Raw genomic sequence first — 72,089 nt, forward strand, 5'->3', positions numbered from 1 at the left:
CCTGCGATCAGGCAAACTGCCTGTGTACAGAAGTGCCTGGATTCGGGTTGCGCGCGGAATGGAATATCGATCAATTAAAATGTGAATAAACAAGACAAGGCCGTAAAACACCGGGCCAAAATATGAGCCCTGGGAGCGGTGCCTGTCCAGAGGCAGACCCCTGCCGTGGCAGGAAACCGTTACCGAACAAACAGAAGATCGTTCCATTTTACTGGCAAAATCCCGCCATTTCCACAACCCTTTTGCCCTCTGACGCAAACTACCTTGTAAATTAAGGATATATTTCATCTCTCTATTCTCACATTCTGGGATACAGACCACTGGTGTGTGCTAACAAAGGCATCTTTGATTTTGCTATGGTTCATTTTGTTCTTCCTCACTTAAGAATCGCAACTGTAAACCTACAACAAATTCTGTCAGACAAATAATAAATTATTTGGATGGACGCATAAACTAAGGAGGATATTGTAAGTGGAAATACCGTATTAACCAAAAGGAAAAGGATTACAGAGGAGTCTGAGCTGAAACAGATCTTTTTAAAATGTTTTTCATTCCTCCTCCTGTGGCGTGTCATCATCCGAGTTAAATATGTTTTTTACCCGAACATGCATTTAAAAATAGTAATAAACTTGAATGGTTTTTTTCCCCATTTTTTTTTTTGCCCAATCGCATAGTATGCTGGGATCTGATAGCCATGGCTTAACAGGGTGAGCCATCCGGCAGCACCAGCATGCATTTTAAACGTAAATAGGTTGGGGCTCCTAGGTCTCTTGCGCTGAAACATTTGAATCATTTAGCCTAACTAAAAACATTGAACCATTTGATTCATTTAGCCCTATGTTTACTAAAAACATTAAGAATTAATCTATTCTGAATGTATTTACCATAGCATACCAAATCAGATATTCTACATCATGTCATTCATCTCATGAACAGCAGTATAGCGAATTCTATGATGGCCATGGTTAGTTGGTATACATATTTATGAATGTTTATTTATATGAGGCTGTTGTGTAGTGCTTATGAACTTGTTATAGTGTTTATAAAGACATTAAGTACCGCTTATAAAGTTATGTCATTCTTAGGTAGGACCTTCATAGAAATCCTGTTATTCACAGGATGCAAATAAAAAGGAATTACCGGGTGTGCTTTAAGCCTCCTGTTTTTCACACAGTCAAGCATCCGCAGCTGCAATGACGTAATGTCTGCATTTTCTCCACAAGCTCGAGCTCCTGCTTACCTGAGTCAGCTGTTTCGGCGCTGAGGTAATCGTACAGCGCTGTTTGCTACTGCATTAAAAACGACTCGCTCGCACCCGCCTCCACACGGCACACAGGAGCCTGCGATGCAGCCCCATCTTGTCTCCCACCTGATCCAATCTGGTACTTCTGCCGTTCAGCCATGAGGAGGACTAAGACCGGCTGATCAATTGTAAATGCAACCCACTCATGTAATTCCTGTGCATACTTATCCTATGATAAATAACCATTTGTTTGTCAGAACAAAGTACTGCGCTAGGTTATTTCTGAGGTTATTAAAGGACACGCTGTAGTGTATTGCCTATGCGAGGACATGTGTTCCCTGTAGGTTCATTCCTGCTGTCAAGACTACAATACATGCCAGATTGATGAAATGCAGACAAAGGGCCTTTTGTATGACTAGTAGATACAGTACGCTATGATTGCTGCTAATGCTCAGGACCTTTGTGAGGTTAGGCACTTCTCCAGGCTACGCACGTAACAGGAGTAAGTAAGGTCAGCTGCGCACTTTACAGTAAAAGGGAGCATGTAATTATTTAATATATAATTATCGTTGGGTTGCCTCTGGAATCTATGACTTTACTCAGTGTTAGAGCTCACAAAAGTCAACTCAGCTTGTGAGAAAGCACCTAAAAAGAAAGTCTTTTGGGGACTGATTCTCTCTGTATGTGTAGCTATTGTAGAAGGGTGTGTTGGGAAAGAGAGGACAGAGATGATCTGGGTGGGTTGCGGGAGGGGGGATTAGCATTTTTTGTTTAAGACTTCATGTTTATATCTCTTCATTTTATTAATGGAGATTTTCGACCAAGTGTGCACAACTTTCACTCTTAGAATATGTATCTTGTAATTTTGTGTTTGGGAAAGGGGGTAGTTGAAGAAACGACCTCTCTCAGGGAGAACAATTATGAGGGAGAAAGAGGCCACTGTATGGAACAAATTAGTGAGCTGGGTTCTGTCTGCAGCTCCCCCGGCCCTTTAAAGACCAGAGAGGCCAGGACAGCACCTGTGGACCAAAATCCCCTTAGGATTCGGCTGCGTGGAACTGACCCCCCTAACACCACACCACACACACACACACATACACACACACACACATGCACACAGAATCGGACCTGAAGAATTTACAAAGGGGCAGATACAGATGATATACAGTGGCAGGAGTTACAGTGGCTCTGACTCCATTGACCCCCCTTTCCATCCAGATGGCCCCCTGATGTACAGTTCCCAGTCATTTCTAGTGTGTTTTCAGATGGAAAGCATGCAGCTCCAGAGACTCTACAGACAATGGGTTTGAGGATTAGGAGGTATGAGCCAAAATGGCTGTCCTACCTCACTAAATCCCATTCATTCAGACACAATTACACATCTCTCTATTTTACTATGTCATATACTCTATGTAGGGAGAAAGACAGAAATTCCCATGGAGTGGAAAAGCACCAGTGTTGTCATTTTAGGCTTTTTCAGTCAAACTGAACAAATTCCACATAGCCTGTCAACAGTAATTTCTGCTTCTATCATAAACTGAATAACACATCATTTGTATGGCAATGGCCTAATGGATTTGTTCCTGAGCAGAAAAAGCCATGTCTGGATTTGAGTTAAGTCTCGTTTTGGAGGGTCTTTCAGAGTGTGTAGTGTTAAAGGGATTAGGCCATATGGCCGCGTGACATCATGGTTTTGGCCTTTGTGGCAGACAGATTACATCATTTTGGTGGGGGGATTTTAAATATCATCCTGGCAATCCTATAATCTTGACTTCGTTGCTCATTCTCAGTCTAGCTTACTCTTCACTTTTGTTAAACAACTCAATCCTGGCTGCCCTTCACTACTATGACCAAGGAAATTATTGTTATCTCAGTCTCCGTGTTTGCAGCATACACATCAAAATGGTCCATTCTCAGGCTTTGAAAAGCACGGTGACATTAAACTTATGTCCAATTAAAGGACTTCCCATCCATTTTGTGATTACTAAAAGATTGGAATTGCGAATGGGTATGACAGAAATTAAGAAAACGTGTTTAAACATATCATTCACTGCAACTTTTTCTGATAAACACTAAACCAGGTACCTCACACTTTGAGCTTGGCTGAACGCAAGTCGGGTCTTCACTGTGAACGACTTCTCCCTGCATATACAGGACTGCCAGATGTCTCTTATCATGCTGTGCTGTGAGGGTCATCTACAGTTATTGTGCATTCAGCTGTGCAACCTGACAAGTTCTTTTTCCTCAATGACCACTGCCCATGGTGGATTCTCCATACATCTGTGTTAGGAAAGGAGTGACAATTCCAAATGCTCTCTCGCCTTTGTCTCACAGTGTAACACTAGAAAGACCTGTCACCCAGCACAGTACTTACTGCAATAAATAATCAATTCAATGTCTTGGATTACTCCATAATGACATTAATGCATGCATCTACATTCAAATATTCCTTGTCTCCCCTTCCCATTTCATTTTCATTCAATTTGACACACACACACACACACACACACACAGACAAACAGACAGATGGACAGATAGATAGATGAATCGATAGATCACAGAACTGATTCAAGCCTGCCATCTAGTGGCTGAAAGTGAGAAATCTATAGATACAGTATGTGAACTTGCATGTTTTCCAGTCTTTCAAGGGGGGGGGGGGGGGGGGGGGGTTGGTTGGGTGCAGGGGGCAATTGGAAAAATGACTGCAGCCATGTATTGTGTGAGCGAGTGGTGAGGGTGAATGGTTTGCATATTTAACACTAGTAGGTGCTGGAATTTGCAAGTGTACAGAGACATCTGGTGTGTTTACCTTTAGTGATGCTGAACTGGAGGCCCATCCTTCTTCTCTATAAAAAGCTCTTTCAGATAAACATATTAGCTTTTTCCACAGTGTTGCTTATACCTGCAGGTTCAGGCATGTGATGTCATTACATGTCATTACTGCGATAATCGCACAGTTAACTTTGAGTGCTCAAATCGCTTTGAGTCATTTTAACAATAGTTGTTTTTTTTTTCCTTTCTTTGCTTTGTTTGCTTTCCTTGCTCAGGTTTACAACGAAGTATTTAATGGAAACAATAAATCACATTTTCCTGTGTCAACAATGTGACAGTAACAACATTAGCCTTAGCTGAGGTTTCTTGCCATGACATTGAGCAATGAGCAGTGATTGAATTACACAATGGGGTAATCAGAGGATACGTGGAAGTCCGGCGGCTCAGTATGCAGTTCAGCCACAGGGTCTCAAGCACAATTGTTCTTTATTTCAAAACAATTTTTATATCCAATTTTCCTTTTCTCCCAGTTAAGGATGTCCTGCTATGGGAGATCATAGAGAAGCCTGTACTCTCCTCTGAAGTGCATGCAGCTAGCGGTGTTTTACTTTGTAGTCAACCAGCTAGACCACACAGTTGTCAGACAGCATGTACAAAATCGGCCAGTAGAAGTCGCTAGTGCGTGATGTGATGGGTCCCACTGACTGAGACCCCTCTCTACCTCGTCAACACACTTTGACTGTGGAAAAACATGGGCAAAGTCAGTGTGACGTCACCCGTTGACTCTCCATAGGCTTGTGAAAAGCGTGGGAAGCCTGGAAGTGAAATTGTTGTACAACCAGAGACTGCGCGGTAGAGAAAAGGGGGACCCTTATATGGGCACAATGACTGGTCGTCCGCTAAGCGTGTGAGATACAGAGACTAGGCAGTGAGACAAACCTTGATTCGTCCACAAAACATTAACATTAATTAATTGTAACACAATAACAACAAATTGGCACATGAGGAGATATTTGATAAAGAAAAGACACCTATTTCAACTACATTTTCTTGTGGGAAAGATTTTCTGACTATATTGTTACCATTCAATAGCATTGAAACGGGTGGCTGAAACACCTATACTGGAGCCAACCGCACTGGCGCTATTGAGCAACATCTCTCAACGAGGCCAGGAAGGGAACTTAAAATATGCGGCCCAGTTTTGACTGCTTGGCAACACAGCAGCCCCACAGGTTGGGTCATATTTGGCCACAGCTAAATCGCCATTATGACAATTTATTGTGTCACAGGCTGTTTTGTATCCAAAAGAAAGGGAGGGAGATTTGGTGGTAAAAAAAAGTTCATTAGGGATACTCCACACAATACCCCATAGAGTAGAATAAAATGTTCACACAGTGGACATAAACAAAATGGAGTTTTATCGCATTGATTGCTGAAATTGCATTAGAAATGATCGATGCATTTAATCTTGACCATGACTTTTTTATTTTATTTTATTTTTTACTGTCGTTAATGCCATTTCTCTTTTTGTTGCTCCCCCAACCCCAAACACATAATATGATAACCTGGCCGTAATGTGTGGCCTTTCAGCAAACTGAAAACAGACCCAACTCTAAAATGAATGCAAGCCATCGGTGGCTTTACTGGTCAGCAGTAACAGCTCAAGGAACATGCTAATGGCAGTGGCCAAACGCTTCTTTGAAGGGAACATGTGAAACATTAGTAATGGTGATAACCACAGTAACCACCTGTTCAACTCAAAAACATCCTTCCCTGGTGGGAAAAGGTCAATTCTGTCCCATCACAGTGTACGGTCAGTTATGGTCGGCTAATGTTACAAGTGAGGGCAAAACCTATAACTGTAGGGCCTATCATGCGTTCATAGTGAACATATTTAGAACAGAGCTTCAGAATGACTCAGTTCTAAATCTCTGGTTCTAACCACAGTAAAAGCCACATATTTTGTTTGTTGCTCCCCCAACCCCAAACTCATGTCTTGATAACCTGGCCGTAATGTTTGGCCTTTCAGCAAACCGAAAACAGACCCGGCTCTAAACTGAATGCAGGTCAACGGTGACTTTACTGGTCAGCAGCAACGGCTCGAGGAACGTGTTAATAGCAGTGGCCGAACGATGCTTTGAAGAGAACATGTGGAACATTAGTAATGGTGATAACTACAGTAACCACCTGTTCAACTTCAAAACACCCTTGCCTGGTGGGGAAAGGTCAGTTCTGTCCCACCACTGTGTACACTCAGTCATGGTCAGCTGATGTTATAGGCGAGGGCTGAAATTGCAACTGTAGGGCCTACCCCGCATTCACAGTGAGCATATTTAGAGCAACATAGGGCTTCAGAATGGCTCAGGTTTAAATCTCTAGTTCCCACAACAGTAAAGACCACATATATTGTACAACGTTTACTATATGTATCTCATGATTGTTTTCATACATATTCATCATGAGTTAATGAAATGAAAATGAATATGACGTATGACATTTTTGGGTACTTACCCTTTAAGGACAAGTGGTTATGAGTGCAAGGATGAGTGCTACACCTTTGAACTTGCAAACTTTGGTATACAGCCTCAGCTCGATAACCGCATCACACTGCAATTTAAAGGGTAAATGCATTGTCGTGTACTTTACTAGTTCATGTTGAACCTTATAAATCAGTGGTTCCTAAACTCAGGCCTGGGGGACCACTGTGTATGATGTGTATAAAAATTGATGAAAGAACTTAATGTGTTAATATAGCACATTTAAATATGAAAAGCACAAAGGAAAAATTAACAGTGTGTTAAAATTCTGGGATTGCAATTGTGTTTAGGACGAAAACTAGCATACACAGTTGTCTCCCAGGACCAAGTCTGGGAACCACTGTTATCAATAATTATAAATTATGTTTATATATCATTATGGATAATTACAAGCACAAGGTAATTAGAAATAATTACGTGCTTTCACAACCCTTATAAAAAATCCAGAATAAATCAGTCCGCCACATTGAAAAATACAATTTACAGATGACGTTGATCATTGTTCTGTAATAAATATTGTTGATCTCTTAAATGATTAATCACTGATTTCTAGCACTTAACTGTTTCAGTAATTTCCACTGAATGCATGACCATGACCAAGGAGGTCCTTCCCTTATATAAATGGACTATCAAAAAGCCAAAATAAAGCACATCAAGATATTGTAACGTAGTCACAAAGCATGGCAAACATACAAACTATTGTTGCTTTCATATATTGTAATAGATTTCAGTGCTGTGACAGCTGGGTCATATATTTATCATTAAAATAGCAACACCACATTTATATTTATATTCCTTCACAAATTTTAATGCTTCCCTTTAAACGTGAGCATTTATTTACCTGGAAGGCAATCTTATCCAGAATGACTTCACCATGGCTCAAAACATAGTTCATAGCACAAGGTTAGTAAGGATAAGGGCAAACAAAACATAATGTTGAGAATCAAGCAAAAACAATGAAAGGAACTGTTTCTATTATGTATGTCTCACGAAGATGCATTTGACTGTAAACGGCATCAACCCACGATTGAGTGCATGCGATAAATTGTGTATAGAGGCTTGTATGGTTTGATGTTAATAGTTCCATTATGACTTTCATTCCAAAAACCTTTGGCCGAGATGGAATGGAGTACATAACTTTATGCAGGAGTTAGAGATATTTCGGTGACATGTGGTTGTCTATCTGCAATGCCGGCTGACATTTTGAAAAAAAAAAAGACCTTATCTTTATAGAGCTTGACTGAAATTCAAGTACATTTGGAATGGGAGAGTAAAAACAGGAATGTTCTTTGAACTATAATGACAGCGTGTCCAAGAGGTGAGCGGGACTTTCTGGAAAAAAAAAAAAAAAACTTCCTTAGCCATTATCCTCAGACCTTTGAAGTTGAGCGAGAGCACTCTGTGGTCTCCACCGCTCAGTCTGCTGCACAGGTTAGCTACCACAGAGTTAAAGAGCACGCCTGCTCAAGTTAGATTTACGGAGCTCTTAAGTGCCGTTGCTCGTTCACGGCCATGTTGAGCGAGAATAGTTCATCACGCTGACTTAAAACACATTGAGCCTCAGAGTGATCCTTTTGAAGTGGGTCAAGCAAAATAAAGCAGATTTTCGGTTATTTATCATCTTTGACGAAGCTTGGCCTGTCGTTTATTTTCAAAGGCTCGTAGACGTGCGGGGCTTCAAACTGTTTCGGCTTTTATTGTGCTGTTCTCAACCATTTCATGGGGGTGCCATTCAGGACACGGCCGAACCGAAGTCGCACAGTTTTGACACAGTTTCTCACTTGAGTCAGCTATTAAGGCAGCACATTTAAAAAGCATTACTCAGGCAACCTACTGAGGAAAGCATATACAGACATGATGGCTATATGTTACAACATAGGGTATTTACAATCATATCAATTTCAATTAAAAACACCCCACTTCTGTCACTAATGTATTGCAGCAATTGTACTTCTTCTGTGTAAATCTAAGCAATGTACATAATTTTTTTTTCTAGGCTCAACGCAACATCGTTTTTGAAATGATGCTTCATTCAAGTTTATGCTTTATAAAGATAATTAAAATGTATCATTATTTGAAATAAAATGTACTGGTCTCTTAAGATTGAAATCAGCTAGAACCAGATGCTAGTCAGGACAAAAGCAATTCATATTTTAATTTGTGTACATGTCCTAAAGTTATTATGCTTTTTGCTGCTAATAATAAACATTTCCCATCTAGAATCCCAAAGAAAAATACATGTATCAAAATAATTAAAAAAAGGAAATGTTTGCAAATTACAAAATGACATTAAAAAATTGCATAATTTCTCCCAGTGCATTATCAAGCGACAGCTACAATGAAACATTACCCAGCGCATTAAAAAACATGCCACTTTGATCTGTGACAGGTTAAAATATAAAACTTAGCTCCCGTGTTCCGGTAAACCGCCATGTCCGCACACAGGGTATCGGTGACGCTTTCCGTCAGCGCATGAGGGCGGCGAGGACGACCAGTGCGCACGCGAGGCTGCGGACGTTGTTATGCCGCGGGCCGGAGACAGAGACGCCGCCGGACTTGGGCTTTTCCCCGCAGCTGCCGCAGTCTTTCCCGCAGAACGAGCAGAGTGAGGTGCGGCGCATCATTTCTGAATTGTACACCCTCTCCACTTTCCTCCCTGAGGGACAAACAAATAAACAGGGGGGAACGGGGTTTACTGGGTGAACGGAAGACGGTAGGATATGTTGTGTTTGTTTTGAAAGGGGAATGGCGCAAAAGCTAGGGTATGGTAGCATGATAGCTGCAGCCTATCTGCTTTATTTTCTCATTAGCATGTTTAGCACCCTCTAGTGGCAAGGGTACCGCAAGTTACACTGAAGGGAGCCATTCAGTCACTGAGCGTATGAGTAATCAACACTTCTGCCACTGAGTTGTGGCCATAAAAGGGGAGGGGGAATATATATATATATATATATATATATATATATATATATTTTTTTTTTTTATAGCCCAGAATGAGGAAAAATCATCATTGGTTCGCCCACCATCTCAAAGCTGGTATTCTAAGACCAATGCTTATTCTCAATCTGCTGACTTCACCCCACCAAACAACTATGTCAGATTGTTTAATTTTGAAATCAACTGTATGGTTTTATTTAATGCCCAGTGTCTGCCTTCCACCAGTCCAGTTAACATGAGGATTTGTGGATCTGGACAGGCACTGCACAGTCTTTGTGTCTGGGAAATACCTGCTAATCACTTGCTTCATCCCCAGCTGAGTAAGGGGCTCAGAAAGAGCTACGCAAGAGGTTAGGGATTAGAATGGTGACTGATTTCAATGGTAAGGAAGCTGTGTCAAAGTTTCTGTGCTTTTTGTGGAGTTCCCCCTTCGACTGGAAAACGTATGTTGTGAAACCAAACTGCTTACGCGGCTCATAGTAGTCATAGATGAGGACTGTGCCATCTTGAACATTTGCCACTTTGAAGTCCCTCACCGTTGGGATGTCAATGCACACCTGTGATGTGGTTACCTGCAGATTACAGACAAAAATAAGAGGAGGAGAAAACTGGACTTGTTATCCCTCAGGGAACAAAGCAGTCAATCACATTTAGTGCTTCCAGTCTAATTTACTGTTGAACTTCTGTATCTTTGGTTTGTGCAGCTGTCAGTTGCCAAGAGAAAATTTGACAGATCACACATCCTCAGTTCTACATTCTTATTCAAACTTCACTCAATTATTCAAAATCTTTATTTCAAATTTACTGGGAGAAGGAGAGATTTCACCCAACATTCTCTCATAGAGCAGGTCTCAGAGGAAGGCTTCATTTGAGTCCTGCTTCCACATCTCTGCAGCACATGAATGGAGAAAATCTCTGTATTTAGCCAGCGTGATACATTCCAGCCAACTCACCGAATCCAGATAAAGAACAACTTTACCAGGGGGCGTTTCCACTTTCCTCACGACACCATTAGTTCTGACCCCGCCCTCAACTGGCCGAAGCCCAGTGAGCATGCTCACTTCCATCAGCGCCATGCCCGTCTGAACAATTTGCTGACCCTCCCGCAGTCTGGGGGAGAGGGAACAAGCAATGCTCAAAATGTTCTGCAACCTTCCCTGGAAAGGATGCATTTATTATTATAATTATTATAATTATTATTATTATTATTAGTAGTAGTAGTAGTAGTAGTAGTCTTATTATTATTATTATAGGTTTCTCAGGCAAAATTGGGTGGGGAAGAGCATACACATATGCACACACACAGATAAATATCTATACAAGTAAGTGCAGTGATGGGTCACATCAAAAGCGTTCTCCATGTCTAAGTTTAAAGTAAATTTGACACTATTTGCCAAAAGCTGACAAAGCAACAGGCAGTATCAGTGTGGAAGAGACGGTACCTGTAACGCTCACCTAGTGCAGATGTTCAGGGAGACGTGGTTCAGGTCTGTGTCTGTGACACCAACGTCCAAATCAAACGCCTCGTCACTCATGGTGTTGCTGCGACGCCTGGATAGCGTGCGGGTGTTCAAGTTGTAGAACACGTTCAGCTGTTTACCAGGATACAATGGAAATAACGGTGCATTAAAACAATGGGCAGATACATGAGGTGCCATCACCATTTACCATGATCAATTAATTAAACTAGCTTCTCTCGCCCCAGGTCGAAATGACAAGTCAATTAATCTGCAGTTCTTCACCTGTCTTGTCTTGAATTTAAATCAATGCAAGGACATTAATAATCCTGGTGCATGTGCTTCCAATCACTAATGTCCTTTGTTGATTATATTTTTGCCTGTACAGTTCCATATTGACATTACCTTAAACACTTTTGCTTGTGTAACATCAGTAAGTTGAGCTTTCTTGATTACTGAAACTTAACCAGAGTGAGAACGCTTGCATAATTATAGACAACCAGGCCTGTCATCATTTTTATATATGACCCAATGCATGGGATGCTGTTTACTTAATTAATGAATTACATAGTCTGCACATATTATAGGCTCATATCACAGTTGTACATACTCTGAACTTCACAAATATACAATACCTTATCAGAAAGAAGCAAAAAACCAGTAGCTAGGACAGTAGGGCTATAATCTTAATTTCACTAATAACTCTTATTCACTCATAGCACACAACGCATGCATTCCAACACACTTCCATTTTAAACGCGGTATGAATTGCACAGCTAATGCATTAGTTGTGGCGAGTGACAGCACACATGCTATTTAAGGTAGTTTTATCGCAGCGCCACTCATAAACGAACAGATGTGGGCCCACCTTCCTGGAGGCGCCCTCCAGGTTTTCACCATGTGTGCACAAGCATTTCGCAAATCCGTTTTTCAGTAAAAAAAAAAAAAAAGCAAAAATGGGATAAAAATACCAATTGAATAATCTGAAATACACTAACTGAATGAACGCAACTTCAGAAAGGAGCGCAATAAGCATAGAAACATAAGCTAAATTACAAATACTGTTCTTAATTGCTGAGCGTGGTAAGCCTGGTAAGCGGGGGGCAGAGGGCAAGGGGGTGAGGGCGGGGGGGGCATTAAGGCCATTCAGAATGAAGGAGCATTAATGCAGCAGATGCAGAAAAAAACAGTAAATTATTGAGTGCCCTGTTGTAATATTTAAAGTTTTTGCAGCAGGGGGGTGTTCTTTGAAATGGAGAACATGTCTGTTCTCTGTCCTGTTTTTTAAATATATTTTTGCAGTGCAGCAGAAAATACCTCCCTCTGGACAGCAAGCTGAAAACAAGATGTTTTTTTTTTGGAGTTGGCAAGCAAGAGCAATGCAGTTCTATTACATACAGAGGCAAGACATTCCACCCAAACCTCTCCAGACATGAGTGGGAAAACACACACTGAGAGCAAGCCACAGGTCCCGCTTATTTAAAATGTAGTCTGATGGGGGGAGGGGGGGGGGGGTCTTGCATCAGTCTGAATTTTAAATAAGAGAAGGACTGATATGGTGGGGGGAGGGGGGGTAAATATTGAGACTGGAGCAGGCAGCAGTTGTATGTGGGGAGTTCAGAGCAGGTGGCATGCAGGTCCACTGATTTTATACAAACAGGATGGTCTGAAAGTGGACACCGATGATTAGACAGCACCATTCATCTGACATACAGGTTAGTGGACTTGCGCCCCACCTCTTCTGAGCTGATGCCAGCGATGAGGCTGCAGGTGCCTGCCCAGCGGTGGGCAGTTTTCAACATTTCGGTTAGGTTCAGGCTCAAGTCCTCAATAAACTTTCTGTCTCTGGCTAGGCTGGTCCAAAGTGTTTAAAAGGCATGTTTTAATATTTATTCCACACCTGCTTATGGCTAATAGGCAAACTATTTGTTGTTTACCGTGGCAGTGCAAAATAATCTCAATAAGTTGTTTATTGATGGAAAATGGATCTGGTTTGTAAGGAAAGGCTATTTTACTCTTGGTCGTGGGAATACGAGTGTGACACAGGATGTTCACAGATTAAATATTGGAGTTGGGTGACACATCCATTTCAATCAGGTAAGAGCAAATTTTCAAGTTTACATGAATGGGACCTGGCGTGTGAGTCAGTTGTCATTGCCCTGATAGGGTCTGGAGAATGGTTAAGATGCGTCCAGATTCAATCAGACGTTGACACACTGCCTCCACAGGTCACGCGGCATACGTTGGAAATAGCAAACATCATATGTCCCCTCTCAGGTCATGTTTCTGTTTCTTCATAATAAATATGCTCTCAGAAGAAACGGCTCCAAAAGGTTCTTCTGTGTCTCCATAGAGGAACCCTATCCTGTTTAAATGTTTGTTTTCAGGCAAAATGGTTCAATTTGAGAGCTTTTACTCGTTTCATACTTACCACAGAGGGTTCCATACAGAACTAAAAAGAGTTTCCCAATGGATACAAACCAAAGAACCCTTTTTTCTGAGAGAGTATTATATGACTAAATCAATGTATTATCTGCTGCAGTTATTCTATTTATTTATTTATTTATTTATTTATTAGAATCTTGCCTTGTTAAAGGGTGTGTCCATAATTACTAATCAAATCCAAACTGACAAAATGAAATTGCAGATTGCTTTATCAGGAGAATCCTTTTGTGGTAGCACACACCACAGAAATTTGAGGAATGGGAAAACTTTGCTGGTTACCAGTAACAAGAGAGCTCCTTGTGAATATTTTTGCCACAGGGGAAAATGTGCACAAAATGAAATAGAAAATGAATTTTTCTGGCACAAAATGTTCTGCACAATGACACAGTCATCTCAAATGCCTTAGCCTGCATAATCTGGCTTTATAATTAATGAGACTTTAATAAAACTGCCATTAATACTTAAGGTAAATGACTGAATTGTATGTACAGTAGAAAAGCACACCTTTAGATCTCCACAGTTAACATACTGTGACATAGATTATTTAAACATAGTTAGCGATTAATCCAATCTGCAGTACCTGAAATAGAGCAAATCCTCTTCCCTCTATGGAAACATTTAAGTGCACATCCTTCCCAGCTTCAATCTGCAGAATAGGAAATAGTGTTACTTTCTTGCAAATATGCCAGTACAACATAGATATCACAAAGCTTCAAGATTTATTTGAAGGATAATTTGTTACTAAATAATGCATATTAACCTGAATGAATGAGCATGTGCAACGATAAGCAATGGGTGATATAACATGGTGTGCACTGAAACTCATGATCTAAACAATGTGCTTTCTCCCAGTCAAGTATTACTTTATACCATTGCAGTCTTTGTGTTTATTGTGTCGTATGGAACTGTGCTGGTGGCATAATACTGCTTTTTATTGCATTGCATTGCACCATGTTGTATGTAGAACAGTACTAAATTGTATTCTAGATATTGTAGGTAGTACAGCATTTCATTGTGTTGCTGCCTTATATGTACTATAATATTGCATTGTGTCATGTTGCATTGTATTGTATGTAGTATAGCATTGTATTTTATTGAATAGAGTTGTACATTAGTATTCTACTGCGGTGTATGGTGATATATCATATGTAGTATAGTATAGTATTACCTCTTGGCTCTGCAGCAACAGAGAGTTGGCAGAATTGATATGAAGCCTAGCAACCACTTGAGAGTTCATGGTCTTGACTGTGATCCACAGGTCGATGGCATCTGACCCGCTAAATGCCGCATAATGGGACAAGGCCTGCAGCGCTACGACAGTGTCCTGATAGAGGGGCAGAGAAGTAAAAAAGTTGTAGACAACATTTGCCAAAGGGGAGACCCACATCAATGCCACAACAGATCTACATCCAATGACTATACATTCTGTGTGGCTGATCATTTAAGTTTTTTGACCTTCCACCTCCCCATTCAAGTGTATCCTTGTTCTCCCAATTAATCAAATGAAAAAGCTGAAATAATGAAAAAGCTATGTCAATACATGGTTCCAAATGAAATCCAAATCGTAAGAAACGAATAAAGCATTTCAACTGTTTGTCGATAGTTTAGAATATATTGCGAATGATATGCCGTTCAATGCATTTTTCAATAAGAGCGTCATTTACAGTCCCTCAAGGGCTGATTGTTTGCTGACTTTGTTCAAATCCCCTGGCCTTATTAGTCCATGAAATGCTACATAGAAAAAGCCATATTCACCGCTAATGCGCTTAAATTATTTGAGTCTTCACCTATGATCCAAAAATCACATGCCTCAGACTAAGGGCCTGTTGTCGGCAGGGAAACGGTGATAGACAGTGGGCCCCTGGAAGAGAGCACGCCTATTATTTTGGTTTTGGGGGAAGTGCTAAAGGACCTATTTGGGGCTTCCCAGGTGAGCATTTGGCCAGGGGGCAGGGGGACAGTACCTGCGTGGAGCCATACCCTCCCAGGTGGTTCCTCTGCTGACTCAGCCACTTCATGAGGGAGATGCCCTCCACCACCTTGGCCTGGGTGAAGAGGGACAGGAGCGCGTAGGCGGCCATCTCTATGTTGGCCGACCGCGGCTGCCAGGAAGCCGACAGCCCTGCGCCCGGCATGCTCCAGAACACCACGCCGTCTGAGGAGGAAGCGCCGCTCCGATTAAGACTGTTTGGGGACCGAACAGCTGCCACATAAAACCTTTCAGCGGGGCCTTCAAGAAGTGCCCTCAAAGTAGACGCCTACATATATTTGCGGGACAAAACATACTGTGTGTATATATTCTGCAGACGGGAGCAAGCAGTCAGAGAAGAGACTGAGAATATTTGGACTATTTAAAATGTTAGTGATTTTGTATTTTTGTTTGTCATGAGTTTGTAATAAAAAATTGTGGATCACTGTCCTTTTCATCTCAACTGAAAATCATTGAGTACACATGACTTATTTTACATGCCATCTGGCCTTATTAAATTGGCGTGCCATGTCCTCTGCATCCCACATTCCAGAGCCTCCTCGGAATGGGCTTTAGTGTACGTGGCCCGGATTCTGTTCTGTTGTTATGGAGTCGGAATACTTCTTTTCAAACAGAACAATGAAAAATGTGACTATGTTATTAATAAAAAAAATAAGCTTATTGTTCTTCCTAGCATGTACAGTATCTGATTATTTAGCCTGTATCAAAGCTTCATTATGGCAAGAAATATGACGCTGCGGGTGGAAGGAGAACAATGGGTTCGGAATAGGATCACTTGGGTGGTGTGGTAGTGGGTGGAAGAAAGTAAGAACTACCTCAGAAGTACCTCAGAGAGCAACCTACTTTATATAGCAAAGCTCACAACCAAGTAATTATTACCTCAGTGTACTTCACATAAAGTCAGAGTGCTAACTACTGAGTACATTTTAAACCAGAGTTTCCAAGAGGTACCAAGTAAGAATTAATGTCCTGACAAAGCAAAAGGCCAAATATTATGCGCTTAAATCCCAAAAAATATTTTTCTTAAAACATTAAGTAACATACATATAAAGACAGCATAATATGATGGTAAATAGCATTACTAGCATGGATTATGGATGTAAATTCATATTCATTTTCTGCAGATGTGCATTGTAACAAACTCTGGTAAGTTCCTGTATAGCACTAATGTATAGGATTGCACATGAGAATGGCAGTGCAATTATTACCCTTTATATCTGCTCTGCTCAGAAGCTCATTCAGGGCAGGTTGCGCACTGACGTGTTCGGCCAGAGACAGAGCATAGGCCACCAGGGACAGGCTGTAGTTACTGGAGATCCCACCCGAGAGCTTAGACTCCAGGAAGCTCAGCGCGCTTGTCACCGTGCTGGCGTACAAATCCTGACGGCAAACAATAGCAAAAGACAGCATGAGCAAGTGGGATATCACATTGGTTAGCATGAGATAGGGTTAGACAGCGTGGGGATGAATTATTGTGGGACAGTGCAACGTACGTAATCCAAGAAGATATGACAGGACGTGAGGTAGGTTGTTGTGACGTACCTTGTTGGCCTGGTCCTCCAGCAGGGCCATCAGAGCGTACGCGGTCAGGGATACGGGGCCGTCTAGGCCTCCCTGGAGCTCGGTGTGAATGACCCTCCCAGGCTCCATGAAGGCCCCGTCGGACCCCTGCTGGCCGACCAACCAGGCTGCGGTCTTGGAGAGAACGTCGACGTCGATCATGATGAACGGCCGCGCCTGGAGGAAGCACCGCAGCACAAACGCCGACAGCCTGCCGGAGAAGATGGACGCACGTCAGACCTCGAAATGTAGGGTGAGCCACAGAGAGATAATGCGAAAGAGGTTCAGGTGAGGTTGGTTAAGCAACCAACACAATTCCATACAACACAACGAACACAAACACTGCATTGGAATTATCTATTAAAGTATCAGGTAAGGTGTGATATGATGTGAGATAGAGTGGTACGTAGTGGTGACGTAGGGTGAGGCAGCGAGAGATGAGGTTTGATGCTGCGAAATGAGCATGCCCAGACCCTAAGATTAATTCTGGTTGCTACGGGTACGCACCATGTGCTACCGGAGGCATCACTGTCTCCAAAGGCACTGAAAGAACCGTCCCCCCTCTGGTAGGACAGCTCTCGCTGGTAACCTGAGCGGAGGTACAGGGGCATCATTTAAGATCTGAAGCTTTCATTTCAAAGGGTAAAGAACTACTGAGGCAACGCAACAATGGTAATGTAGAAAGAAATGAAGGAGTATCAGTTGGTAAAGGTGTAATGGTTTCTAGAGGATGATGAGCAGATGACCTTCCATCATGAATTGTATGGCTCTGCTGTAGACGGCCTCCTCCACCTGCCCGGTGACGGTAAGGTACTGCAGGACGTAGATGCTGGGGGCAAAATGGATCATGTTCTGCTCTCCACAGCCATAGGGCATCTGTATGAGAGACTCCAGCCCTGAGAGGGAGGGCCCCAGGATGTTACCTGTTCAAACCGAGAAAAAAAAAAAATGAAAAAGACAAAAACAGAGCTCACCAAATGGTGCACCGCAACACAGAATGGCAAATGCAATGATAATGATATTTTAATGATACTCTATGAATGGTGGAGGAGAGAGGGGAGGGAGGAAGGGAGAACAAGAGACAGAGAGAAAGAGAGTTCCAAAAATTCCAAAAAAAAGCCAAGGTCACAAGAAGACACTGGCTAGAGAGACTGAGAGTACAGACTAGAGTATACAGTAGTCTATACTACTACTTATACTACTAGACTATATAACTTAGTACATGAACTTTGATAGCTGCTGCTCAGTATAGAATAGATTTTGTACAGTGCTACTCTTTGTAATGTCACCAAGAATTAAAGCAAATTTTACAGGCAGAAATGCCTCAGAACCTCCAGTTCCTACTACCCTGGATCCATACGGCTCAAAGCACTGACACTGAAACAGTCAGACCTTGTGCTGTCAAAGATAGTGTTATATTCCGTCCTACTTGTACGAAAAATTTGTGTGCAGTTTGTGTTCAGTTCAACCGCAGGACTGAAAGACAGGCAACTGTTCTTGGCCAGTTTACCATAGAGAAAACACACAATGTTCGCTTCCCATGTCAAATCTGTCCTCTGAAGGCCATCTTGTGTTTTTGTGTCACGGTTTACCATGGGTGAACTCCAAACATAAAAATGAAGAGAGTTTTCCCACCCTTCCTCACTACGAACATTGAGGTAAACAGACGAGCCAAGTATTCTGATCAAGGAATGTACTGTAATGCTCTGATGTCCTTCACCGGCCATCGGAGAGTCCCATCATTAGGTCTCATCTGTGTGAGAACCAGATGAACTGCAGACGTACCGACCGCAGTCACTTCTGCCCTTTGGCTGCCCGGCACCACATCTGGGGGAAGGGTGAAGGTGATCTCGCTAGAGTGGTTCTGATTGGACGGGACCAGCTCCAGGAACAGAGACTTGCTGAATGACTTCTCTATTCCCTCCGACTGAACAGAAGCAAAAGCATCTTGCACAATGTTATCAAAATGGCCAGTAAGGCAATACTGTAGGTGAACAACAGAACAATCTTAACTTGTACCGCATAGAATAACCTTACTAAATCTGAATGATGCCTAATTTGCACATCGCTTAGCTGTCACACATCAATCTCCTACCTCCACACCGCTGTATGCTGTATTAGGATATATTTAAATATTTCTATTGGTGCTGTGTGTTTTTTGTGCCACTGATGTGTCTTTTTTAATTGCTGCTGTAAGACAAGTTTCTCTAGAGAAAAAAGTGAACTGAAATGAACTGAACTGAAACAGACACCAAAGTTACATACATCACATTATATTACATTACATTCAATTAGTTGACATTCTTATCGAGAACTAAATAAGAGAGAGCATTAAATAACAGAAGCAGTAACAACAGAAAAATAAGGCTGATTTGTTAATTAATGGGGTCCAAGCAGCACTGTTGAGACTGAGTTGAGATTGTAATTGTGAAACCGAAAAATAAATATTTATATTCATCTTATATTTCCGGGTGTCTTTATTTCTTAATGAATCTCATAATTGTGCATTTCCATCATACCTTGACCAAAACTGTGCTGGTAACTGTGTCAGAGGCAAAGAAGGACATAACTTTCGCTGTCACAGACATCATGCCAAGGACTTTGGGCCTTATGGGAAAAAGAACGGTGGCGTCATTGCGGCTTTGCACGGATACACTCCTCGCCCCGGCGCTCGAAGACGATTGGTTGTCGGCGAAGATGAACTCAAACGATTCGCTCTCCTCCACAATCACGAGAGCCTGCAGGGGTGAAAAGCGAGAGTCACACCAAAGGGTCAGCGCACGCATATCACTTACCTCATGGGATGGGCCACACAGGGGACACAGCAACAATTGCAGAAATTACTGGAAACCACAGTCATAGAACAATTAGAATGGATCATGTAGAATTATGAAATGATGGTTTTTGTGGTCTGCTGTCAAATGTGTCAAGTGGCTGCAAGTCAACTTGAAAACCTGGCTTGTCTTGAATAATGTAGGGTGGAGGCGTGTGGTGGTATAACAGTGAAATATCGTACGTCTCATATAACACATTATATATAGATATCACTATATCAAAGCAAGCACACAGTGGATAAATGTTATTTGCATTGTTCCGATGAAACAAAATATGAAACAATAAAAAATGGTTAACATAACAATAACTGGCAAATTTAATTCATTGTTTCATTTTCACTCAAATTAGTCATTTCAAATGGACTCTTGGATTTCATTATTATAGCAGCATCTACCATCCAGGTTACATCTCTGCAGGTGATTTATCAACCAGAGGTGGCGCTGATGACCAGTGAGGTGGGGGTTATCTTACAAATGGAACCTCCTGTCTCTGTTCCATTCGTACCAGGTTTACTACTCAACAGTCCCATGGACCTGGTTAAATCTGGCTAATGTTCTTACAACCACACCAGAGGAATTTTTTCTTTCATTTTGATGTCCTCTGTCAATTTGTCTCTGCCAGTCACCATTTTGTTTCACCTTGGTCCATCAACTGAGATGTACAGCCACTGCATCTGAGGACCTAATTACTTGCACCGATGTAGACCGGATCAAATTTCTGCTAAGAAGCACATTCAGCCAGGGTGATGCAAACCTTCAAAAAAAGACCTATGCAAAAAAAGGGGCTATAAGAGCTCACCTTCAGCTCCAGCTCCAGGTTGTTGTACACTTGGATCTCCAGGACCAGCTGTTCTCCACGGATGATGAAAGGGGGGAGGTCCAGAGTCATGAAAACGTTCTGGAACACGGTCAGCTGTAGAAAGACTTAAAGTCAGTCCCTTGGATCAGACTGCACCCCCTGCATGAGCCTGCACAGCCCCCTGCTGGACATACTGGAAATTTTGGCTCCAAGTGCTGGGACACAACACAGATTCTTTGTAATGACCAGATGGTCAGCTACTGCTCTCCTAGCACATTCTTGATTTCCTAAAGGAGGTTCTGACACTATATTGAAGTTTATAAAAATATTCATGAGGTGATGAATAACAAGGGACCATTTAATCTGAAACTAATTTTATTTTATCTGGAATAAGACTGAAGTTAAATAAACAGAGCTACTGGGTGGTTCATTTGGTTGAATGGATGAACCCCATGGTCTCAGATCTAGTCCAGACCGCACCATTGCTGACTGTGGCCCGGTGGCCACATAGGGAAACACGCAAATGGTGATTGCGTCACCCAGGGTACTGGTGGTCTCAGTCCGTTTGGGGTCCGCATGTCAACACTCACTAGTGACCCTCACTGATCGACCAGGCACCTGTGAACTGCACACCAAAACACAGGTCCGATAAGGTACAATGCTCATTTTGTACTGTTATTCATAGCCAAGAGCACATAAAGTCCAGTTCACACAGTTAACATCACTCTGACCTAACCTATGCTAAGTCAAACTAGGGGGCAGTACAAGCTACAATATCAGGACGATAATACAAAGTGCAATAAGTGAGGTCAGATTCTACACTCTCCCGAATTGGCAGTGGGACTCACACTTGAACACGACAACATGAATTTAATCGGATATTCCAAATTACGGTGGGAATTGGACATATTCTGCCCTATTTTAGGCACCAAATTTAAATACAAAAAATGAATAAACAAATGCTCTGTATGTGTAAGTGAGGTCACTGTGTAACTGCAGAAAATAAGAAAGCGAGGTTTTGCAGTCAGTTTTTGGTTGACATGATGGTAAACGGTACCTTCACTGGTGTAGACATGAGCCCCAAACCCAGATTGTCTGACACTACAAAGGCACTGGCAAACCAGGAAGTGATGCGATCAGGCACAGTGAAGGGGAGATTTGCAGTCGTTGACGTGCTGTGAAATATGAAACACAATACAAAATTAGCTGTTTATAGTGTATTCGCAATTGAATGAATAAGATTTGCATCTGAGAATACATAAATAGCCCAGGGTTCAACATCACAACTTTTTTCACTCTTTTCCACTCAGGAAAGTTGGTAAGATATCTACTTGGCCAAATTTAATTTATATCTGCCCAAATTTGCCAAAGTTTACCTGTTATGTGAACGGCTTACAGAACACAAAGCTTGTCTTAATAACAGACCGTGGTTTCAGAACCCCTGGCCTGGTTGACTGTTGCCCAGGTGAGATTTCCCCCAGGATTCTATTCCCCAGATGATCCTCCCCTTGGTGATTGCTCTAAGTGTACTTCCTGCGCTTTACCTCACGTTGGTCTCCAGCCATAGCCATGTCTCCGGTGAGTCCCTGCACACCTGAGGCTCCCAGTCCACCCCCTGCTGTGGAAGTTGCATTTCGTCCCCTGCCATGGACATAAAAGGATTAGTACTGCCAAGATCCACCCCACGCGTCATTTAAACATGCCTCTGTCCTGTAGTTACAGGAGTTGCACCTACACCATTCCAGCCAACTAAATGCATTTAAAGTCATGGACATGGACAGTCATACATGTGCCATAATAACAGTCAGAATTGTAGTGAGATTACGTCAGGAAAAAACTAATCTGCCTCTTATCTACTATCTATATGTAGAAACCAGAGCTTGGAGGAATCAGGGCTAATGGCATGCCCTCTTTTTCCATTGTTTTTATCAGGACATAGCAAAGCCTGGCCAGGAGAGTAGCATGGGGCTAAAGCACACATTTTTTACTGCACAATAATACGTTGTCGACATTATTTTAACAGAATTAGTCCTCCTTTTCACTGGATTGTGAGAGAGCTAGCTTGCAAAGTAAAGAAGATCCCCAAAAACGAGTAGCTGACTCAATTCATGTCATGTTGTCACAATAGTAAACTTCCTTGTTTTACTCTCTTTAGCAGAAAATCATTAGCTTGGGAGGGATCCAATGTGACTTCAGGGCCAGGGGTCTCATTTCAGAAACACAATACAAAGCCATGGGGGCTTCCTGGTTTTGAGGTTAAGTTTAATGTTACTGTGCTCTGTCCACAGTTCCTGGTCCTATTCTGTGACCCTGAGGGTGTAGTAGCACACAGTATCACAGATTTGTTTAAAACATGATATGTATATAAGATAATCAAAAAGGTAACTGTATAAGGCATGCATGTGTATTGAAATATGTTTACTGTGTCTGAATAACAATAGTAATTTTAAACTTACGAACTTCAAACTGCTCCCTGGGAGATAACGTGGCGTCTGTTAACACCATGATGTTGCCAGCCTGGAGAATGAAAACTTGTATGATGATGATTTTTACTGCCATGGCAGGTAAAATATATCTGCATGTACAAAATCACTATCAAAATGGCGGTTGCATTCATTCAAAATGTGAAGACACAAAGACCAGTGTGAATGCTTAATTGCTAATTAGGAATGGTAGGCTACATTATGCAGCAAATGACAAACGTGGAAGTATCAACGCTGGGGGCTATTTGGACATGTAAAGTAATACAACTTGGAAAAAGCCATATCAGTGTTTTCAGCGTGACTGTCTGCATGTCAGTGTTACCCTGAAAGTGGAGAAGGGGTCACCACTCATTGCAAACAGAAGATTATTCTCGTCCATATTGTCCTCAGTAAGTCCCCCCAGCACCTGCAATATCCCACACCCACATACAAAAAATGATACTGTTACAGCTTGTCAGAAAGGGTGGAACAAAAGAAGGGGTTACATTTCAACTGGTCAGTCAGGTTTTTGAAGTGCATTCATTCGTTCTGCTTTTAATGAAACTAGACTTTAATTTGTGCAATTTCCAACAGAATATTTCAAACATAAACCGTAGTCACAGAATGGATTGGTAAATAAAAAAGAGTTTAGTTGTGAGGGGTGCAAAAAAAGCCAAATGACTATCAAAGAAAACTTTGTTTTATCAAATGATGATATAACAATAACAGAACCAGGAAAACGAGTAAATATAAAACAACGCCATTCAATGAGTTAAGTCCCCCTGTTTCAAGTCAATGTAAATATTGGGAGAAAGTATGCTTTGACAATTTTAATGATTTGCAAGGTCAATATTTAGTTGCATACCCCTTACATTTGACTCATTGAATGGCATTGTTGTAATTCTTCAATGTCTGTTTGAAAAAACACATGAAATAAATGCAGACATTGCAAATTTAGCAAAATAGTATTTGTTTAGTACAGAGGAAGAACAACTGATTTGACATAACTGTACCAATATTTTTGAGTTTATCTGTAAGTATATAGTTATTTGCCAAGATATATTTACTGCTCTAGGTATAAACCGATGCTACAACAGAATCCATGACCAACATTTTAACATTGTCCTTATCTTTCACTCACAATTGCATGAAAGTCTAAATTAGAAGTTAAGGGTAAAAGACCATTTAACCCAGGTATGTACATGATCATGGTTTTTGTCATTGTTTTTTTTCAGGACAATTCAGATTTTTTATCTGACCAAATGGAGTTTCTCACCGGCTTTTCAGTGAGGTTGTTGCTCAGCTCAGGGCAGTTTGTCATCTTGTCCACCACCCAAATTCCCACCAGACTCCTGGGCTCAGTCACCGTCACCATGAGTGACACTTCCTGCTCTGGCCTCACATTGGCCTGACTCCAGTTCAGAGACACCTGCCAACACAACACATTGACTACATACCCTACATTGATTCATAGGAAATGTTTGTAAAGCATATAGCGCTTTCAGGCTTGAAAAACACCAAATAGACTATCAATAAATTACAATAACAGGAGGATCAACAAGTTACAATTTGTGTAACGTATTGATGAACAACTGATAATCCCAGGGGAATTATGTGAATCTTTCTTTTCAGTGATCATCCAAACCAGGAAACTATCCAGAAGCAATTTTTAATTTATTTTAAGAATTCATATGCAATTACATTGTTCCTCTGAAACTGGTGAACAGGAAAAGACGTTGCATCATTGACAATCTCGCCATCTGAGCGGACGCTGTAGACCACCAGGTGGGCCAGGGGTACCCAGGACTCCTTGGGTGTCAGGGAGAAGGACATGGAGGTCACCGTCCCTGTCTCTACCAAGTGGCCCCTGGACGTTACCTGGAGAGAAACTGAGGTCACCAGCTGATACAGTAAAGCATTTATTTTCAATTTTGAACAGATTTTTCAAGAACACTGTACTCATTGAGCAGTTCTGTACAATTGATGAGGTCATCAGCTATGTACAGTAATATCAATATTAGACCTGGTAGAAAAGGTTATAATGATAAAAATAGACAAAGTCTCATATACTTACCAAATACTGAAACTCTCTTAATGGATAACTGCTATTTGCAGTGAACCAAAGAGGATTCCCAACCTAAAATTATACAAATTTAATGTTGCTTCAATTGTTAGCACACATCAGTTTCATTTAAAGCCACACAATAAATAGTTATCATTTATATGTTATTATAATATGTATATATGTATTATATCAACAAAAAATTCACACAAATATTGATTTGTATCTGACTCACATGTGCAGGAGAGTTAGACCTGTGGATCTGAATGTAGGACATGCTGGGAGAAGAGTAGTCCCTGTAGAGATTCAGGGTCTGAACTGTGCCCTGGAATTGGGCCTAAAAAAGCAAACCAGATCGCAAGAATCACACCAAAACGCCAAACCAGTCCACGACAACCATGCTTAAACACTAAACTTAGACCTCTGTAACTGGGGGGCAAAAGAACAGATCACAATCTTTGGGCATAAAGACAAAAATAAACCATTCCAGACTGCAGTAACTAGATTTAAAAACCAAGGAAGGAACCAAGGCCTGAGAAGGCAGTTATGTGAAGAGATGGTGTCCTGTTCAAGATGTTCAAGATCTTAAATGGAATGTCTCATAGATGCTCTTCATCTGATTGAAATGTAGAATGAATCACAGTGATATTGAGGAGAAAGTATCTCTTCTATTTTGTGCTATTAACTCTATAGCAACACTTGCACGAGTCGAAACTGATAACTCTTCGCCTTTAAATAAAACATAAATATAAGTTGTTCTTTAAAAAAAAATGAGAAATAAAAAATTCTAGCACTCACCAGTATGGTGAGCACTGACACCTGGTCCATAAGTTGAAACTGGAAGTTTACTATCCCATCCTGGGGCACAGGGAGGCTCAGGTGCAGGGAGGAGCTTTCCATATCACCTGACTCTGTCCTACTCAGCTCAGGATATCTTCTCTGAGTCACATTAATGATAACATTGGTCGCCCGATCCATCAGAGTCAATGGATTTTGGTTGTATAATGATACCTTCAGCTGCAAACATAACCATAAGATATCAGTGAGCGTTCAAAAAGCAAAATGAATACTTTGTGGCTCATATCGCCTTGGTTAGTTTGAATTACATTACTGAAACAAGGTGTTCATTGGTTACCATCAAAATCATATCACAATTATAGACACATGCAGTGAAAAACCTATGGATATAGATAAGCAGGGGTGTGTTATTTGGGATTCTCTTGTCTGGTCTTACGCATTCTTTTTGGGAACTGAAGGGGCTAACATAAAAAGAAAAAGATCATAAACAAACATATGTATTCACTGATATTTATTGTAAGTAGGGCCACCAGTGTGTCTCTTCACATTTCGATTGTTATCCTCAAGGGGTACTAGACACTCAAACAGAACATTTTTGAGTGTAATTATGCAGTTCAATTGTGACTTATGAAAATTATTCATTGACCTAATACCGGAAAGTAAAAAGACAGACAGTGAACAATAATGGAACGTGAAACGCACTCGCTACGGAAAGCATGTATTTGTGTGCACAAGAACACAAAGTATCTGCCAAAGTACACTACGCACATTGCAATATAAAAATAAATCACACCATGAAGATATCAATAGACCATTAAAAACAAGCAAACAGTTAATTGAAGACTATGATCAACACCAAGGGGAAATCATGTCACCAGGGTAGAAGACAGCCTTGAGTAGCAGATGGATGTATTCATAAATGTGAAAACTCCAACGGAAGGAATTATAGCCAATCCCAAACTGAATGCGTTTTTAAAAACCTTGCTATAAACAGAGGGGCAATTCAGCTAGACAGCTTTGAACAAAGTATGTGCTGTAGACTGCTACTTTGTATAAAATCAAAATGAAAGAACTGATTGAAACAACTTATCATATATCTGTGGTCAGGGACAAATCAAATGGGAATGACAATTGTGTTTCACATATTGTATTTGTTCTTCAAGAAAAATCCATCACAACAGACTGGAACATCTTCCTTGCCAATACATTGTACCTTACTGCCATGAATTGCCTGTGATGTATTATAACCCTGATCAGCTCAGAAATTAGCAAATTATTTCTGTTGACCAGTTAACAAATATTCAGATTTTTGATACCAAGAAAGTGGACAGACTTGTCATGCCAACCCTCCAAACAGACCCAATTTGTCAATTTCAAATTCTTTTCACAAGAAAATGGCACTGCAGTGACTTCTGCAATACAGCAGAGGCAATCTTTCTTACTCATACCGAAAAGGCTAAATGATATTTGTCTGTTGTAACAAGCTCTGTCAATACAGAAAGATGTGTCTCTTCAAATGGACATGGCATCATGAATGACTATGACAAAATACGTTATCACAAAGTTTAGAACCTTGAATTTTCATTTTAACTGTGTTCAAGGCATTCACCACTTTGCCATAAAATTTTAAAAATATACAGCTCATCTGCTGAAAACTATATTATTATTATTATTATTATTATTATTATTATTATTATTATTAATAATAATAATAATAATAATACTAATAATAATGAACTATTTAAATAAACAGTTAATAAATGTTACATGTCTCTTTTTAATGCATTTCCCACTTCTACAGTAAAAAAATTAAAACCGATTCTTTTTACGATTTAAGAATACTGTTGTGTGCCTAGTCTCCTAATTTTTCGGCTGTTCCCGTTCGGGGTCGCCACAGCGGATCATCCTGATCCGCATATTTGATTTGGCATATGTTTTACGCCGCATGCCCTTCCTGACAAAACCCTTCCATTTATCCGGGCTTGGGACCGGCACTATGAATGCACTGACTTGCGCATCCCCAGTGGCTGGGTTTTGGGGCATTGGCCGGGATACGCACCCGGGCCGCCGGCGTGGCAGGCGGGAGCTCTACCACTGGGCCACCAATGCCCCGCCTAATCTCCTAAATAAATGAACTGAATTGCACAATTTAGTGTTGCTTGTAAACATTGCTGTCAATTATCATTGGTGCTTAATTAGAGGTAATTGCGTTATCATAATAGATGATTGGGATGATGTATTTGGGGTAATCGTGTGACATGTGGCTTGATTAAAAGGCTATCAACCTCTTGTTGGCACAGGACTGAAGTACATGTGAGACAACAAGTGGAGACAGACTGTGGTCCTAATTGATTATTGCTTTGCTACATGGAACTACTGTATAAATCAAGATCATTCAGGCAGTAATGGAATAGTCTAACCACAAAACAGTGCCCTGATTCCACTCCAGGAAGATTGTACGACATTAGTCATAACTGAACAGCCACAGGAGATTATGAATTAATTATGTCATGAGAATTATGTCATAATGTGACCTTTATTGTTTCCTCTTTCGAGGCCTAATCTAATCCAGACAGAAGTTGACTTGTTATGAAGCTGTAAAAAGTTTCCCTACCTGTGCAGTGAAGTTTAGAGAGGGTTTCAACACCTTGGGATGGTTGTAGAAGTTAAGGTGATATTTCTGGTTCACCACGGCCACCACCATTGTTCTGTTGTATTTTAATCCTTTGAGAAGAAAGCATCTCTCATAAATTTTAAATGATGTAATATTACGCTAAACTTGCTGTCTATCTATAATTAAACAGGACATATATCAACAGGTAATAATATTTAATATTAAAATATGTATAAAATTCCAACAACAAAAAAAACAATAAAACGGTAGTCATAGATAAAACTTTCTGATGAGTATCCCCCCACCCTGCATATTAAGAAAGTATTATTTTGATCAGGGCTGTATCTGACCATTTTGGTGCACCTGACCAGACACCGTTAACATACTGAGTCCACTCAAAGCCATAATGCAAGCATGTATTCAACTCTATTGTATTTTAGCTTCCCAAAAATAAGGTCAATGATCTCATCCACTCGCCGGTTTATTTTGCAACAAAACATCTTCACCTGTGTTGATTACACATAGCCTATACATGACTAAATATTTACGCCAACACTCAGGCCATTGTTTCTTCTCATCCGCCTGAATTAAATGGGTTGAACAATTAATAGACACGTTTCAAAAAACATTGATCATGATCATTTAGGGCCTAATGGGACTTGTTGCCAAAGCAGTGGCATTCCTATCGCTTTTACTGCAATTAAAATATCTTCTATTTTAAAAAATATCACACATGATACATATGATGCATTCATAGAAAATGTTCCTTTGCCAATAGGACGAATTGTAGCACTTTTAAGGCCTAGAAGAAAAACCACCATAAGGAAAGTTAGGTTGGAAACTATGACGCGATATCATGACAGCTGCATTTAGTTAATGTTCGCGACATTTCAAGAAATGTCTAAAAATGTCTAAAAAACGAATTGTAAACAATTTGTTGTATTTATATAACGACATGCATATGTATTAAGTTGGACGTTTTCATTTACACCATTTATTATGTGTGTATTTAGGGGACTTACATTTTAATAAATAACAGCAAAATAATTCCCCATCTCTTTGGCGCCCCACCCGTCTGTGGCACTCTAGGAGACCATCTCTGGCGTATGCCAAAAACAGGCCTGACTTTAACCACATTAGCCGCTTTTCCACCGCATGGTACCGGCTCAACTCGACTCGACTCTACTCGAATTTTTTGGTTTTCCATCAGGCAAAGGTTGTGGATAGTGCCTGGTACCTGGTACTTTTTTGGTATCACCTCCGTCGAGGTTCCAAGCGAGCTGAGGCGATACCAAAAGGTGACATGAAAACACTGCAGACCACTGATTGGTCAGAGCAACGCGTTTCATGCGGCATCGCTAATAACGTCCAGCTACATTGACGGGGGTACTATCTGCAGTGGAAATCAAAGTAGCCTACCTGGTACCAAAAGTGAGTTGAGTTGAGCCGGTACCATGCGGTGGAAAAGCGGCTATTGTGACCATCTTTAGTGTTGTGTTTTGTAACCAAGGAGCACCTATGTATCTAATTTATATCACAAAGTTCGTTTTTTTTTTTTTTCTGTGGCAAGATCACTCCTGGTTAAAGTACCTGTAAGGGTCTCCGTAACACAGGCGGTGACATTAACAACGAGCTTATCCATGCTGTCCGTGGACCTCACAGATCCTTCATACATGTTAAATTGGTCTGCAAAGTCATCATCGCTGAAGACAAAATCAGCTGAACCGTTGATCTGGAAAGGTAAGCACAGATTATTTAGTGTGACGCAGTGTCTATTTTATTTTTATTTTTATTTTTAAATCAAGACTCATTTAACTGTACAGTTCCTCTCTCCAATTTTTGACATGTTGTCTGGAAACTCTAAAGCTCATATAAAAGAGGACTGACCTTCTTGGTCTTATTAGCACTAAATGTGCTGCCATATAACTCAAATTCAGCCATCACAGTCAACACTCCCCGTACTGGTTTCCCATATGGGTATCTGGAAAATAAATGTTTTGAATCTTATTAGTTATGAAGTACTGGAGAATTTCACAGTCTTTACTGCAGAATTAATAACTTACAAGCTAACATGTAAAAATGATATGTTTTGAATCTTATTAGTTATGAAGTACTGGAGAATTTCACAGTCTTTACTGCAGAATTAATAACTTACAAGCTAACATGTAAAAATGATATGTTTCATCATCTTACTGTCAACTCGGCCTTACGGCTTTGATGCGGAAATAGAAGTGAAACCCTTTTTTAGCAAATCAGCCTCAAGGGAATCTAAATATATAAATGTATATTTTTTTACGATGGCCAGTTAATAATTATTCATTTTTTCAAACATCAATATATGGGAAAACTACTGCAGGCAAAAATAATAAGTAAATTTGACTTACTGCGCACTGACACTTCCAAACAAGTTATCTTCATAATGAATGACGGTGGGCACCTTCACCAACACTTCAAACTTAGGTTGCTCTGCCACACAACAGAGTAAATGTCAATGGACACCAACAGGTCACAGTTTGTTTAATAAAAATGTTTATATTAATATCAGTTCCTCTCCAATTACGCAGTGTGTCTGCTGTCTGTGCTAACTGTTATTTGTCATGCTCGACATCCAGATCCTTTCAATAATCAATAAGAACTGTACATCACTGCTTCTAGAATTGTCTTTATTTTTATTTATATATCATTTTTATGTATAACATGAAAGCTCCTGAGACATTTCAGGCTCTCTTTATCACCCGTCAATATGAATGTGTATACACAAGAATTTAATAATATAATTAACATGAGTGATTGTGAAGTTCTCACACTTACATGTATATCCTCCCCAAAACTAAACCCACAAAATGAGCAATGTTTATAGCCAGAGGACTAGCAAAGGTGGGTTGAATGCCCTGGTCTCATCAAAGCTAAATTGTCTATGTAACCTGGGATTGAACAGATTACAGAGCTTACAAAAAGGTTCTTGCCTTTCCACTGCTCTTATAACATAGTCTTACCATAGTATTCCACAGTAAAATTCCTCTTGCTGTCCACCCCCTGCAAGAGGACAAACATTAGGATCAGCCATCGAGGTCAGAGATATAGCTAAGAAATGTTGTAGATACCCCCGACCCACATTCAGAAGTCAGTGTCATTGGAATTTCAAATACTGAGTACATATTGAGCCCCAGGTGTGTTCATCTGCTTCAATGGATTACAATACATTTCTGTCACACATTTTACATAACACTTCTGCTAATATTTCTGCATTTCACAAAGAAACAATTCCACAGTAATTATTGCATTGTTAGGATAATACCACACCCAAATCATAAGACACAACAAGTTCAAAAGCATTTCCTTAGTTTGGTCTTTTAACATCAAAGGAAAAATATACAACACATTACATATCACCACATACAATCAAATGAATAGCACAATGGATAACACGACTTTTTAGATTTTTTTTTTTTTTTTTGCATGCTTTTGAAAATGAAGGTTTGGCTTACATTAACTGACACCGATATTGTCCACATGCCAAGGGGAGGGTTTTTGGAGAGCTGGAACTCCTTGGACACCACACCCAGGGTGCCGTCCACAAGCAGCCACTGCTGCACCAAGTTCCCCTTGGGATCCTGACCAGCCGTGGGGAAAAACATTTTTTAAAATAGATACGAGTAGATCTTTGATATTAAACACGAGCTCCGTTTAATATTTCCAGTTTGCCACGGTTTCGTTTTTTACTTTTTGTCTTGCGTGTCCACACTCTTTGTTTGCCCACCTTGATGGTGATGTCTGCGGGGCCTTTGTGTGCCTTGCCGTCTGGGTAAATGGAGATGGCCCGGATTTTCACTGCCTGGCCTGGCTCATAGTGGGATTTGTCAGTCTGGATGATGGTGGAGAAGCTCAGGGCCTTCAGTTGCATGACGGTTGTGTTAGTGAACACCGAGACGTTCCCCACGTAGCCATTAACCACAAGCACATATAGATGAGGGGGGCTTGAAGTATTGTCCAAAATCTAGGGCAGAAAGTAAATTAATCATATTATATTAGTCAGTTTTATATAAAATACATGTGTTAGAAATTAAAAATGCAATCAAGATCAAGAGTAAAATATATGGCAAGGTGCAGGGATAAAGGATTTTAAGGGGAAAGTTCTTTACATAGAGACTCTTTTATTTTCCCTATACGAATTGTGAGATGTTATGCTAAGCCGTGCGCTGTGTGATGAACCCATAAAATCTGTCATTTATTTAGGGAACATGATTTTTATATTATTATCTAACCCTCTGACCAAAGGTTTCATTGGATTTAGAACTGTTTGCATTGTTTAAATGCCCACACATCTCAAAAAAATAAAACTAAAAACTAGAGTATAGACGCGCTTAATCAGTGCTGAGGTATTAACTACAAGCCAGGGAAAACACTGTGACTTTCCAGAGTTATTCAGGACAGGGGATTAGGAAACACCAATCACAAGGGGTCACGTACACCAGCCTGGCAAAAGAAGCACTGATAAGCAATATAGATACATACAACAAATATACAAAGGAACAAGTGCAGAAATATAACAAACCTATAAAGAGCTTGTATACCTTGGTTTAAAAAGCCAGTGTTCTAAAAATACAAGGTTTTCTTTATTTTCTATTTTTTGAGATTAGCTTGCTGTTTGGTGCACCTAATGTATACCATCCTCTGTGATTTGGTTTACTCACATAGTGTCTTTCAGAATTTTTAAGGGGAGACATAGCTCAGGAGGTAAGACCGATTGTCTGGCAGTCGGAGGGTTGCCGGTTCAAACCCCGCCCTGGGCATGTCGAAGTGTCCTTGAGCAAGACACCTAACCCCTAACTGCTCTGGCGAATGAGAGGCATCAATTGTAAAGCGCTTTGGATAAAAGCGCTATATAAATGCAGTCCATTTACCATTTTAAGTGTGGACAGAAGAATTCCCATAAACTAGGTTACCACTGTATTTTTAGTGCTCTTCATACTGAAATTTCTGAGATTAAATTGCCACTCCTCTGTGAGGTCAAAATTGTGGCACTGCTATACTTAGGAAAGTCGCAGAGGTCATTACCCAGACCAACCTGAAAATATTACATTTTTATGCATATAAATAATTTATACAACCCTTCCTAAAGGGAACAATGGCAACAATGTACCAGGGATTTGAACCTGCAATCTCTGCGATACAAAGCCATTTCCCTTGCCAATGTACCCCACTGCCTCCCCAAAACAATCTACTTTGAATTACCCAGAGATCGAACCCCCAGGCCTCAGACATGCAACTCTACTACTAAGCTACATCCCCTTCCTGCTGCTCTTCACAAATGCCTTCATGGCTTTTTCAGAATAAGTCAATAATCTATTAAATTTAAAGTCATGCAAAAGGAAAAATGGTTGATAAGATGTAACTACATTTTTACCACATTGTCACTATACTCACAGGTGGGAGTGTCTGTAGTTCAGTCAGACCTTTGAATAAAACAAACAAACTTTATACTTAGTGTTTACTTAACAAACATGACCAAGAACACACACCGTCTATGGTCCCAAAACAACACTGTGATATTTAGATCCAAGTGGATCTTCATCAAGTCAGTTTATGTTAACAAACCATTCTGACTTGATGGGTACATTTGGGTACATTTCAGTGTCACGGACTCCATTATATTCAAATGTGTTCTCAAAGAAACAATACTGACCCACCCACCCCCACCTCCCTCAGCCCCACCCATGTGAGAGATCAACAAATAATACAATGCAGCTGGCATGCCATATGTTATCTGAGCTGCTGAGGCTCTCCCTTGTCTTCTATGGTTACACAGCCATTTTTAGACTTTAGAACAACTGAAATGGAAATTTTGAGTTAAATATGTCACTAATTATACAATCTTTTCATTGTTTTTATTTTAGCGTCTTTTGTAGTGTAAATTGTCTAAACTTTAGTACAATTTTATAGCATTGCACCATAGATGAATGCAAACTTTACAATTAAAATTCATTTACAGCTGTGATTGATGTTAAAGTCCATACACCTGATTTACTGGTCTGAGGACATCGAACCACTGGAATACCATAGAGCGGGAGAGAAAGGTTATGTTTTGCATTCCAAAAACCAAACATAATAAAGGGAGAGAGCAGCTTGCAGAAAATCAGGACAAGATTCATAAATGAGAAAAAAAGTACAAAGCATAAACTAGAGGTCAATATCTGAATATCAGAGGCATGGATGCGGGATAACTTTACAAAATGGTGTTGATCAGTTCATGTATTAGTTCATCTACAAAAATATTTCTCAGTTCACTGGAATGAAGTAAAGACATTTTTTCCACCACATTGAAACAGATAGCACACAGAGAACGTAATCTAAGGACAAGGTGGAGCTTTCACCTCTTTGGAAAGTGCCTTGTGTCTTCACCACACTGGTGTTACCACTGAAAACCTCTGCAGTGACTGTGACAGGGGAATCGGTGAAGACTGTGACTGACAATGACGTAGGAACTCCCTGTTGTAGTTCCCTGGGCACTGCAATTAGATATGAGGGGCTGAAGAGAAAGATGGAGAAACAGAGTGAGGAAGGATGCATTTTTTAGTACAACATCTAAATTAACGTGAAATACTTCATAATTCCGTTCCAAGATAAAAAACAAAGAAAAAAATATCCAAAACATATCAAGCACCAAAATCAATAACAGAAAAAACTGGCTGCTTGCTTCTTTTGTATTGTATTGTATTGACACAACCCTCCACACAACCTAAAAATGTTCTATAGCAAAGATACTGGTACAGACTATTACATACAAACAAAAATGTTGGCGTGGAATTAAAATGACATTACGTTGTAACAGCACTTTAAGAATAATAGCTGCCGATTTTCGTTCTTCAACTTCCTATACGTTTGATAACTTCATTTAGAAAAAGCTATGAAACGGCTGGACAATAGTTAAGGTGGTTTCAAGAATTGTGCAAGCATTTTTATCTATTTATTTATAAGTTAGTTTGTTTGTTTTGCTGCTGTGAGAATCCATCTATCCTAGGACAGACACATGCCACTTCACCGAACATTCCAGTTTGGATACCTATGATGAGCAGCTCATTCTGATGGAAGTCTATGGCTGTTTGGTGATAGTTTTCCTTAAGAATGGTCAGCGAGGAACAGCTGATTTAGGCTTCATGGTGTTTTTCTGGATATTCATTACTTCCTGGTGTCATTGGTTTGTGTTGTTACAATTGTTAATCATGGAGACTTGTATCTGTTACATCCTACTTTGTGCATAGATCGCCTTACCTCTACCTTGCTCTAGCAAGACAATGTGGATTTACCATGAGAAGCTGTTATGAGCTCATTTTATGAGCACTAAAGAAGTCAATTTGTTTGTTTATATGACTTATTGATCAAATGATGTATTATCTGATTGACTGATTTATTGATAAGCCAGAATAAAAACAGCAGTTATGTTACCATTACATTTAAAATTCTTACGTTGTTGATCAGCAATTGGTCAGTGGGAATAATTAATATTTATTTCATATACATTCAAGTTCTATAAATGAGTTGCCCATTACATTACAATCACTTTGTGGACACATTTATCCAGAGTAATTTATAGAAGCAGAGAACATCAGTGTTAGCCTTTGGAACACAAAAATCACCAAGCAGGGAGGGAAGATCTGTTTATAATCAAAATGCAAAGATAGCCAAACAAACCAAAAATGAATATTGTAAACAAAGGTGAATACCACTACACAGCTAACCTATATTTACATCGGCATACTTTGGCATCATGATACTATCCAAAAAGGAAGTCCAAAAATATTAAAACTGTAAGCTTTAATTGTTGCATAAAAATGTTTTGTCTGAATATTTCTTCTTAAATGAGATAATGAAATTTATTGAATTATTTATCATGCTTTGTGATAAACTGTTTTTAAATCCTTCTAGTTAAATCTCAATTGTAAAATAGTAAAAAAAAAAAATAAAAAAAAAAGTCTGTTATGAAACACAAACGAAAAATACATACACGGCAAAAGACAATAAGTTAGCCTACCTGTTCTGAGCACTGCTGGAAAGGAATATCACATAAACACAAATGACCCGAAAGCACTCCATCTCCCAACACTGCGAAGCCACTCTGGTCTGTGGGTTTGAGGGCTTGTTGTGATACTTGCGCATACCTGCTCACCTTTCCCCAAAAAGCCACACCTACTGCCAGCCCCCAGGGAGCAGACTATTTCCTCCATTACATCTTACTGCCACATCACATTCATTTTCATAAATACTTGAATATTTTTTACACAGAATGAGGTGTAACTTCATGAGCTGTGGATTTACCTTGAGGAAATGGAGAAAGTTTCATCCTTGGAATATGTTTACTTTAAGCATTAATGACTAACCGTCTCTACCTCAGGAATCCCGTGTATATAATACCTCAGGAGCCTACATGGGATTTGATCAAACTCTTCTCATTATTCTCCATTATTCTGACAAATAACTATTTAAAAATTCTAGCATGTACATGTAATTTAAAAGTGACACTGAATTTTATACAGAAAATATAAAACTGAAATTATTTTTATTTTAATCCACTACTTTTTAAAATATATTATTTGAAACTTAACTGACTATGCTTGCAGCAGGTGACACATACTGTGCCATATTTAAATGCTATGATTGGATTTCTTTAATGGAACATGTAACCAAAGGTATAATGGTCATAATGAGATGACATCGTTTCAGGCAAATGACTTATTTAGCTCAGCCAATTACATTACAGAATGACAAGAGGAAATAATGCAATGATTGTATTGGTGGCATTTGCCTACAGCATTTGATATGTGGTACATTGAGATATGGGTTATCTTCCACTGTGTCTTCGGTGTCATGGTGTCTGCCTCCGAGGATGGCAACGTAAAGCTGTACAGTGTGTGTGTGTGTGTGCATCTGTTTGTGTGTGTGTGTGCGCGCGCGCGCACGTGTGTTTAGGTGTAGGTGTGTAAACATTTAATTATTCACTCTCTTTAATTATTTGTGTGTTACACCTTCTCCCAGTTTGGCATGTCCAGCTATATTGGTGCTCATTGTTGTAACCTCCTTCAGAGTACAGCCAAGCATGTTCTACGTGATTTCAACCACTGTTACTGTATCATTATTTTCACAGCACCGTCCCCCAGTTAACCAGTTCACCAGTTGTTAATTAACAACTATACATATTAATTAATGAATACAGATTAATAAATAATTAATTTTAATTAATAAATAATTTATTAACTAGTTCATTAATACAGATACTCAGCAAATTGTAAATTCCAATTACCGCCAAGTTACAGCTTGGTGGGGCGGCATGCCCCATAGCTATTACAGCACCGGGAGTTTGCCATTGAATTTTCCTTTAATACGCTCTATGTATAAGAGAGAGGAAAAGGTGGGGCCTTTTTAACTCGAGGGCGGGACAACTCATTCATTTTATCAGTCTGTGAACTGAAACTGTACAGCCAATTGACCGTTAGAAAATCTATGATTTAAACCGCACTTCACCAATCCCTGATTATAAATGGTTGATATATAGAGACAGACCGCAATTAAGTCCCGCCCACACCGGAGGGGAAAACAATTCATCGCTCTCCATTGACTTTGAATTGCGTGAAGGTGCCTACTTGTCACTTTGGCCTGCTAGCAAACAACAGAAAAATGCCTAAAAGCTGGTGTGTGGTGGGATGCACTACCAATTGGGTAAAGAACCCAGAACTAAGTTTTTATAAGCTGTCGAACCGAAAAACCTGTCCTAACATTGGAGTCCAGTGGCGTGTCAGCTAGCAAGCTAGGGTTTCAGCCGATTGTTTTCCCCTCCGGTGGGCGTGGTTTTCAGAGTATGACGCGTTGCGCAATGTCTCTATGTACCTTCCTTGTTGCGACACTCTTTGATCTCGCCGCCACGCGATCACGTGGTCCATGTAGCTCTCGATAGTTCCAAACAAATTCGGCGCGCTCTGTTAACACCTGTTTGAATGGTTTTCAGCGGGACAGACAGCAGCAGTGACTATATTTACAGGAATTTTCGGTAAATATTAACGCATAATGTGCATTGATTACTGTTGTGTTCTATCATTTATATGTCTGATACTTTATTATTATTTACATTTATTTATATTATATTACTTACTTTATATCACTAGGCGGCAATATCGTAAAGCAGAGCTATGGCTACGATACTATGCTACTATGCCAGCTACTGAGGCATATTGTTTTACTTTACATTTAACGTTAGCCTGTTGAAGTAAACTGCACTTGTTAGCCTAAACACTCCGGCGTTCTTTTATTCATCAGCCCACTTTACAATTTACTACGTTAATGACACTTATATTCAATATATAATAGCATTTCTGGGGAGTGGCGGAGAGACAGCATTAATCCGTTTTTCTGTGTTTCATTTTGGAGGGATCGTGGGACGGAGTGAACAGTTACGAAAAATATTAATGCATACATACGGTAAATGTATTCATTTATGTATGCATTAATATTTTTCTCGTGATTCTATGGTCATAATTACTCACATCCTAATGTTATCCATATTCACTTTGTGTGCATGTTTACGTGAATGTGTATGTGACAATAAAATTTGATTCAAAATGATTGATTTGATTTGAATATTTTAGTGGGTTTAGATTTCACCCACCACAGTTTCAGAAATTCCTGTGGGAAACTTGGATTTTAGTATAAATATTTGCTTGCTTAATCATAACATCTAACTTTTATAGATTGATGTCTTACCATGGTTGGCTGTTCAGCATTTGGATGCACCAATCTGTGACGGTCCGGGTAGGGGGGACCCAAACGCAGAGGGAAAAAAAAACACAAACTCAAAAGGGAAAATTAACAGACTTTACTAACACAAGGTGAACAAACAAGGAACAGACAAGGCCACAATGGGCTAAAACACAAACTCAAAAAATAATCTAATGAAACAGAAAACAGGAACTCAAAAACACAGGCGGGGCAGAACACGGGAAGGCAGAGCAGGTACATAAAGGGAACAAGCAGGTACATACAGTTTGCAACATCGGAAACAAACACATAAAAGAAACACCAGAAAATACATACGGGTCAGGAACAAAACACAAACGGGTAACAAACGCAGGCAGGTACAATGGGTCTCAACAAACGCTAGTCGGGAACAAACACAAGGCAGGTACGTGAAAGTCGGGAAACAAACACAAGAAGGCAGGTACGTGAAAGTCGGGAAACAAACACAAGAAGGCAGGTACATGAAAGTCGGGAAACAAACACAAGAAGGCAGGTACATGAAAGTCGGGAAACAAACACAAGAAGGCAGGTACATGAAAGTCGGGAAACAAACACAAGAAGGCAGGTACATGAAAGTCGGGAAACAAACACAAGCAGGCAGGTACATGTATGTCAGGTAACAAACACAAGGAACCAGCACCCGAGTCAAGGGAACAGAGAACTTAAATAGACAGGGGGGTGACAAGACACAGGTGAACTCAAAAAACAATCAAACCAGAAGGAGGGGATAACAAGACACAGGTGGGAACAATGATAGAATAACGAGACAGACAATAATACAATTAACAGGGGGGGAGCAGGACACAAAACAGAAGTGCCGCCATCTGGCGGCCCAACAGGGGAAACACAGACAGGAAAACAGGACCATGACACCAATCGGTCTGAGAAAGGGATCCGGATGTATGGCTTCCCAAAAGATACCGACAGGAGAAGAAAATGGTTGGCCTAAGTCAGCAGAAGTAACCTGACCATCACAAGAAATTACAATAACAGGAAACTGTGTGTGGTAAGTTATGTTTATTCTCCACATTTGGACATTTCACTTGTGGATCAAGGTTCAATGTGTTTTACTGTAATATGTACATGACTACAATGAAATTGTGATTGACAATTATGGGGTAAAGTCTGGAATGTGTGTGGAAATTAAACTCATAAGCCATTCTGCAGGCACATTTTGAGGGAGAGCAATTCACAAGAACAAAAAAAGGCCAACTGAAATTGAAGGCCGATGCTGTTCCAACCATATTTGTGCATCGCCCTGAGCCCAAGAGGAGGAAGGGTCCTGCTGTGAGAACCACCCCAAAACCTCCAGTACATGTTCATGCGGTGGCCAGTGACCACACATATTGTCCCATAATGAACTTTGGTATGAATAATGTGAAGTCATACTTTATATAATATTTCTAATTTCAATGACTAACCTACACACACACCCCTGTAACACTAACAATGCCATGTCATCATTTCAGATATTGAGGGAATTAGTGAGGGAAGAAAGGACAAGGAAGGTGAAGACTCCACCAGCCTCGCCATTGCTCCTACAGAAATGGTAAAGTGCTATATCACATATCTTACAGGGATTAGGCTATATAAGCAGAAATTGTTTCAGTGTCTAACTGTATCTTCAAATATCTTCAACTATTTAAGTGGCATTGGCATTAAGTTTTGGATGCTGCAGATATAACTGACAATTACATACCTTGTTGCTTTTTGGATCCTTGGCTTGCTAGGTTATCAAAGTTAGTCTCCCATGCTTTCACATGTCAGCTCTTCAACAGAAAAATATGTTAAGTAATTAGCTACCTGCAGTTATACTTTCTTTTTACTGTGACCATCCATTTATGCTGCTGATCTTATCACCTGTCATTGATGCACTGCCTAACAAACGATGTGTGTAATGACTGAATTAACCAAGGAACAATCTTGCTAGATACAAACTAGCCATGTAATCTAGTTGAGCTAAGCTACCATTCATTGTAATCAGATGTACTAATACGGTCGAAACTAAGGGTTGGAACTTTAACAATAAATCTAATAACTTAAGATAAACTTTGTATGTCAACGAACACCAATAACTGCAATTAATTTGAGCTAAATGTAGGCCAACTGACATCTGGTTATGTTCGCTAGCGAAGTGTTGTTTACGTTAGCTATCTGCTTTTACTAACGAGCTATTATTTTACGATGAACATTAAGCTGGCTACATAAAATACTGGCTACATAAACTACATACTATTTTCCTTGCATTATATATCAATGTGTATTGATGCTATTTAATGTAGGCTATATTAATGTAATTTAATGTTTATCATGTAATGTGTTATGTACCACGGCATCAGCTAATGGGGATCCTTTAATAAACAAATAAACACAAAATACCACTATTGAATAAATTGATGAGAGGTTCGCTAATGCGTTAAAATGTAAAAAAATGCAGTCATTTCATCAACGTATCAGCGAGCGTGCCTCGGAAACACTGAAAATGAATGGGGTTCAACGTTGGAACTGTTTGGAACTATTTGGTCGCCCCACGACACGCGTTACTTCCGCATTCTCCGATTACAACAGAAGTCTATGGGGGTGTCGCAACTCTCCCTTTCAGCGGGTCTGGCTCCGATCGATGGCTCCGACACTTGTTCGCAATGTTGTAGAGTCTGACGGCGTAAAATAACTTTGGTTACAGTTACAAAGTTGCTTCTGAAAATGGTTAAAAGGTGTTGTTGGGGAACATGCAAAACAGACTCACGCTATCCTGAACGTCTGGAGGGGGGTGTTATTTTTATTCAGTTTCCCAAGCCGAGAACAAACTTGGAAAAGTGTCTGCTGTGGATAAAACTTTGTGGACGACCACACTCGCAGCTTAATGTCAATACCATAAGCAGACACACATATATTTGTTCGAAGGTAAGTTGCGAATGTTACATTATGCCTATTAATAACATCAGATAACACATTGTAAGCTGGAGTTAGCCTAGTGATTAGGCTGAATAAAATCAAAGTTTATATGTGAAATGCAAATTTAATACAGCGGATAAGCAGCTGTTAGCTGGCAATGAAACGCTTAACGTTAGCCTGAGAGCGTCCTTGCGTATGCGAAGGGGAGACACCTGGTTATATAAGAAATAATACAATAAGAAAAGGTACATAAGAATGGAAGTAAATACAGCTGCCAGAATAGGTAGCTAGACATAGCACAAGATTTCACTATGTAGGTTCGATCTCCCATAACAACGGTGTAGCGTAAATGGGGCACAGGCTTACAGGTAGCGAAAGTTACTAACTCCAGAATGAAACGTGATGACATCAGTGAGCGGTTCTTTTTTTTTTTTTTTTTTTTTAAATCTTTTTTTAAAAAAACCTTGGTGGTTAATGGCAGATAATCTTTTCCAGCACTTTGTCAATGAAAGACCGAACGATACCTTTCCCAACCCCGGGGACGCAAGGAATAAGATTGCCACACCATGCAGACCTTCTTCGAGAAGACGGTATGCTTGAAGCTTAAACCTCTATTTTTCATTGACCAAGTGCATTGGGATAAATGTAACATTTTGACAGCCTAGTAGAGTGCCTCTCAAGTGATGGACATATTAAGATTCACAGCATATAAGGGATACGTTTAAGGGTTGAAAATAAACGATTTGGCTTTGATGTGCGAGTTGCCCTTAAAATTAATCAACTGTGGTCTGTGGTGCCCTTCAGGTGAAAATACTATATTCACTAGCATACCATAAAAAGCCTTTATTTTTGTGAATAGGCATTTAACTGTACCACTCACGGATATCACAGTGGATGGGATCAAGCAACTCAAAGAGGAACACAGAGATCACCAAGAAACAAAAAGATCAATTAAAAAGGGTAATTTTATCACTCTCATCTTACTTGTTTTACACATTGCTTATTACACAAAAAGTAACACCTAAGCTGTAAGGTGGACATGAAGCTGCTCTATTATTTCATTTATAAACTATATCTTTGGACACTTTCAACATAGAAATCTTTTTTGTGCATAGAATAAAATCACAACCTCTCCTCAATTTCTTAGCTGTATTTCTTGCAACTGTCGTGCCTATTTTACTTGTACTACAGGCTAAAGGTGTTGGGCTACCTGTGGTTTTAAAAGAAAACTCAAGGTAGATAAGATTTCACTGAATTTAAATACTCCTCCACCTACCTCCCACCCCTCCATCTCTCACTTTGTTAAATGCCTGTATAGACTTCCAATAATTTGTTTATTTGTAATTAATGCCAAAGGAGATTGTGGCCAAATACTTTTGGCCTGTACTGTAGACACCTCCCAGGGAATTGGCTGAGATGCATTTCACTGGCCAAATTCAATTGCTGCTCCATACCTATGAGTGGGCAAATGACATGGGTTTTAAATGCAGGCATTTGTCAATTCATTGGAAAAATCAATTTTCTTTATCCAAGCAATACACAAAGGTGTATAGTACTTAGGCTTATAATAGTTAATTATTCAACGTGTTACATTCTTTGTTTGCACAGATTAACTTTTCTGGTCCTACACTGATTGCACAGATACTGCTGACACATTCCTCCTTTTGACCACCTGGGAAAATTTGGATGTTATGACCCTTCCTTCTTGCCTACTTGCCACAGTTCTCACTTGGCTTGGTCTCTTGTCTGCTTCTCTATTTCCCTGGCCTCTTCTCGGGAGAATGTGGGTTTCATGGAGAAGGGATGCATTTCTGATGTCAAAGGAAGCTAAAAACAGTCATTATTAATGATTGTCATAATTATGATATACAATTTGATGTTGTCTGGTTTACAGAGGTCCTCACCAAGGATGAGCATCAGGAGGAGCCGGCACTCTCAAGTGTTGCAGATGCTCTAGAGGACGTCAGAGCTGTGGTAGCACAGCAGCAGGAAGAAATCCAAGCTCTTCGAAAGCAACTGCAAGAGCAGCAACACCAGCAACAACAACAACAGCAGCAGCAGCAACAGCAGCTGCAACAGCAACTGCAACAACAGCCACTAATAATGATCCTCCTAGTGTAAGCATTGTATTTAGTCCCTGGATTTATTACATGTATTACACATTTGGCCAGTCTAACATTCAGATGTGTGCAACAGATGTGCAAAGAGCAAAAAAGGACAAACACGGAGTGTATGTATGTGTGCCATTGCAAAAATCAAGAAGTCCAAGGTTCTTTCAAACAAAATCCTAAAAGACAAAACTTAAGAACATCAGTGAAATTTGTTTTGTGGTGTGCATGTTGTCAAAATTCCAGCCCCACATAATTAAGCCTTGATCATATTGCATCTCGTGTGTACATCTAGCCTGGTAGCTTAGACCACACCCCATATTGGGCTCCGTGTGTTTCCCACAGCAACCTCCTAAGGTGGGTGATTGATGAGGTAACTTACTGGTGTAACAGACATACTCCTCAATGGCTCCATGTCCTCCTCTGTCACTGGATGTCCTTCCCTAGAGAGAAAGTATTTATTGAAAGCATGTTTAGTGTAATATGCTGTGGGGTCTAGGGGTTTGAGTTAAGTACGGAGGAGGGGGATACAATTAATACAAATGTGAATTAGATGAGTTGGGCATGGTTTAGGAGCAGTGGCACTATGTTTTAACTCATTTAGGCTTCATTTTTGAGCAGAAATGGTCATGGTGTACTATGGAACTGTTGACTACTGTGTTCTACTCATGTACAACTCTATACTGTAAAGACATCCCACTATTGTCTATTATGTTTCCATGTTAAATGAACGTGAATAAACTTGGCTGAAGTCAGCACCTGTTGTAAGTGTGTTGGTGAAGAATGGGCTTTCTCTTTCTGTTTAACTTGACCTTGGCAACAATCGTATTTGTGACAAGTTTACCCTGGATTTTCTTCCCCCTTGGTTTATTCATAAACTTGGTGAAGCCATCTCTGTTGGCAGATCTTCTACTTGTCTGGAACACCGCAGATGTAATGTACATCCTCACTATATTAGGAGCAGTAGCCAGAGGACCTACAAGAAGACACTTAATGCTTTATAATAATAATAATAATAATAATAATAATACAATTTTATTTGTATAGGACTTCATACATAAAATGAGACTCAAAGTGTTTTACATTAGCAAAAATAAGTAAAACTAAGAAAATACATTTACAGTGTATTTTATGTAATAGTTCAAAGAAAAAATGACAAAGCAAAATAAAGTTAAAACATATACCAAGTAGCAAAGAATAAAAACAAATAAAAATAAATTTAATTTTTTTTTTTCTTTAAAGGCCATTGTAACGAACTAGCTAGGTTTTTTGTTCTCATTCTAATATAGTCACGGGTAAATGTTCTATATAGTGAACGTCGTGTGTAGAATTTTGATCTAGGGTGTATGTGCCTTCAACTTCAATGCGCAACAAATGTGGTTTTTCACGTTTTCCTCTACGAACGATACGCGTTTACAGTTGTAAGTTACCTAGTGATTTGTATGTAACCTTCCTCGGAAAACTTTATATCTGATGATGCTTCCAAAAAACCAAATAAAGTCTTGCGGTAATTCACTCAAGCAGATGCTGCGAAACTGGCTCTATCTTCGTTAGCAACAGTCGCTAAGGAGGGCGGGACTTGTGAAGGCATATCCTGGCGTTTGCAGGTTAGAGTTTAAAGGTCAAATATTTTACTTCCGCTGTTATATTAGTGTTGCAGTCCGCGGGGGTAAAATGACTACATTAAGGGCTTTTACCTGCGATGATCTGTTCAAATTCAACAATATGTGAGTCAGCATATTTAGGTTGTTAGTAGGTAGCTGTTTGAGCGCATTAATAACAATTCGTTGCATCGCGTTAGCCTAATATACTACCAATTAGACATGTAGTTAACGTTACCCACCCAACGTTATAGCTTGGCCAGCTATCGATAGACTAGTTACCTAAACCTTGTTGATAAGTATTCAGTATCTTAAAGTAGTCTGCATTCATCAGCACATTAACTAGATGTTCGCTACTGTACCAAACTGCCTCTAGTGTGGACAAATGTTGTTGCTGGCTGGACTGTCCGCTTGCATGTCATGTATGATACGGCCACTAGCTATAGTCGAGCTAACCCAAATAGCTAGCATGCAAACCTGTGAAGCAAATTGGCTGGTCCATAATAAGAAGCTTAATTTATGTCATAGGTTTGTTTCCTGTCTGCTATTTTGTCAGCTAGCTCTTTAATGTCCTGAAATTCTTTATAGCTGGCTATCATATACAGGGTACACCTAATATTTTTTTTTTCCAGGGAGCACACGTGCTCCTATGTTAAACTGAGGAGCACACTAATGCATCCCAATTATTAGATCTGCTTCTAAATTATTCTTTTGCAAATGATCCTGAAAACGGAGCACTGCAGAGCCCTGCATATATTATGCTTATATAGCCAGCTCGTAAGCCGACAATAATTAGCTATATGCCGTCTGACTGTTGTCATTTTTGTGTCTTGCAGTAACCTCGACCCACTGACAGAAACTGTATCCTTTCAGTCAAAACATTTTTTTTTTTTTTTTAATTTCCTTTTTTGCTATTGTTGTAGGGATAACACATAACACATTGTGGATCAACATTACTGTACTGGTGATTAATTGACAAGTGAAGCAGCTATTATGAATTATACCTGAGCAGAATTAAGGTTTGTTAGAAGTGATTTAAAATGTTTAACATCTAAACCAAAGTGAAAGTGCTTAGACTTGTGTTTGTAATCTACAGTGTCCTTAAAACTTACGTTAACGGTAGATTGAAATTTGTTTTTTAATGCTATATAGTGCTAGTTATGGCATAGGATTTGAGGTCAAAAGAAGAATATGAGAAAAAAGTAGAGACAACCAAAATGTATTTTATGGTACTTACATATGTTCTTGCCATTTTACAAAAGCTTGTTTGTGTTGAGTCCCCCTGTTTTCAGATGTGTAAAATTATCAATGCCTAATGGGTGTTAACTGTTGCTCAGGTGTTTCCTTTGGAATGGATTGTTCACACATAAAAGAGCAGTGAGTGTCTAGTCTTGGTTTTAGCCTGTGGAGGTTGCATTTTGAGTCATGGGCATACATCATCATGAAGACCAGAGAAAAAAAGCTATGGCTGAAAAACAACTAATCTGTCAGCTGAGGGGTCATAGTAATGCGTTTAGAAGGATAGCACAGAAACTGGGTATATCAAGTACAGCAGTTTGGAGAGTCTTGAAAAAGAAAGAAACCAGTGGTGGACAGAGAAATAAAGACATTTCAGCTCAGCCAAGGCAAGCAACTGCAGTTGATGACCAATGAATCCTAAGAGCTCTGAACAAAAAACATATAAATAATGGTTTGTGACATCACCAGCAGTCCCCAGAGGGCAGAGGTCAGAATATCATAAGCCACCATGCTTGCGATGCAGTTATTGTATTTAAGGGCTTTGCAACCAAATATTGGGCCTAGACTTTAATGCTTTGATATACTTTTAAGTTCATCCCTTAATTTGATTTTGCAAAGCTGAAAATGGAGGGACAAAAACAGCTGTAAAATGTTAAAATGTAAAAATAACAAAGTTCACTCTACCGTTGTTGTACTTTGGAGGGCACTGTATGTGTGTTTTCAGTACAAAATAAACAATTTTTACATGCCCAGCCCTCTCCTCACAAATTCACAGTAGTGCTTTTTCTAGAGAAAGTAGGAAATTGTCTTTAACAATACAACACAGTATGGAATCCCGTTTTACCTGCAGTACCTCGCTCACTGGCCTGAGTATTTCATTGTGGCAGAGGCTCCTGGGGGAGAGTTAATGGGCTACAGTAAGTACGCCATGTGGTGGCTCTCCGACACTGAGGGTCCACTGAAGTGCATGAATAAGCTAAACACAAAGGTTCAAACATGAGTCACTTTATGTTAGGGGCTCCTGAATTAGGGTCCTGCGTCAACTAGAATTCTACTCAGCGCTCCGCGTATCTCTAGAGGTGATCAGACTTGAAGCTTTTATAAAAATATAATTATTTTTCTATTTAGAGTGATTCATTTATGTACATTTAAATTTATCTTATGTTAATTTCAGCAATTCCAAATGCACTGTATTATGTAAGATAGATAGTGATGCAGTATAAAGAAAAAATCAAGGAAAAAAGATATCTTTGTTCCAGACATTATGGTGCTAGAGTATTATGGTATAGAGAAAAAATCAAGAAAAAAAGATATCTTTGTTCCAGACATTATGGTGCTCACTGTAGATAGTAAGGCCGTGCATGTGTCTTGAGTGGCGACATCTGCGCTGTGCTGAAGCCTGGGTGTTCCTTGTGTGCAGTCATGGGGAAGGCGGAAGGATCCGTGGCCAGGGAGGAGTGGCACGGTCATGTGACCGCGCTCTCTGTGGCTCCGGAATTCAGGCGACTGGGACTTGCAGGGAAGCTGATGGAGCTGCTGGAGGAGATCTCTGAGAGGTGCGTGTGGGTCTGCACTCTTATATGGGCTAATAATAATAATAATCATGTATCGTGTTCATTAATAACATTGTCCATGTTTCCCTACCCCCTTTCATAAAATATTCCTCCAAGTGCACCAACTTTAAAATTTGCCTGCAAATTATAGACTTTTTGCCTGAACTTCCTGTTTAAAACCTCCCTCAATCTCCCACTGACTGCCATACATTTTTCCTTTTTTTGAAACTTCACTCATGGAATATTCCTGCGAATTTAGGGTCACATTCAATAATTCTGGTGAGGGCCAAGGGTTCCCCTCTCTGGCATTTTCATATGCTCATTTTTTTTCCTGTTTGGCCAATCTAGGAAAGGAGGCTTCTTTGTGGATCTGTTCGTACGAGTGTCCAACCAGGTAGCAGTGAACATGTATAAGCAGCTGGGATACAGTGTCTACAGGACAGTCATCGAGTACTATTCAGCCAGCAACGGGGAGCCAGATGAGGACGCCTATGGTAAGACATCCTTGGCTTTTACAGATGAATTCGATTGGATTTAAATAAGATATTTGATCACACACACTTCAAAAAGAAAATACATTTTTTTATGTTTTAACGTTGAAGTTTTAACGTAACCTATGAATTTTACTCATTTACAAATAATTATAATTATTATTTTTTTCAGTTTCAAGGTGTTTTTCCTTTTAAGTTATGCTTCTTTGTTTCAAATTTATGAAGCTTTTGGCCCTGATCAAGCTCTAAGGTCACCCATAAAATGTTCAATTTTTTTGGTGGGAAGCATGTATCATAACTGCCTTTTTTGCAAATGGATGTTTTTAGTTTTCAGGTATGAAATGTGCTCATTTAGCTGAATCATTACATTACATTAGATTACAGGCATTTAGCAGACGCTCTTATCCAGAGCGACTTACACAACTTTTACATAGCATTTTACATTGTATCCATTTATACAGCTGGATATATACTGAAGCAATGCAGGTTAAGTACCTTGCTCAAGGGTACAACGGCAGTGTCCTTACCCGGGAATCGAACCTGCGACCTTTCGGTTACAAGCCCAGTTCCTTACCCACTGTGCTACACTCCGTCTGTCCGAATCATTGTTTGGGTTATGAAAACTTCCACATTTCTTTATGGAAATGGAACCCCGAGGTGAAGTCTTCAGTTGGTCACATTTTCATAAATCCACCTTCTAAGAACAAAAATGTAACTGTATTTCCAGCCATGTTCGACTGAAAAGGTTCCCGAGGGTTTATTTCCAGATATTTCACTTTTGCACAGCATATTTTGTTTCTACTTTAGCAGAAATTAGGTCTGCACATTAAATTGTAGCTATGGGGAACTGCACACACTGCTACTCTAGGTGAATGACCCTCACTTGTGTCTTTCCTCCACAGATATGAGGAAAGCTCTGTCCAGAGACACGGAGAAGAAGTCCATCGTCCCCCTCCCTCACCCCGTCAGGCCTGAGGACATAGAATAACCCCGCGCTGTGACTCTCTCTCAGCACCGCCTCTGGTCTTTCCCCAATTTATTTTTCCTGCTCTCCTCAAAAAAAAAAATATCAAGGTCGATTGAATACATTTTTGAAAAGGAGCACAGCAGGTAAAAATATCTGTACATTTTTATTTATTTATTTTGAATCGACAGTTTGTTCGTATCAGGAGGAGATTGACGTGCACGCTCTCGGCTGTGCGTCCTGCAGCCAGCTGAAGAGCTGAAGAGAGCAAGAACACAAACAGGAAGTCGGCCGCTTGGCCCCTGGGCTTCGTCGTTTAGGAGCAAACGGCTGCTCCTGCCCACATGTTGGTCCCATGTTTTTAAGACCGAATTATGCCAGGATCGCCGTGTGTGAACCGAACCAAGTAATGTAGCCATTTTTATTTTCTGATTCTTTCAATGAAATGGGGGATCGCAGGCTGTACCTGTATTAGAGAGTCACAGCGTTACTCAGAATGTTTTTTGCTTTTTTTTGTTAAATGTGAAATAGCTACGTGCATCAAGAAACCAGTATAATAAATCTTCATTAAAGTACCTGGCTCTTCTTTTGCGTCACAACAGGATTTAATGACAAAATTTACAATTTTTCCTTTTTTTAAAATAAATATTGTAAATTTGTGGCAACAGTTTTTAAAGTTCATGAAGGAATGTGAGGGCATCGTATTTATAGAGAGCCTGTTGATGGTTGGAAATCTGTATTTTTTTTAACTTAGAGACAGGATACTCACATTTTCTGGTAGTTGTAAGAGGTCTGGTTGACGTACCCCTTCTTGGGCAAGAAGAATTAATCTTTTTTTCACATGCAAGCTCAAATTTTAGTAAAAATACAGCAAAAACTAGGACTGCCGACTTTGAGTGTGTCCACAATCTGAAACTAAAGGCGTATCTTTTTTAAGTGAAGCACATATGAATACATTTTATGTCGTTTACTAGGTAAAGTGAAGTAGTTCAGAAGGTTTATTTTCTCCCCATGTGGAAGGGCTTCAAGCTTCTGGTGTGTTTGTACTAAATGTGTATGGCTAGAATTTGGAATTCAGGTCTTCTGTCCTTCCTGACTGGATCTGAATCCGTTCAGACCATATTCAAGTAATGAGTCTGCATGGAGCAGGTGCAGGGTAGTTAAAAAAAAAAACAGGAACCCATATCTGAAGGCCAACAAAGGCATTCTTTACACAGAACCCACACTGCAGAAGGGAGATGCGCTCAGACATGGTGATGTCCACTCGCTTCTGCTCCAAATTTATTTTGCATTTTTTCCAAATGAGGAATCCTCATGCTTCCCACACAAGATAGTTTTATACAAGGTTGTTCCATGTATGCATTTTCATTCGACAAAGACTGCCGGACCAACAGGAGATCAGAGGGTCTTGTTGGAACCAACTTGTTGCATGAACATGACCTTTTTAACATGGTGTAATTCTCAGAGTAGGCTCTAGATGGCTCCATAGATTATGCAAATGGCCTTTGTCAGGAATGCTGCCACAACAATGAATTTGAATTATGGCTTAAGGTCAGTTTTCATTTTGTTTATTTGACATCCTCCTAGAGATCAGCAAATAATACTTACATTTAAATTGGGGGGGGGGGGGATCAATGGGTAGAACACAGTAAATCAAATAAAATCATGAAAAAATAAATGGAGTTTGTTTTCACATCCCTTTTAGTAAGCTTTTTTATTTTTATTTGGGTTGTAAACACGTAAATCAGTTTCAGAAGATGCCAGGTCAAATGATTTATTTAAAAAAACACTTCAGTATGCCCCCCCCCCCCCCCCCCCCCCCCCCCCCCTTTTGCTTGGGTGTTTTGTTTGCTGTGGTGTGGACACTAGGCTGGCCTACTGTTGCAAAAGCATTTTTTGAGTAAAGAATCTGCTGTTTTAGAAGGCTACAATTAATTTCACTTGTCTATTCTCATAGATCAACAGTGAGACATTTTCCCATAAATTTCATCCTTGAATGAGTGTGAACTCTGTAGGATCCCTGTTCCTGCCGGACGTACTTCAAGCTGAGAACAAGAACACACACACACACACACACACACACACTCACATGGCATTCCAATAGCGAGTTTCTCACTAAAAAACCACTGCACCTCAATGTCAAAGTATTCATAACTTAAAGAAATATTCTGTGGTATGGGTGTATAAATATTTATTCATTATAATGTGCTGTTTTAAACATTTATGCTACCATCAGGTTTTATTACTTTGTATAGTGGGAAATAATCATCACCAGAAAATAACTAACAGGTATTCTCTTTCTGCTCGGTCCTTTCTTCTCTACGTCTACTGCATTGCTCGACAGCAACGTGCTTCTATGGCTGTTTGAGCTTTAATGGCAGTTCTGCAAATGCTTGCGCCTGAAATCGTATTTGGGCACGGAGGACCCCCTTCGCCAGAACTGAAAAGATGACAGATCTTCCCTCCCCCCTCCTGGAAGTCAAGCTGGCGCGTTTTCATTGCACATATGGTAGATGAGGTGTAATATTCAGCCAGCACTTGCTCGCGTCGAACATATTGTTCCCAGACAACTGTGACCCGCTACCATTGTGCGAATGCGTGCGATGTTCAAAACCACGAGCCGTGACACAAAGCAAGGCAACGGTGTCGACAGCCCGAGCCTCTTTCCTTTGAGGGAACTGAATTTGTTTTTGTGACAGTTTCCTGGTTGTTGCCAAATAATTCACATCCCATTGGTCTGCAAAGTTGTTTAATTCATTGACCCAGGAGAAAGCTTATCTCAGCAATTGGAAAGAATTATAGACCAAACATAACTGTTAAAATGGAAATTATATGGTTGTGTGCTTAAACTTTGTTGTTCATGAAACATCAGTTGATTAAAGTTGATTCAGTACTTACTGCAACTGCACATTATGTGCTTTTGTTCTCCCAATGTCAACCATCACCAGTTAATTCCTAATCACCGAATTCCTTAATTATTTACAATACATTTATATGATAACATTTTGAATAATTTGTTCGCAATTTAAAACTGCAATGAGAACGAGGAAACTATAGGAACAGTCCTTTTTATGTCTTAGACGCACCGCCACCCGCCCCACCCCCGTCCATTAAATGGGGGGACTATGTATAAAAAGGGCTGTAATTCCTACATGAGTCACCCCATATGGATGCAAATGCTCTCAAATGAAAGGACACTTAGGCTGCCCTTGCCTCATACTCATTGTTTTATTTCCAAACCAATATGCTGGAGTACATAGTCGAAACAACAAAATTAGTAACACTGTCCAAATAAATGCTACACTGCACTGTGTGTGTGTGTGTGTGTGTGTGTGTGTGTCTATATATATTACTCTGTTTATTTTGTGTGTGAATAGGATACATGGGTATGGGACCAAATCGTTCAAGACAGAGCCAAGCAAATGCCATACTCAACAGGAAACAGAGATTATACTAAACAGAAAATAAAAATAACCACATGCTTCTCGCCTCTGAAAATGGTTAAGCCAACCACTACTACAGACATCAAACACATGAAAACATGGGTATTTTATTTCCATTAGAGCACACAGTGTTCTCTGTATGTATTTTCAAACTCAGCATTAGTTCTCATCATGATTATTGCATAAAACAAAAATAAATACATCAATTAACTACATAATAAAATGAAACTCCCTACATAATCAAATGAAAGTATTCTTCATAATACTCACTCATTTCCACCAGATTATCTTGGTGGTACAAAGGTCAGACCTTTTGTTTGTGGATTTTCCACTATTACCACTAAAAGCACTTCAGGCAGTTGTCCTGCTCTCTGCTTGAAACATTGACCTGGCTTGCGAGGTGACTTATCAGAACACATGGCACACAATCATGCACACTCACACACACACACACATGCACACACACACACACACACTCTCTCTCTCTCTCTCTCTATCTCTCTCTATGCTACCTTCCTTTTCGTCCTTGTCTACTTGCTTCCCCTTACTGTGTGTTAAAGTGTATTTAACTGCAATGAGATCAGATCATAAAAGCAAACATACAATATAATCTAAATTATCTAATGATATTCACTAAAGTCATGCCCTTATATTTATTTTTTCTTGGATAAAAAGGCTAAATGAATGATTGAGCTTACAACTAGTTGAAAATAGAAGATTGGAAGCAATCAGAAAATAAGAGTACTCATGACTAAATTTAATGGTGGCTTTTTTTTCATAAATAGTTTGATGAGTTCAGCAATTACCCAAACAGTTCAATAAATGTATGTATGTCTCTTTAAATGCCACTGGCATTTAAAAATTTACGTAGGCTTGCTTGCTTGCTGAAAGGGAAAGCATTTCATAATTAAATGACAGAGGTCTGATTCATGGTCAGATCTGTACATATTTTCACATGCTATTGCTGTTCATGGGATCCATTTAAATGTCAATTAGGTGGGGCCATATAGCAGGAAGCAATTAATTTAAACAATGTCAAAGAAAATTTTAAGAAATTCGTCCCTCAGTTTGTAAAATACATGTATATTTTTGCAAGCTATTATGTGTCCAGTTCATCTGAGTACACAAGTGCTCAGGGCTATACACATCAGAGGGGGCAAGTGAAACCCGAATTGTTCTAAAATAATGACATTATTCATCTTTTTTCTCTCTCTCTCTCTTCCTGTTAGGCCCATCCCCAGAAAAAAGCTAATTTGGCGGCTTTGAGAAGTCCCCAGCGCGCATCAGCGGTTCTCCGCGCAAAAAAGGGGAAGGTAGCGAATGGTCGTCAGCTGGCGCGTTTTGGCCGCGTCTCCGCCGCCGCGCTCCGCAGCTGTTTTCCGAAGCGCGGAGCGCAGCGACCGGCCGCCGCGGGCGGTCCCGTAATGTACGAGCCTGACGCTCGACTTGACAGGAAGTAGAGGGAAGGGCGGCGAGACCCGCGGGTAGCGACGCCAGCAGCGCGCCCGCACTCGGGCAGCCACGCGGAAGCTCAGGCTGCCCGTGTGGCTGCTGCCGACCCCCCCACCACCCCACTCCCCACCCCCCCACCCCCCCCCACCCCGCGGGGCAATTCGGCTAAGGCCGAGCCAAACCAATCTTTCCCCATTCGTTTCCCTCCTCCTGCGGAATATGGCACCGTTCTGTCTCAGGAGTTCCAGATTTTCCCAGTATGCATATGATTTTAGGAGTGGCTGACACTTGATTTCATTGATATATATATTTTTTATATGCATATGGGTAAAATACATTTTAACTGCACATACATTTAATTACAATTCACACACACACACACACACACACACACACAAGCACACACACACACACACACACACACAGTTTTCCAATTTATTTAGTACCAGTTGCAAGTATGGGCATCTGGTACATTGTTATCATTTCCAAATTTGCCTTTTCTTCAGCAGATGGTTCGCAATAGGTTCAGATTTTAAACTGAAGGTTCAGATTTCCTCTGATTTCTGGTGAAAGCGGACCGTCAGCGTCATTGCTGATCAATTTATTCTTCAGTCCTGTCTAATCCACACCAGTAGTCTATCCCAGATGTTCTCAGTGCCTCCCCAGACTTCCTGGTAAGCACACAAAATCGCTGCAACGGAAGACAAGCTCAAGTGTTAAGAGGAATCTTCAGAAGTCTTAAAGGTGGAACGGGTTCTTGAGTGGCGCACATGGTCGCGGCACTTGTGTGGACTTCAGCGGCGGTGCTCACTTCCCCACATCGAATTCAGACCGTACCAGTGCCAACTGCGGATGGATGTCCCACAAGGCGATGTGTAATTGGCCATATTGTCACCCAGGGAGGGGTGAACTTCACTCAGCAGCGTAACCCCTCCTTCATTGCTCATTAGCAACTCCTTTGGTTGATATGGCAACTGTAGCCTGCCTGGCTACCGGCTGCATTAGCTGTGCCGATCTCAGGTGCAATAGCTTACAATGAGCGCAAGTCTAAATCTCTCGCCATTACTGTCTTTGGCATGTACCCCTGTGATGGACTTTAAGGTAGGCCTATTTTGTTGAAAAAAGCATGTCAGTTCATTTCATGCCTGGAGTGAAATTTCTTTCATGACTTTCCCCTTGAAAACCTACAAAATGCTAGGCATATGCATACAGTCCATTTAAAATATCATAACCATCATTTAATAGCCATTTTCTACTATTGCTGTTTTCATCGATTGACTTAAAGGTTATTTCCCTGTAAATTAAAAATTAGACTATTTATATGAGAACAGTTACCATCAAATGATAAATAATTCTGTATTTATACATATTTAGATAATTCCTGTGATTTATAGAGCTAACTTTTTCTGTGATTCACATGCAGGGGAAATCATATAAATAGAACAAATTTACGGTTTTTTTACTCTGTAAATAAAGCTGTATTTAAAGCCGAGCAGGTGAATATATATCAGTGGCAAATATCATCTTAGTCTACAGATAATAATAATTTTCACATTAATATCAGCCATTCAGTCATATCCTGGAACATCTCCTTCACTTGCAAGTGCAAATTCTACTTTACAGGTATAAAAGTATAACTTTCCTCTATGCAGGCCTGAAAAGCAGGGTTAGAGATAGAAAATGTGATACAACTTATATTCTCACCTGTGCACTCATATTACATTAGTGTGGGCTAATGCTAACACTTTGACAATATGTTGACAAGATAGTTGATAACACATCATTATTGTAGTATTGCAATCCTATAGTTACTTTTTATATTTTAATCCTGTCGTGTGCACTTGTGCGTATCATTTAAAACACATTCTTTCTCGGGGTATCTCTATCTCTTTTTCCCTTTCCTCCACCAGTGCCCAGGTGCAGAAGACAGTCTCATGACGCCCTACGTCATGATGTAAGGAAACATTTCCTCACCCCGCAGAAACTTCCTCCTCTGCTAATTACCTTGTACAAACATGAGTCAGATTCAGCGGATATAGGGCGCAAATAGAATTATTGTAAGCGAACAGAGAGAGGGATCAGTCGTCGGAGAACGGGGTGGGAAGGGTTTGCCAGGCAGTGCTCTAACTGCATTAGGGAGATGAATTCTAATGCGGTGGAATTGTGCTTCTTCGTGATTAGCTGAGAGAAAATATCCTCCCGGGAAAAATCCTTGTACACTGAAATCCCGTAAATCCAACCACTTGTTTTTCATCCATTCCCACAGAGATGGTAATGTAATTATGCCTGTAATTATCTTCATCAGTGCCAGCGGCCGCGGACGGCTGGTTCACTCGATCTAAAGGGGACTGCTCATCAGGCCGTCGTCCATCGTGATTTTCACCCTATTTTAAAACCGAGATCTGCGACGGCAGTCGGTGCCCATCAGCTGCACCGCAGCGACAAGAGAGTCATAATGCTCCCAATCCGCACACGCCTTGCCCCTTCTCGTCAGAATACCTCTGCCCAGTCTCTGACATCTGCCCCGAGCCTTGTGGCTCCCGCGCGCCCGCAGCGACAGATTGCCCATCCGCTCGAAGAGTTTGGCACGGGCTGACTCTCCAGGCGCGGCTCCCAGGATCAGGTGGGCGCGGAAGGCAGCAGAAGGCAGCTGGTGTGGTGCGGAACGCCGCGTGCCAGGCGCTGCAGATGGGCAAATACCACTGTCTTCGGCTCGCGGAAAGAGCACTCTTAATTAAGGCTTACCAGTTGAAAAAGTGAGGGAAACAACAGATCTTCTCTGCACTCAAAACTGATTCATAATAATTAACCACAGTTCAATATGGCAAGTAACACGTGTCTGCTGTTGGGAAAAATAAGGATTCATGCCAACTGCCATAATTAAATTCAAGTTGTTATTTGTTGTTACCTCTTGTATATCTTGTTTATATCGCACCAACTAATTGCATACGAACTCCTCAGCCAGTTCTTTCACACAATACATATTTACGACACAATTAGATAACTCAAAAATGTATGTTTCGGTGTTTTTTTGTCAACAACATAATAGCAGCAGTTCCTAAACGTTAACCATCCCATCATTTTATTATGATAGTGCTGCGGGTGCTGTTATCATTATCAGTTGTGTAGAATATAGCTCACAATAACAATGAAACGTGAGGTTGAAATATTCCGTTTATATTAAATAGGATACATATAGTATATGTGTTCATTATTCCGGCAACATGCATTTTATATATTTTTACCACAAGAGGGCAATGTTTTTAATATACACCCTAACTGGTTGTGTCTTTTGCAAACTATTTGGTGGAAATTATTACTGTTCATCTGTTGGTGTGTTCCGTGCAAGAAATAGGGCATTGTTTACCTGTGACCTGGATATTGGCTTTTCTTTTTGTGTGTCATGTTTTTTATTCAAAGCATTTTACCACATCATTGTTTTTTCTGGGTTAACAGGCTTGCCACTATAAGGATCAGCCATCAATAGTTGTTCTTCTTTTTACTTCACGCTGTAAATTAATGCATTTGAACCCTATGCTTTAAATATTAAAACATTTGAACAACCACATTTTGGTTTTTGGAGTTCAGTATCCCCAAAACACCATTTTATATTTGTAATGAATGACTGTATCTGAAATGACAACAGGTAGTGACCACAATCAGATAGGCATGTTTTAAAATAAATATTATACTAGTGAAGTGGGTAATATTTATTTAAAATAAATAACTTTATAATCCACAAATGTAATCAAAAACTGGTTCAGAATACTTATGAAATAAAAATAGGTTCTAAGACCCAAATATGTGCTTAATCTGTGGTCAGTGATTGGTACTGTTCTTACACTGCACACCTCACAAGATGACTTATATTTTTAAAAAAACTTCAATTATTTTTATACTTGTATAGGAAAATCTGTAAATCATGGGTTATTTTCTGCTTTCATCCGGCCCGAATGAAAGTTTGCCATTCGCTTATTTCACGTTTATTTGAAAAGCAATACATGAATTACTCCCTTCGGTGCTTTTACAATATATGCATTTCCTGTTGATTCATGCAAAAAGATGGCAGTTTTATGTGAATGTGCACCACTTCAAATATCACTTGTGTTTTATGAGGAGGGACGGTGGACAGCAAGACAACAGTAAAGGGCAAAATCTGGCTGAGTATTAAGAGGTAAATGTCAGCGAAGACTATTTTATTAGCCCATGATGCAACACGGCAGTTTCCTTCTCTGTTCCTATTGTTAAATTCTCATTTTAATGTGAGGCACCAGATGTGCTTTCAAACAAGTGGACCAGCCATGTTTAATCACAGATGTACAACGAGCAAAAAGACCGTGCCCATTCGGCTAATCTCAAGTTCGCGGACATCTTATCGGGAAACGTAAATGTTTATTAGACACCTTTGTTAGCAAGAATAGATACACTGAAAGGGAGATGGTTGTTTTTATAACAGAATTTCATTTTCATGTGCAGTATAATGCCTCAATAAAATCCTGTAGAGGATTACTTGTCATATATCGCGTCACTTTTGATTGGACACAACTTGGGAGCAGTTGATCTTTTCTCCAACATCAAATGGTACTGATTCAAATAGGACTTAAATCATGACCGCACACATCAGTGTCCAAAAGAACATTTATCAAATTTCCTTTCGAGAAAAGTGCACACGTGTGTGTGTGTGTGTGTGTGATTACTCAGTCACGCCCAGCTTCTTAAAACAATGCTACCCAGCATTCAACAAAGACCAAAGAAGTTCATATTCTCAATTGGATTACCAGAGAATTTAATATCCGTAGTCCTCTATTCAGCTGTGCTGCTTGGACCATACATTCTGAATTTGACGGTTTGTGTAGCGCTGCGCTTCCTGTGGTTACGACCTCGGCGAAGCGCTATGCAGCTATGTGACTCATGGGTGAGCTTCTTCCACCACGTGCACATCCCTGAAGTGTTCTTGTGCGCAAATTCCACGCCGCGGTCCTCTGCGCGTCAGCAAATAAACCTTGAATCATTTCGCCGCCTGGCTGAGGCCCCTTGCGAGCCCGCGTACCGCTGGTATCATGGCAACTGCCATTGTGAGGCAGGGTAGGGAGCGAGCCTTGAAGCTTTGCATTAGCCTTCTAATATATGCCCTGCGTCTAGTGCGGCCCTTTTCATTGGGTTAGAGCACCTGCCCGCTTTCTGTCAACACAGAATCGGGTTACTTTGCGTATCGGTCAGAGCGCGGTGTCGCCCGTCGCTTTTTTTTTCCGTTAAATGTTATGCAACTTCCTGTGATTACCAGTCGACTGCACCTGCTCAGCTGTTACTGCTGCTCAAAAGGCGCCCTTTTGTCCCTCTGTGCCGTGCTGGCATTTTCGAAAAGGATTTTTGTTGATACTGGCTGACGTGTAAAAGACATGCATATTGTGAAGCTGATTTGTGTTGTGTGCTATCATTTAAGAGTGGTTTTAAAGAAGGGTGGTGTGAAATCAGCCTCATGTAGGCCTCTGCTCAAACAGTGTGAAATCAGCCTCATGCAGGCCTCTGCTCTAACAGTGTGAAATCAGCCTCATGTAGGCCTCTGCTCAAACAGTGTGAAATCAGCCTCATGTAGGCCTCTGCTCTAACAGTGTGAAATCAGCCTCATGTAGGCCTCTGCTCTAACAGTGTGAAATCAGCCTCATGTAGGCCTCTGCTCTAACAGTGTGAAATCAGCCTCATGTAGGCCTCTGCTCAAACAGTGTGAAATCAGCCTCATGTAGGCCTCTGCTCTAACAGTGTGAAATCTGCATCATGTAGGCCTCTGCTCTAACAGTGTGAAATCAGCCTCATGTAGGCCTCTGACCTAACAGTGTGAAATCAGCCTCATGTAGGCCTCTGTTCTAACAGTGTGAAATCGGCCTCATGTAGGCCTCTGCTCAAACGGTGTGAAATCAGCCTCATGTAGGCCTCTGCTCTAACAGTGTGAAATCAGCCTCATGTAGGCCTCTGCTCTAATACTGTGAAATCAGCCTCATGTAGGCCTCTGCTCTAACAGTGTGAAATCAGCCTCATGTAGGCCTCTGCTCTAACACTGTGAAATCAGCCTCATGTAGGCCTCTGCTCTAACAGTGTGAAATCAGCCTCATGTAGGCCTCTGCTCTAACACTGTGAAATCAGCCTCATGTAGGCCTCTGCTCTAACACTGTGAAATCAGCCTCATGTAGGCCTCTGCTCTAACACTGTGAAATCAGCCTCATGTAGGCCTCTGCTCAAACGGTGTAAAATCAGCCTCATGTAGGCCTCTGCTCTAACAGTGTAACATCAGTCTCAGGCAGTCTACTGCTCTAACAGTGAGAATGAAGAAACTTTCATTCACACAGCTCTGGAATAAAACAAAAACAGCAAACTGAGGTTCAATCAATAATGGCCAGTGTTTCTGAACATACTAACAATTGCACTTATTTCTAAACCAAAAGACAACTGTTGATTTAATCAAGGCCTGAATGTCACTGTGCACGCCATAGAACCAGGTGAATGACAGAAAAACACATTTCTGGTGTTTATAATTTGGCTGATGTATTAAAATTCACTGACATTTTTCGGCGATTTATTGGAACAGTTTTTGCACACAGTATTTCATTCACATTTGCTTCTGTTTTAGAGCCAAGCTGTCTGTAGGCTATGACCAACTTCATTAAGCAAAATATTTTCACCCAAGAGCTTAGATTTTGCGAATAATGAGACTGAGGCACCCAACGTTATAAAGTCTATAGACAAAATAATGGAAGAAGAAGAAAGAGGTTAGCAGCACACTGGCTAACTCAAAAATGCATTTTGAATTTCAACCAAGAATAACTGGCACGCACATGCCCAGGTTTTGATATTTATCACCCCTCCGCTAATGAATAGCTTCCATTCTTTCGCAAGCCCTCCGTGAAAAGCAGAAGACCTTAAGGGGAGCCGGTCTGGTTGGTGTCCTCGTCCAGGGTGCGTTTGAGCAGATGGCTCCAATGGGGAACCGGAGAAAGAGGCTTAAAGCGAGGTCATTTTAATCAGGCTTTTTCAAAAGACGGACCTACCGAGGAATTTTTTTGGGGGTCCTCGGGCCGTGCTCCCCCCCTAGGAGCTGGACGATAAGCCGAGCGCACTCCCGGGGAAGCGTCTGTTTTCTCTGCCCTCGTCCGCTGTCGGTTCCCCTCAGACGCGGCGCCGTGGAACCGATCCACTCTATTATTAACGCCCGGTGACTAATTACACTGCGGCGCTCGCAGGGAGATTATTAGCGGAGCGTGGAAGTGGCGGGAGCGTCGAGCGTGTTCCAGAGGTATCGATAGGATTGACCGATGTTTTCTCCTTGTTAACGCTCGCTTCCGTCCGCCCAGAAGACCCGCGGAAAACAAAGAAAAACAGACTTAATCCGAGGAGCAGAATCGGGGGGTGGAATAGATTCCCCAAGTGGAGCGGGAAGGGGACTGAACAACTCCAGTAAAGGAAAGTTGTCGGTGCGGGAGAGGTGCCTCATCCAGTCCAGCAGATGGGCTGTTTTACCTGCAAGTAGGATGTGTGTGGGGGTACAGTATGGTAGATTCGGAGCAGTGTACAGGGGTGTTGGCGTGTGTTCATGTGCGCTGTGTTGCGCCTGTGTGGCCATACAGCAGCTGTGCAGCTCTCATGGGGGTATGGGGTGGGGGGGGTGCATAGATATAATTCATATAAGCCATTATGCGTTCCTTTTTTAAATGCGTAATTTCAGTTCAAAGATTAATTGGACATTACGTCAGTATTTTCAAATAGGATATTCCAAACGTCATAATCCTTCCCCAGTTTAAATAGAAAACAAAAGTGTGATTTTTCTCTGGAACCTCCTTTTTTTATGCCCTGCGCATATAGCCTAGCTGCCTAAGAGCTGGTTACCGCATGGTGCCGTGCAGGTGCCCCACGCAAGAACGCTCAAGGCGGTTGGCAGTCGCGGGCGGGTTGGGCGAGCGGCACTTCTGGCGCGGCGACCCGCGATTGGCACGCGGCGAACTCGCTGCCGGGGGCATTCATTAACGCCGCGCTGTTTGCTCCTGTCAGCGACCGCGGCGCTCTCCGGTGTTCGCCGTCCGCCTCCATTAGCCGGCTAATGAAATAGTTAGCGCCCGCTAAACCGATCGCCGCGCCGGACGTGTAATGGCTAATGTGCGACGGGCGAGGGGGCGCCGTCATTGGAGGCTGTCCATCGCTGTGCGGAGGCCACGCCGCCCAGCCCGCCCACCCACCTACCTCTATCCCCTCCGCCAGTAGCTGCCTGCTTCCAGCTACCCATTGTCCAGTTCTCTATGTGCTGAGTGTCAGCGCTTCCCCAAAACTCACCAAGATTAAGCCTCCGCCTCCCCCAGTCATTACCCTCCCAGTTTTCCCCACCCCCCTGGTTTTCCCCGCCCCCATCCTCAGGCAGAGATGGATTGGCCCACCCGTGCCCCCCCCCCCCCCCCCCCTCTCCCCCCTGCACCCTTTGGTTTGGATCAGGTCACAGTGGGCAGCTGGCATTGACTGATAAGGAGGCTAATCCAAAGGCTGATAAATTTGGTAAAGTTGTGTCCCCCCGACAAGGGCCGTCATTAGGCAGCAGAGTCTTTAACGGTCCTGCTGGCATGCGCCGGGCGGTTAGAGGGGACTCTGGGATTCTGGGCAGGCAGTCGAAATGCGGGGTGGACGTGCACTTTATTTTAATAACCAATCCATCTGTCCTGTTAAGACCTTGTAGGGGGGCCAGAGGGGTTATGCTCAAACAATTGTCCATTCAAGACAATTTTGGGATTTTTAAAAATCTTTCGGATATAGGCTATTTCTGTAAATACATTTTTAAAAATTTAAAAGAAGAAGAGTCTCTGGAAAATGATATAAATAATATATGAATGCATAAAATAAATGATTATCCATAACCCAGAGGAGAAGAATCACAATGTTTACTGAACTGGGGTATATTGTTGCAAATTTTAGTTCAGTATTCACAATGGTATGAAGTTAGCCTTGCTCTTATGGATCACTCTTAGGGTGAAATAAACACCATGACTGAATCACCTACAGCTGCCTCAATGGGTCATTTTTGGGGAACTGTATTCATTTTTTGTATGATGAAAGTATTTTGCTCCCTGGAATAATTGTTACGCTCAACATTTTCATTTCCATGAGTGTATATAATGACTTTTATTTTGACCCCTTTTTTTCCCACTGATTTATTTGTATCATGCCACATTAGCATTTAAGCCAATGTGGGTATAAGCACCAGACAAATAAATAAATAAATAAATAAATAAGTAAGCTTTCAGAAACACACTAATACCCGGGACAGAGCATATGTTGGTAAAGGGAGGGGCTCACATTCTGGGCCGTGTCACGCGGTTGCCTCATCCGGACATTCGCCGGCCCCGCTCTCTCCCTTCTGATGCCCGCCCCTCCGGATTACCTTCTCTGGCTCTGCCTCAGTATCCACGGCAACCCCAAATCCCGCACCGCGGCATTCCCCGTCGCCTCCGGTGCGGGATCGGAGCATTCTTCCCATCCGGAGATCCCGGTCGGAGGACAGCGGGCCTCCAGGCAGAGCAGGCTTCAGCCAAGGCCAAGAGAGATGGTGTGTGAGATGGAGGGAGCACCTTTCCACTAAAAAAACCCAGCGGTAAAAAATGAATGGATGGGAAAATGTGTCAGACCAATCAGGCCTACCTATGTTTCCCTGAAAGGGAACGTATATAATGTATATGTATAATGAATGTGAAAAAAGTCATTTTTTGCATAAAATGGATATAGAAATATAGCATATGAATGTATTCACTGTGGAAGAACTGAACAAATAGGCAATAGAGTGGACTCTAAATATTGTATTTGTATGAACATCCCATCACCAGCCAAGTGTTCAGGCCACTGCCCAGGGCTCTGCACTAGATTGGTTCCCTCTATTAGTTTTGTAGGAGCACTATATGTATTTAAAAAGACAGAACAAAAACATGCACAGGATCTTTGATGCTTCCCAACTGAGGTTGCTTCTACCCCCCAAAAGGAGAAAACAACTAAGATGTAAAAAAAAAAAAAAAAAAAAAAGTTCTGGTTATCACTCTTTTGTAAATGATGCCATAATCAAGGGAGTACCCGTGGGTCTCCAAACAAGCGTTCATCAAAAGGCAAAGCAGATGGATGTAGACAAATCCATCTCACAGTGCCAAAATTCAACAAACCACTTACAGTAAGCCCGGACTTCCCAAAATAGCCATGTGTCTGCTCAGCAAAACATCAAAACAACAGGAAGCTCACAAGTTAACAAACAAGATCAGACTGATTGAACTTCACTACTGTAGAATACATTTCTTTGCTGGCTTCCTTATTTCGTCTGGTGGGCAAAGCGACATCTTCCCTTCACAAGGGACTGACATTGCCGAATATATTCCAATCTAAGCCAGGTAAAAAATGTGTCTGGGAGTCAGGTAACATATTCTTGAAGGTTTCTAGTATAGGAAGTCCTGTTGAAAGCTGGAGTACGAAAACTACTTCACTGGCTTCATCTGGTAGGGCAGTTTCTTTGTTATTGAACATTAAAATAATAAAAAAGGGAAAATAAGTCCAAATGGTTTTTAAACTGATTTGCCATCATTATAATTCATTTTGGGAGCTCTGTTCAGAGAAGCAAAATTTGTTTCCCCTGACAATTGTGGCTTGGGGCTGTCCAGCCTAATTGTGAAAATAGCTGCTCTATTTCCTCCTGTTAAAAATGAACTTTGCCATTCTTATATATATATATATATATATATATATATATATATATATATATATATATATATATGAATAGGTGAGAAGACAATATGTAACATTTTAATTAAATATGTGAGATTATAAAAATGAAAATGCAAGAACATAAAGTAGTTTCTGCACATTGAGGACAAGATCTCGGCTTACATGTACACTCCTGGGCATAAAAAAATGGCAAAATATAAGTTTTTTGTGGTCTTAACAACAAATCATTGGTCAGAAAATTAGCAAGAATTAAACAAATGCATAATTTATAGCTGAATCTAGTCCCATAATGTCAAATAAAAGAGTCGTGTTTTGTATTTGGTTGCATATTACTTGCATGCCATGACTGTGACCTATCAACATCATCAGAGTCTGAATATCTTATTTTCAGGTTGTCCTATAAGCGATACAAAAACTTTGCATTTGAATGGATCTCTATGGGAATTGGGGGGTGGGACTAGATTCAGCTGTAAATTATGCTGATACAGTATGGAACACATTTGTTGGCTCAATGGCTTCAAGTCATCAAGGGTCCAAGGTATCAAATGAGCCTCAAACAATCGTGCTGCTGCCAGATATGCAGTAGATACTACAAGCATTGTTTCTCCTGAATATTTTTTCCATTGAGTTCAACAGGAAAATCTAAAACCTGTACCACTGCTCTGTTAATGTATGAGGACGTCCTAGATGCCTCAGCTGAAGTCCTACTTTAGTCTGGCCTTACATAGATTTGACATCTCCGGGAATGAGTAGGCGGGCAAATTTTCAGCAGGGCTTCCCACTGTCTCCAACCCTGCTTTTTTCTTTAATCTCAAACTCTCGGGTGTCTGAAAACACAGGAACAACGGGCCAGGTGAGGCACTGAACTCTGAAGCTGCGAGTCACTGGCATTTCTCAGTGGCATTTGAAGATGAGCACCCACTCATCCCCACCCCCTCCCCCTACCCCCCAGAGGTGGGCTGGGATGACACAGCAGGATGTTCTGCAGTAAGCAGAGACTGCAAGAGAAGCCTTGGCAGAGGCACCTGTGCAATTTGCCGAAACAAAAATGCCCAGTGCGTAACCTTTTACATTTAATACACGGAATACCAGGTGCATTTAAAGTCTTCGTGTCAAGTTTTTTAAAAAAAGGATGCAAGAGGAAGTTGTTTCGGTAGGGCACGGCAAACACAAAACAAATGTTTGTGAATGCAAGGTACATTAAATTGAACACAGTGTGTGGGCTTTAGTTCCAATAGATTTCAGCCATAGGCAATTATGAATGGCACTGTTTTTTTAAATGAAAAAAGGAGGTTGCCAGACTCTGGAGTTCCCACCACTGAATAACGTGGAGCTACAGCCACAGGGCAGGAAGGCAACCTTACACCGAGCTCACAAGCTTGGGTCAGACACAGCCACAGGTCCAAGTTAGACGCAATGCCATTCAGGCCACAGAGCCAGTTAAGAGACATCATCACAAGGCAGTGTGGTTGACACCTACACTGATAAAGAGAAAACTGAAATAAACGTTTCATAACTTTCCACTTTTATAAAAATTAAAAAATATATCTTTTTTTAAATTTATTTATAAAAGTTACAATGTTATTGGACTAAGTTTCCAACAGCTAACTTTCACCCATCAAATACTTGGCTGGAAAAGTATTTTGTAGAATTGGTTCAGTCATTTCAAAAATTTAGTTAAGCAAATACAATACAAACAAAGAGCAATGATGTAGCCGAAAGCACCACCTTGATTTGATTAGGTAATCATATTTTCTAATCCCACTGTCTTGAGAGGAGGCACAGAATTAGTCTGTAATTACTGATCTCATGATTGCAGAAAACATGTTGCAAATCAGGCCACGGAATCTTAATCCAAGTGCCATGAAATCATGATGATTAAACAGTCACTTAATTGATGAAGACTGTATTTCAACAAATCATTTTCCCTGAATAATGGCTCTTAACATTTAAAAAAAACTCAAAAGACCTGATTGCAGCGACCAAGAATTATCAGTATATTATTACATGCATTTCCCTTTTTAGAAAAGCTGTGATTCAGTTTTTAAATATACAAATAATGTTAGGTGTTCTCTATGAAAGTGGCAAACCAGCCTATGTAGGTGCTCTGTGGATCTGCTCTGATTTATATTTGTTGGATTATTCTCTGCTGATTTGCAGACCAATGTCCATTTGAATATATGCGGAAAACCTCAATTTTAGCAAAGGGTTCCACACATCAGGTTTACCGTGGCCACTGTTTGGTCAACAGGGCAGTGATCTTGAAGAGTGATACATCACACACTCTCATTCTGCATAGTGGGAGGAGACCTGCTGACCATCAGGAGCACATGTACACTCACGTAACGCGTTACACATCTTTTCTTTTGCCTTTGATGTTCTTTGGAAACCTGTGTCAAATCATTTGTATTTTTCCCCTTAATAAACGGTAGCCTACTCGGTTATATATTTCCTTTGGTGGTTGATGATTTGTTACCCAAGGCCATGGAAACGACAGACCGATCGCAGACTGATCGATGCGCCGTTGTGAATGCCATGCTTGTCGTCACTGGTGGTCCCTTGATACTATATCGCAATGATCGCAGACAGCTTTCAGCGTCTTCTAGATTGAGACACGCCGTCCTCGTTCTTGTCAATGTCCCAATGCCTCTGTGCCCTTGTCCTCTCCCCTCTTTTCACCAAATACGATCATCACGACTACCTGCTGGCTAACCGCCTACTGGGGGAGTTTTTTTCCCCATCTTTTTTTTTTTTTTTTACATCAGGAGGGCTCATGGCGTTGCTGCCGGTAACGCTATGATTGATTTCATTTGATGTGCCTTATTATGCAAAATGCTCCCAACTCCCACCGTATAATTAGGACTTAATTAATTTGAGCGAAATCTTTCATCTGTCTGGGGCAGACTGGCTTCTTCCTTCCATTTACAACATGATATTAATTTTGGGAGGGAGCAGTGCTCCGCTGATGAAAAGACTGATATAATTAATTAAGTCTAATTTTTTTTTCTTTCTGAGAGAAAATAAGTGCAGCGAGCAGAGCCTGATTAACCCTATTATATTAACTAATTAGGGGATCGTTTCGTAATCAAGGAAGTAGCCCAATTATGAGAGAATTCAAATTATGGTATCTAATGAGGAGGATGTCAATTTGGAATATGCTTTGTTTGGAAAACGTGACATTCCGAATTTCCATAAAAACACCGTTTACTTGTCTGCGAGTAAGAGGAGCAATTTCAAGCTGCCCTGAACCTTCAGGAAATCGGTCCACGCTGCATTTGTGCACAGCCTACTGGCGTCTCCGATAAAGAGAGCGAGAAATAGAGATTTGTAAGTTACACAGTATCCATTAATGGTCAAATGTTTAGACTTTTCGTTTGTTTGGACGATTCTAGGATTCGCAGTTATCAGGGAAAACGATGCTGCGATTGACTGTTTTTGTTTTTTCAGGTCTTAGCGTCTTTTTAGATTCTGTGACCTCTTAATCTTCAACGATACAGGGCATTTAGGTAACTGTGACAACTAGCCTACTGAGCGGAGCTAAAGCCAATCACTTCACACAAAAACAAAGTTGACTACGTGCAAAACCTCTCCTTTTTCAAATTCACTGAGTTAATTCATTGTTACTAATATACTAAATTAGGAAAATGCAAGTGAGCAGTGAACAGACACATTAGGAGTTCTGAATTCTTGTCTGGCTTTTACTCGTCCGGAGTAGAACCAGTTTTCAGTACCACGGACAGCGACCTCCCCGTTCTTCGTGCTTGTGGAGATAATTTTCTTTTCGAATAGAGTTCCTCTGATTTCTGCCTCACTACGCACGGAGAGGGTTAATGCGCATCGGTGCAAAGGATCAGGCCAGAATCTGTCAGAACAATGAGAGAGCAATGTGGAGGTTTCGGAAGTGCGTCGAGGGCGGTGCTGTAGACACATTCGTCATTAGAAGAGGATGGATGAGGTCAATTATCCTTCCCATCCAACATCTTTCATGGTTCAGCTGATGATGCAACTGTCCGCTCTGGTCTCATCAAGTTAACGATTACATCACCCGGCATTTCTCCGGTCAATGCAGTTGGCCTACCCCTGCATTTGGAGTCTGCAAACACCGCGGTGATGTCCATTCCGTCCCACAAGCATAGCACTAGCCAGACGGCTGTAACCAATTTGGTTTGATTGAATGTGGAATTCAGATATGAACTCCTACAGGCAGTCGTCTCAACCATCAAAAAGACATCAAAAAAGGTTTATGTTTTTTTCTGATTAATTTCCTCGTCCGAAATCAGCCCAGTACACGTTACACACATAGACTACTAAGATTAGAATGCACAAGTGTGCGTGCCAGTGTGTACATTCACCTGTAACCATCACTGTTCGAAGACATCACTTTCAAAAACCACATCTCTCTAGTGTGGAGATCTCCACTGCACTGTTATCTGTTTTCTCATTCATTCTTTCTAGCTCTTTATCTGTTACTCACTCCCTTTGTTCTTTTACCCTATATATATATATATATATATATATATATTTCTCTGCAACAGTAGAAGATAGGGAGTGGGAAACAGAATGACACAGAGCTCTACCTCTGCCTCTCCTTCTCTGTCCACTACTTCTCTCCCCCCGTTTCTCTCCATCTAACTGTTAATCTCCGTCTCTCCACGCTACTCTCTCCATCCCCCCGTTACTCTCCCCTCCTCATTAACACTTTCTGTCCCGCACAATAATCTGCCTTTATTACTCTCTTTGTGTGTGTTAGCCCCCCCACACCCCCCACCCCCCACCCCTTGGTAACAGCTGCAGTGTGGAGAGCTCTTGTTGTGATATAATTGAATGTGCAGGGGGAGAGCAGTACAGTGCAGAATTCAGCCCCGGCTTCCTTATTATCTTTCAAAAAACAGGCTTTGTACAGGAGCTTTGTGATCTGGTCATGAATACAGAGATAAGTGCGCGGGATATAAAGGTGAGAGTAGTGGAGGGAGGAGGTGGGTGTGGGGGGTATGGATCAGGGTGGGGAGGGTTGAAAGAGGTGCATTTTTGATCAGCAGAAACGGAGCAATCATTTCATACCTCCATGGACACAAGGTAAATTACATTTTAACATTCCAGTACTTGAATCCCATCTTAACATCATTGAATAGGAGAGGAGGGATTTTTTTTATTTTCTATTTTTTCAGAATAGGAGGGATATGTTTTTCTTTACACCAAAAAAAAAAACCTACAACACAATCATAATATGACCCAGACTGCTGAGGTTGTGTATATTCCATTACCAAAAACGATTTTCTATGAGACAGAATGCAGAATGATTAACTAAGTGGTCTTTCTTTAGCTATATCCAGGCCACACCCTAATGTTCTCCTCTGATTTTTTTTTTCCACACAAAAGTTGGCAGATATTATAATTATAGTAGAACCTCAGGGATACAAAACTCAGAGTTATGGATTTGCCAGTCAATGGAACAGGGTATGAACCTGGAAGTGGAATATGCAATTATGCCTTTTCAAGTGTCTTATAGATTATCTTTGTCACTGTCACTGACACAAAAGGTGAGCATTAAAAGGAAATGAGTCATACATTCATTGATTAAAGGGATTGATAATCCATTTTCTTTAAAAAATTAAAAAAATTTTTAGAGTATGTTGTCAATTGGCCCAGACAGTATGTGTGCGTGCTTCTTTGGGGTGTTTTGAGTTTCAAACAACCCCCTTTCCTGACGTTTTTGCATCTCTCAGGTTTTTGCCACATTTTACCACATTTTCTTTCTTTTCTTTTTTGTCTTTCTTACAAGCACACACTTTCTGCACAAGAAATGATGAGCACATAAAGCTGTTTCACTGGAGACACCCCCCGTCCCATCCCCCCCACCCCCGTCCCACCCCCGTCCCACACACACACACACCAGTGGCTGATTATAGTAGAGCAGGGACTGTTCCTTGGAAAAGTCAGACCATCCTGTTGCCAAGTGATATCCCAGAGTTCCACAGCATTAGAGAAAGCAGTCAAACCGGCCAATGGAATCATGTCTGTTCCCGTATCAGTGGTCAAATCGTTTTCCTTTCATAGTCTGTGATGTTTGGATCTGATGGTTATTGTCATTCTGCTTTGCCTACCTATCGCTGTTGTCATGCAATCACAGACATGACTGATACAGTGGAAACTCCTCCCACTAATCAGTCCCTCTCTTTTCTGTCACCTTTCCGTTCACCATACCATTCATCGTAGCGTTCACCGCACCAAAGCCCGTACCATTCTGTGCCATTGTACTGCTGCACCATTCATCTTACTGCACGGACCACTGTGTCACCATGAAAACTGTTTAC

General features: G+C 40.7%; 3 protein-coding genes and 1 long non-coding RNA gene across 8 annotated transcripts; 2 read left to right on the plus strand and 2 right to left on the minus strand.

The window, feature by feature from the left end:
• Positions 1-8,162: 8,162 nt before the first annotated feature.
• LOC118211416 (CD109 antigen-like) lies at positions 8,163-40,253 on the minus strand. Its single transcript, XM_035388613.1, has 34 exons — positions 40,169-40,253; positions 39,263-39,292; positions 34,885-35,039; positions 33,938-33,966; positions 32,271-32,507; positions 31,999-32,124; positions 31,507-31,546; positions 30,895-30,976; positions 30,398-30,491; positions 30,101-30,242; positions 28,511-28,620; positions 25,897-26,115; positions 25,334-25,435; positions 25,111-25,173; positions 24,738-24,914; positions 24,313-24,465; positions 23,380-23,463; positions 23,031-23,091; positions 22,119-22,215; positions 21,632-21,749; positions 20,575-20,688; positions 19,461-19,679; positions 18,727-18,868; positions 17,688-17,864; positions 17,449-17,530; positions 16,924-17,152; positions 16,590-16,761; positions 15,356-15,546; positions 14,560-14,715; positions 13,972-14,037; positions 10,945-11,081; positions 10,443-10,599; positions 9,959-10,061; positions 8,163-9,208 (listed from the first exon to the last, which is right to left on the minus strand). The coding sequence occupies exons 2-34, from the start codon at positions 39,280-39,282 to the stop codon at positions 9,018-9,020; spliced, it is 4,245 nt and encodes a 1,414-aa protein (XP_035244504.1). The 5' UTR covers positions 39,283-39,292; positions 40,169-40,253; the 3' UTR covers positions 8,163-9,017.
• Positions 40,183-45,054, plus strand: LOC118211434 (forkhead box protein P2-like). Of its 5 annotated transcripts, XM_035388635.1 has the most exons (6): positions 40,183-40,301; positions 40,463-40,661; positions 40,765-40,844; positions 42,686-42,780; positions 43,050-43,150; positions 44,085-45,053. In XM_035388635.1, the coding sequence occupies exons 2-6, from the start codon at positions 40,652-40,654 to the stop codon at positions 44,309-44,311; spliced, it is 513 nt and encodes a 170-aa protein (XP_035244526.1). In that variant the 5' UTR covers positions 40,183-40,301; positions 40,463-40,651; the 3' UTR covers positions 44,312-45,053. The 5 variants fall into 5 exon arrangements, 1 of the variants encoding a protein (XP_035244526.1); XR_004762005.1 differs by lacking the exon at positions 40,463-40,661 and having other exon boundaries at positions 40,198-40,301; positions 44,085-45,054; XR_004762004.1 differs by lacking the exons at positions 40,183-40,301; positions 40,463-40,661; positions 40,765-40,844 and adding exons at positions 41,849-42,199; positions 43,382-43,425.
• LOC118211452 lies at positions 44,916-45,910 on the minus strand. Its single transcript, XR_004762007.1, has 2 exons — positions 45,729-45,910; positions 44,916-45,274 (listed from the first exon to the last, which is right to left on the minus strand). It is a non-coding gene; the product is annotated as an uncharacterized LOC118211452 (long non-coding RNA).
• naa20 (N-alpha-acetyltransferase 20, NatB catalytic subunit) lies at positions 45,893-50,721 on the plus strand. The gene is made up of 6 exons (XM_035388625.1): positions 45,893-46,025; positions 46,736-46,760; positions 47,965-48,055; positions 48,559-48,694; positions 49,040-49,185; positions 50,085-50,721. The coding sequence occupies exons 1-6, from the start codon at positions 45,973-45,975 to the stop codon at positions 50,168-50,170; spliced, it is 537 nt and encodes a 178-aa protein (XP_035244516.1). The 5' UTR covers positions 45,893-45,972; the 3' UTR covers positions 50,171-50,721.
• The last annotated feature ends 21,368 nt before the right edge of the window (positions 50,722-72,089 follow it).

The sequence above is a fragment of the Anguilla anguilla genome, chromosome 1 (genome assembly GCF_013347855.1).
Source record: "Anguilla anguilla isolate fAngAng1 chromosome 1, fAngAng1.pri, whole genome shotgun sequence".
Lineage (NCBI taxonomy): Eukaryota > Metazoa > Chordata > Actinopteri > Anguilliformes > Anguillidae > Anguilla > Anguilla anguilla.

What these genes read in the sequence shown, in the direction of transcription:
- LOC118211416 (XM_035388613.1), bottom strand. Translation starts at nt 39,282, where the DNA reads ATGCTGAACAGCCAACCATG. An exon ending in CAATATCGGTGTCAGTTAAT is followed by an intron (nt 31,547 to 31,998) that starts GTAAGCCAAACC and finishes GTCCTCTTGCAG; the next exon opens with GGGGTGGACAGCAAGAGGAA. An exon ending in ACAACCTCACTGAAAAGCCG is followed by an intron (nt 23,464 to 24,312) that starts GTGAGAAACTCC and finishes GGGATATTGCAG; the next exon opens with GTGCTGGGGGGACTTACTGA.
- LOC118211434 (XM_035388635.1), top strand. An exon ending in CCATTGCTCCTACAGAAATG is followed by an intron (nt 40,845 to 42,685) that starts GTAAAGTGCTAT and finishes AATCTTTTCCAG; the next exon opens with CACTTTGTCAATGAAAGACC. An exon ending in AAAAAGATCAATTAAAAAGG is followed by an intron (nt 43,151 to 44,084) that starts GTAATTTTATCA and finishes TCTGGTTTACAG; the next exon opens with AGGTCCTCACCAAGGATGAG.
- naa20 (XM_035388625.1), top strand. Translation starts at nt 45,973, where the DNA reads ATGACTACATTAAGGGCTTTTACCTGCGATGATCTGTTCAAATTCAAC. An exon ending in CTGTTCAAATTCAACAATAT is followed by an intron (nt 46,026 to 46,735) that starts GTGAGTCAGCAT and finishes TGTGTCTTGCAG; the next exon opens with TAACCTCGACCCACTGACAG. An exon ending in TCGACCCACTGACAGAAACT is followed by an intron (nt 46,761 to 47,964) that starts GTATCCTTTCAG and finishes AATACAACACAG; the next exon opens with TATGGAATCCCGTTTTACCT.